This window comes from Mus caroli, unplaced genomic scaffold, assembly GCF_978045245.1.
Source record: "Mus caroli unplaced genomic scaffold, Mus_caroli_1 scaffold_2, whole genome shotgun sequence".
NCBI classification, from domain to species: Eukaryota; Metazoa; Chordata; class Mammalia; order Rodentia; family Muridae; genus Mus; species Mus caroli.
Genome location: NW_028227257.1, coordinates 91,145,941 through 91,206,888, shown reverse-complemented (window position 1 = coordinate 91,206,888; position 60,948 = coordinate 91,145,941). Strand labels below are relative to the sequence as shown.

At 37.0% G+C, this 60,948-nt stretch overlaps 3 protein-coding genes across 3 annotated transcripts; all 3 read right to left on the bottom strand.

The window, feature by feature from the left end:
* Window positions 1-10,297: 10,297 nt before the first annotated feature.
* On the bottom strand, window positions 10,298-11,233 carry LOC110289240 (olfactory receptor 4C15-like). The gene has a single exon (XM_021155381.1). The coding sequence runs from the start codon at window positions 11,231-11,233 to the stop codon at window positions 10,298-10,300; it is 936 nt and encodes a 311-aa protein (XP_021011040.1).
* A 16,577-nt stretch (window positions 11,234-27,810) lies between these two features.
* LOC110288787 (olfactory receptor 4C15-like) lies at window positions 27,811-28,746 on the bottom strand. Its single transcript, XM_021155041.1, has one exon. It carries the CDS (start codon window positions 28,744-28,746, stop codon window positions 27,811-27,813), a length of 936 nt encoding a protein of 311 aa, XP_021010700.1.
* Window positions 28,747-56,976: 28,230 nt separating this feature from the next.
* LOC110289990 (olfactory receptor 4C12-like) lies at window positions 56,977-57,921 on the bottom strand. Its single transcript, XM_021156442.3, has one exon. The coding sequence runs from the start codon at window positions 57,892-57,894 to the stop codon at window positions 56,977-56,979; it is 918 nt and encodes a 305-aa protein (XP_021012101.1). The 5' UTR covers window positions 57,895-57,921.
* Between the last annotated feature and the right edge of the window lie 3,027 nt (window positions 57,922-60,948).

The following is a 60,948-nucleotide window of genomic DNA, read 5'->3' as shown; positions in this document are numbered from 1 at the left end:
TTCAAAGCCACGCTCTGCCATGTAGCAAGTTCTATGCCAGCCTTTGTTACATGAAACTCTGTTCATAAAAGGAAACAATAAAAAAGTGTTCTTAGTTTTTAAAATATCGTAGGAATTAACCACAATATGAACAGTGGTATTGAGTCCTCTATAAAATGTTTTCTAAAATGTATTTGTATTAACTCATTAATGTATTTTGGTCATCTTCTCATATCATCATATTTGTAAAAATTCCTTATTAAAACTAACATTTTATACAGTATAGGTCCAAAGATTTTTTTTAATACCAAGTTTTTAATTTTAAACCAACTGGATATTGAACATTTTTATAAACTCCCTTGATATAATGTTCTCCTGACATTTTTAATTAGACTTCTCAGACCTGAAAACATCATTTACACAATAAAACATAAAAACAAAAAAAGTCAAAGAAAAATTCTTGTATTATAATATTAACTGGAAAAATTTAGTTAGAAAAGTTAATATATAACGTGACTTTCACTAATTTAAATATCTTTAAATATGTGGGAAAGATTTCAGAATGCTTTTACATCTTTAAGTCTGGAACTATCATAGTGTTGAGAACATGCTGAGAACAAACAAGTCTTGAGTGGCTGAGATGGTGGGTGGTTTTATGAATTTTAAGTTCCATGTACTCGTTGAAGTCTATAATTATATGTTTCCTTTACAAAACACAAAATTCTCACCTATCAATTCCTCTGACACAGCTCAATGTCTTGGATCCCAGGTAGCTGTTAGTTCCTAAAGACATAAAGCTATAAGCTTAAAGGTAGTATCTAGCTCAGCCATATTAAATTGTTGTTGATTTTAAATGGCTTCATGGATAATGCCTTTATCTGGAGCTTACCAAGTGTAGCCATTGTGCCCTGTGAGCAATCAAACTCTGAACTTTCTTAGACTTGACTAATGAGATCTCAGGAGCATTCCCCTGCCATTAGTAAATTTTGCTAAAAACAATTATTTCACTGAATATTAAGACAACTTCAACAGCATTTGAATTTAATTAACTTTGCCTTGAGTTGAACCACTATGCAAAACAAAATCAAAACAATTACTAATGAGTTTCAATATTTGATGACAAATGAGCTAAGAATATTTATGTGAAGTCTGGAAAGTAAGTATTTACATTAACATTTAGGTGTGTAACTGTGATTTTAAAAATGTCACTATAATATTTTATTTAGCAATCCATATTTCATTGTTACATTAAAATATTTTTCAGACATAATAAGCTTTAGTTATGATCTTTATTGTTATAACAGCAAATCACACCAGATATAATTTACAGTACTTCAAATGAGTCTTTGTCATACTAATTATTGACTTATATTATTGACATGGTAATGAAATAGTTTTCTTAGGGTTTTATTGCTAAGAAGAGACACCATGACTATGGCAACTCTTCTAAAGGCAAACATGTAATTGAGGCTGGCTTACAGTTTCAGAGGTTCAATCTGTTATCACACTGGTGAGAAGTATGGCAGCATCCATGCAGATGTGGTACAGTACAAGGAGCTGAGAGTTCTACATCTTGATCTAAAGCCAGCAGTAGGAGGCTGTCTTCTCAGGCAGTCAGAAGGAGGGTCTCTCTTCTGCACTGGGCAGAACTTAAGCATTAGGAGCCCTCAAAGCTTACCTACACAGTGACAGACTTCCTCCAACAAGGCCATATCTCCTCATAGTGCCATTTCCCATGGGCCAAGCTTATTCAAACCATCACATTGGTCAAATACTTTACTCCATTCAGAGTTTTAAAATACACTTTAGCCATTTATATTAAATCTACAGAACAGAATAACAATACTGATATTATCATATAACAGAACATCATCTGCCAAGACAAAAGCCATCTCCTGAATTCAGGTCCAATGCAATTTTATTCCCAGATTTTTGTCACTTGTAGTTGAATATGATATGGTACATTTGTGTTGTCATCCATTGTTAGGTACCTTGGACTTATCTACTAAAAGAAAGATATAGCAATATTTGAAATTACTTTTAATTAAATTCAAATAAATTCAGGCATATTACTAAATAAAATTACATGTATCTAGTTACATTCAAATAGGTTTCCTAAAAAGAAAAAGAAAAAAAACAAAGATGTGTTACTTTCTTGAAAAAATATGAGTGATATGTGGCAAGGTAAAGAAAGAAATAGTTAACATACCTGAGATCACATTACTAAATTTAGTAACTGTTCATCCAATCTGTATTGAAATGCGTGCAGGCATGAATAGAGATTACAAAAATCACTACTGTTTTCTATATAAAGTTAAAAGAATTAGGGAAGACACAGACTGTAGAGTAATGTTCAATTGAGTCATATTTATCCATAAAGACAACTTTATTTGTTTATAGTTTGTATTTTTGTTGTTTATTTTTTCATATATTACATTCTGATCTCCATTTCCATTCCCTCCTCTCTTCCCAGTCCCTCAATCCATCCATCCCTCCATTGTTTCCCTTCAGAAAATGGCAGGCCACCCAGGGATACCAACCAAATATGCTGTATCAAGTTACAATAAGCCTTGATACTTACCCTCATATTAAGACTGGAGAGGCAACCAGCGAGAGGAAATGGTCCCAAAAGCAGTCAAAAGAGCCAGAGACAGCCCCTGCTTCCACTCTTATGAGCCTCATAAGAAGACCAAACTACACAACCACAACATATGTGTAGATGGCTTAGAGCAAACCCATGGAAGCTCTCTTGACTGTTGGTACAGTCTCTGTGAGCCCCTATAAGTCCAGGTTAGTTGATTCTGTGGTGTGTGTGTATGTGCGTGTGTGTGTGTGTGTGTGTGTGCATGTGTGTGTGCGTGTGTGTGTGTGTGCAATGTACTACATTCCTTTTGCTTTCTGACCTACTAATTTTAATCAATTCACCTTCAGTGTGTGGGTGTGGCATAATCCCCCAGAGCCCCAGCATTATTTCACCAGGGGCTGAACCATTGAAGACAATGAGATCCCCTCCCCCAGCAGCAATCAGCAGGCTAGACTTTTCCAGGAAGGCATGAGCATCACGAGTATCAACTCTTCCATCTGTGAGTGACTGTTAATAATGGGTCTAATGTTTCATAGCTTTGGTCCCTACTTATAGATTCTTACATTTTACTCCCCTTCTTCTACAATATTTCTGAGAGTGGGATCAGGGATTATGGAACTTGCTTTGAGGGTCAAGTACTTAGAAGTATCTTATTTTCAGTCCCTTGACCAGATATAAAATTAAGTCTACATTAAATTCTGTTCATTAATACAGAGAAGCTGGCCAAGCTGACACTAGACTATGGTATAAACATAAATATCAGGAAGCAGTTTGACAACACAGCCATATAGGAAACAGAAGGCATGGTTTATTTTTCACCTCCTAGCCTGTCACCAATCATCACATCTTAGAACAAATGCCTTCTGTACCTTTTTCTCCTGCTTATAGGCCCCCTGCTGATGGGGTGGCTTAATAAGTTCAAGGCTAGATCAGAACATGTTTACATGTTGTGGGCCAATACTTACTCTGTCTTTGTTCAACTGACCCACACTAAATTAGGGAGGGTAGACTTCAAGAAACTTGCCAATATCCCAGTCTCCCCAAAAAAACTGAGCTTCAGCTTCCTGCATTCCACTACCCTACTGTGGAGTCATTTTCTATCCGGTATGTTTCCTCACTACCAATAAAGGCTTTTCTTCAGCTGCTGATTAGGGCTAATCCAGTTTATTGTATGTGAGATTTCTTTGCTGTTATTTGTAGAGAATGTTAGGTGCAGATGCTACATGGTTGTAAAGACAGCTGCACAACACAGTTTTGGCTGCAGGAACACTGTCGGATTGAATAATGCTTCCCAGGCTTTCTAGGATAGAGATGCCCTTGCTCTTTCTTGCATGCTTATTCATTTTGCCTTTTTCTATGCCATATTTGTCCTCAATACAACTTTGGTAAAAATTTCTGGGAAAGAGAAGATATTACTCGATGTCTATAACAACAAACCGCTCTGGCTCTGGCCATTAGAGCAGCCAACCCAGGCATAACAGGACAAAGGGTCTGGTTGTGGAGGTTGATTGACTTAGTTGGTTTTTGGGAAATTTTAGCCAACTCATGATGATTAATTTTACCAGGAAAAGTTGAAGCAGGAAATATTTTTTGAGAAACCTGATCGTTTAGTAGTAAAGAGAATTTAAGACTCCAAGGAAAAAGGAATAATTGGCCTGATTCACTAAGGACAGAGATGTTCATATAAAGTACAAGGGACAAAGTAGAGGATGAAATAGCTTGGTCTACTGGATTAGTCAGCAATGGTGAGAGTGCCATAAGGGGAGATCTCTAATAATAGAAAGTTTGATCCAAATATATAGGAAAAACCTGGAAGATATATTTATAGTAAAAGAGATAAAAATATGGGTAGAAGAGTATGGACCTTGCAGAGGCTGTTGGATTAGTGAATGGTCCTTCCTAGAAAGACTGGAACATACTGATTTGACTCCTTGGCATTTCCAGCCTAAGGAAGTTAGGATACAATTTTGAAGACATAGAATTTGGCTGTGAATGAGTTCTGGTGGAAGCTGAGAGATGAATTAATATGTATATGCAAAAGACTTTAAAAACCATTGTAAAAATAGATAATAAGATGTGCTTAATCAAGAGATTTTTCAAATTTAAGACAAGTTAAAAATATTAACATTACCCTGACCTGTTTGGCACCTATCATACTCATGCAGTAACCGCAGATTTATGTCCAGATGACTTGTGATTTGGAGGTTTCTCTTAGAGGTAAAAGTTAATGTATAACTTGCTTTTGCAGACACTGAACTGGACTTTACATGTGCATTGTGTTTCTGCTACCATGGTTATATTTTTTCCAGAAAAAATAATGGGTTTGGGGAAAATATTCAAAAGGTTTTTGAATATGTACTATTGTAATAAGACTGAGGTGAACTCAGAGGAGGGTGGAGAGGAGCCAGAGAGAGAGAGAAGTGAAGAAATGTGAAGATGAAGAAGAGAAGAAGAAGCAAAAGAAGAAGAAAACAGGAAGGGGAAGAGGAGAAGGAGAAGAACTTGAAAGCTGTCTCTAAGATAATTTTGTGACATCCATCATCCCATTCTCAAGAACCCCAGAATGATTGAGGCTGGTCCTCAGCAAGAGATGGAGATTTTTATCCTTGACATTAATTTTTAACTAGAAAAAAGGGAGAGTCATCAATTATCCTAGATGATAACAGTGTTGATGAGAATCAATGACTCTAAATGCTCAGTAATATCACTGATTCATATCAGCCTTCTCCTAGTCATGACTCATGGTACATAATGATAAAGGGGCCAGGAAGAATGTAGAAGACAGAGGATGGGAGAAGAACTATAAAATGCTATCTTCTGAACATAATATTGATGATACACAACATAAACTCATAGCAATTGTGAACACCTGCGAAAGCAATTTAAAAATGTCATCAAGTATTATACAGGGACTCTCAAGGCTTCACCTCTATCTGAAAAGAGATTGATAGTTGTCAGATGATAAAGGTGAGGCAATTTTCTTTGAATATGTGACTGCTATTAGGTTTCCCACAACCTAAAGAATAGTCCCAAACTCATTTGTACATGATTGGTGTTAATTGGAATCATGGGAATAATTATAATGATTATGATGATAATGATGATATAATAATTAATAAATAAATAATTATGTAAATCAGAAGTGACACAAAATTAGAGGTTCTAAGGAAATTGGAAGAATGTAATAAGGTCTCAAAGATCATGAGTGAGATTTCAGTGATTAAATAAAAGTATACTTTTAAAAACCTTTAGAAAAATTTAAATAAATAAATATTCAACACAATTCTTTTGTCTTTAACAGACCCAGGCTTTCAATTCATATGCATGTATTGAAAGATTCTTATCCTTTAAGACTTCTGTATGGGATTACTAGGGAAAGAAAAACATATTTCAGTGACATTGTGAAAATCATTTTAGCTGTATAATTTAAATGTTATAGAATTTATGGCAATCCCATAGAAACTATAGTATTTATATCACATTAAAAGTTGGACAGCTAAAATTAAATGCATAATAAACTCTGTGCCTCAAAACATCTACATTAAGAGATAGACTAAGAAAACTACTAACCTAAAACTATCTATATGTATATATGATATAGCTGTGGAGATCTGAAAAGACAAAGGGAAGAGCTAAGTATGGGAACAAAAGTTATGGGAGTATGACTTCAAGGGAATGGTAAGAATGAAACATATAAACTTTGAGAGTCAGCCTTTCAGTGCTTTCACAAAACACTTAACAGGATGGAGGAGTTGCCATCCCACAGTCAAAAACTCTAACCCAGAATTGTTCCTGTCTTAAAGAACTATAGGAACAAAAATGGAGAAAAGCTTGAGGAAAAGGAGGTCCAGTGAGAGGCCCAAATTGGAATCCAGCTCAAGGGAAGTCCCCAAGGCCTGACACTATTACTGAGGCTATGTTGTGCTTACAAACAGGGGCCTATCATGACTGCCCTCATAAAGGCTCAACATGTAGCTGAGTCAGATGCAGATATGTATACCCAAGAAATGGACAGAAGCTGCTGACCCCTGTGGTTGAATTAGGGAAAATCTGGTAGAAGCTAAGGAGGAGAGTGACCCTATAGGAAGACCTGCAGTCTCAACTAACCTGGACCCCTGAGATCTCTCAGACACTGAGCCACCAACTGCTGTGTCTTGACTCAGACAGAGAACATGCACCAAACCCTCAAGAAACTTGAGGCCCCAGGGAGTGGGGAGGTCTGGTGGAGTGAGGAGGTCTGGTGGAGTGGGGTTGGGGTTTAAGGATATCCTCTTGGAGTCAGGGGTATGGAATATGGAACAGTCATAGTGTAGACTAGAAGGGGGATAAAGTCTGTACTGTAAAAAAAAAAAGATTAAGGAATAAATAAAACAAAATAAAAAACACTTAACAGAAGTATTTTCCGTGAGGATAGGTTAGGCTTAATTAGTTTTAAAGGGTATTGTCCAGGGCTGTATGGCTCCTCTATGGATTTATGGAATACAGAATATTGTAGAGGGATTTTAATCCAGGAACACAGGTACTCTGTCAAGGGATGACATCCAAGAGCCTTCTAGGTCTATGAGATCTGGCTGGAACATAGACACTCTTACCATACACTTGTAATCCTAAATGTTGAAAGTAAAGTCACTTTGTAGAAGGAAGTGGCCATGTTTGAAAGTGATGTTTAATTAATGGACAAAGGGACAAATCAGAGAAAGAATCAAAGACTGAATGGGCCTGAGAGATAAGCTACACCCAACTCTCAGGAGAACAGACAGGAAAGAGTGGTTACTCAAGAAATAAGAGGAGGAATGGGATGGGGAACTCGGGGAAGGCTAGAGTACGGGTCAACCTCTGGAATGTGAATAAATAAAATCATTAATTAAAGACATTGTAGAAAACACAAACCAATCTACAATGATACAAAGATCAATGTGTTTCAGTAGAGATAGTGACTATAGAAGTGTGATGGGAATCTGGAAAGGTCACAAAAGCATTAATTGACTGTTTAAGGCATCTATTGTTATCTTGATTGCTTTGATGGCTTCATGAGTGTATGTATTTAGATGCGTGCATATATAAACTTTTGTCACCTTATATGTTTTAAGTACACATGTATTTAGCATATGATTTGTATACAATATGAAATTTTGTGAATTAAATATTTTCACAAGCACCAGTCTTCTAAAAAGTGTTTAAGGCTGGGTGGTGGTGGCTCACGCCTTTAATCCCAGCACTTGGGAGGCAGAGGCAGGCAGATTTTTGAGTTTGAGGCCAGCCTGGTCTACAGAGTGAGTTCCAGGATAGCAAGGGCTATACAGAGAAACCCTGCCTTCAAAAACCAAAAACCAAAAACCAAAAAAAAAAAAAAAAAGAGTTTAAAATGTACTCAGTAAAATGCTATGATTTAATACATATTGTTTTGGTTTTTAGAAAAGGAGAAAGTATCTTTCATTTCCATTCAGATGGCCTAGTGTAAGAAATCAAATTTCACAATAAGTTTTAAGAAATGTTCTTATAGAAATAAATTAAATTTTTATAAAAGTCCCTTTTAGGTTTTAACTAATAAAATAGAAACACAATTGCCATTGTGGTAGAATTTCATCCCAGTTCTATCAAACATGTTTGATGGTGGATATCTGTGACTCCAGCTTTCAAGAGGCTGATGCCAGGACATTAGATTCAAGTTTGTACTACTAGTAAGTCCATCTCAAAAAAGCAAAGTACACAAAAGAATTCCCATAAACAGTACCCCCAAACAAACACACACACACACACACACACACACACACACACAGGTTTATTTTAACAAGTTGATTAAAAGTGCTTTAAATTTTGGAGAAAATATCTGCTTTGAATGAGATAATAATGTCTATGTGAGTAATTTGATAACTGCTAGATAATGCATGAAACACACAAAAAATATTTTTAATCATTAGTGTGAACTTTTCATATGCTTGCCAATGTGTTTATCTTCACATGTCTATAATAAATGAACTTTGTGTTGCAAAAAATGTGTTCTTGGACTTCTTTTTGAAAATGTTTATATAGCATCATGTTTAGGGACAGAACACTGTTGTGTAAGGAATGGATTACAGCTTTTATGCAGAATTTAAGCAGAAAGCTGTGTACCCAGCAGGTCCTAGGAGATGTAGCAGAAGTGCACTTCATGGTCCTCATGATTGGTGTCTTCATATTGCTTGGCATGGGTTGTTTTTTGGAGTTTGGTTATCATTTTTGTTTACATTTTCTACTTTCATGCATCAGTTTATCCATATTGCAAGCTCTCCTAAAATAGCCATTATTTAAAATTTGAACTTATAATTTGTAATTTCATTATAAAATTTTTACTTTCCATCACTCCACATTCTCCCATATACCTCTTCCTGTTCTATCATCCTCTATTAATCATTCTCTCAAGAAAAAAAATCAAAAGGTAACATTACCATAAATAATTAAATATTACATAACACACACACACACACACACACACACACACTACCAAGCATGAGCTTTCCCTGATATGTGGTTAGTATATTTAGTATTGCCACATTGAAGAAAACCAATATTCTCTCTCCCAGAAGCTATCAGTTGCAAATAGCTTCTTGGATTGAGATGGGATTTTGTGCCCACTTCTCAGTCTCTGTGCTTGTGCTGGTCCTGTTCATGCTGTCTATGTTCTGAGTTCACAGGTGTGTCTTCCATGTTCTATCTGGAAATATTTTATTTCCATAAATTCATCCACCATTTCTGGTTCTTAAGATATGTCTCCATTTTCACATAGACACTTGAACCTTGAGGAGAGAGGCTTGTAACTATTTGTACTTTGTACAGCTGTGAGTCTTTTTGTTAATTACCATACAGTGCAAAAAATAGCTCTTCTTATGAGGGTTGATTTATGTACTGATTTTTGGGTTATTAGAGATGACATTAACAAACATTTGGCCATACATTAATATTTTATTTCCTGTAGGTCCTATTACCTATCTGTCCTTAGGTTTTTGGTCCCATTAGCATTATCATGGATTGGTGCCATCTCAGGAAGTGAGCAGGAATGAGCAGGTTGGATAATTGCATGTAGTCTCAAGAATTCTTTTGTGTTATTTTTTTTAGAAGATACTCACAGGCAAACACTTATGGGTCCTATCTGTATCCTTCCACAGGCTTACTGGCATAAAGTGGCACTTAACCCAAGAAGAAAATGGGTAGGTCAGAATGGGTCAACCAATTGTTAACTATCAAGATATAAAGGCATGATTCAGATTTTAAACCAAACTGCAAAGGACTCCAATAAAATAATGGAATAACACTAGACAGAAACCAATGGTAGTTTTCTTAAGATTTTTCTCCTGTTAATTATAAACTCTGGCAGTCACTGAAGTCAATATCTTAACTGATATTTCATTCTCTTTATATAGGTTAACAAATTTTCATACACATACCTTTGATATAATGAATATATTTCAGAATATAATAGCCAAATGCAATTGAGAATTTGGATTACATTCTTTTTATTAATAGATTCTAAGGAAACGTAGAATTCAATTCTTTTAAATTTACACCTATAATTATTTCCAACTGAAAGGACATGCCCACTATAAAAGGAAAAGCAATATATTCTAACTCCCAAAATAATGCCTTTTCTTGAGAATTGCATTAACTCATTATAGGCAATAATACACTATTTTTTGTCTGCAACAATTTTGATTTCTTTTACTCTTTATATTAATTTTGGTAAAATGTAACTTCCTTTTATCTTTCATCTGAAACCATTACCAATTTCTTCCACAATTTCCTTATGGCATTTTTCATATCCTTATTCCTAAAAGTGTAAATGATAGGATTAAGCAAGGGGGATAGCATGGTGTAAAATAATGCTACCATTTTGTCAAAGGAGAAAGCACTGTGAGGCCTTGCATATATAAATATACATGGGACAAAGAACAAGACCACAACAGCAATGTGGGACCCACAAGTAGACAGAGCTTTCCATCGCCCTTCAGAACTCTGGGATCTCAAAGACAGCAAGATAAAGCCATAGGAGACAAGCAACAAAACAAAGACTATGATACAGATCAACCCACTGTTGGCCACCACAAAAAGGCCAAAGATGTGAGTGTCGGTGCAGGCAAGCTCCAGTAATGGAAATAAGTCGCACATGAAATGATTAATGACATTGGGTCCACAAAATGGTAACTGCAAAGTGAAGATAATTTGCACAGTAGAATGTAATAATCCTCCTGCCCAGGCCACCCCCACCAGCGTGCCACAGACCTTCCTGGTCATAATGGAAGAGTAGTGTAAGGGCTTACAAATAGCAACATAGCGGTCATAGGCCATGGCTGTCAGAAGAATCATCTCAGCCCCACCCAAGAAGTGTTCAACAAAAAGTTGTATCATGCATCCTTCAAAGGAGATAGTTTTTCTCTTGTAGAGAGAGTCTAAAATCATCTTGGGTGTCATGGCAGAGGAGAAGCTTGCATCCAAAAAAGACAAGAAAGCCAGGAAGAAATACATGGGAGAGCCCAACAGTGCAGGGCTACAGACAACAGTCACCACAATCATCATGTTGCTCCCAATAGTTGCAATGTAGACAACTAGACATATAATAAATATTAGTTTTTGGAGATTTGGATTCTGGGAAAGTCCCAGGAAGACAAATTCAGTTACAAAACTCTGGTTTTGCATGATTTCGAAGGAAAAGGTAAATGTCCAATAGAGAGCATATGATTTGGCAATGATGACAAACATTTGTTTCAATGCAATTTACAACTTTATAGTCATCAATTCATCATTAAGGCTAGATCCAAAATGCTTTCAGTGATTCAGTGATTTAACTTCATTGAGAATATAAAAAATAGGAACACTTCAGATTAGTAGTTGAAGATCAATCAAATCAAGGCAGAAAAAAACTATGTAAATCTTAAAATGCAAAGCTCTCTGTACATGGCAAAGAAAAGAGTTCCATGTTGTGAAGAAGAAATGTCCAGGTATAAGGTATTTGTTCATATCCTAAGATTATGTGACCTGTCAGACTTAAAAGTAAAACAAGGCTCCTTGTGTTAACTGTGCCATCTTCAAATTTAGTAATCTAGTAATCTAGGATGACTTTCCATTCACTTCTGCACACAGAGGAAAAGAATAATTGAGTTCTCCTTACTTACAGTACTGACATGTGTCAGTCAAGAATACATGCTTGTGAGTATAAGTACATGATCAAACCTGTTTGTTTAAAATAGGTAAACAGAAGAATACTATTTAATATATCTAAAAATAATCCCAGTTGATAAATTCTACTTACAGTCAACATAAATTATCTAAGTCTTAATATAACCAACAAATATACAAATTGTGCATACGTTTCTGTCCTCAAGATCCTGGTATATTTCTTCTAGGTGTCTGTACTCTAAATTCCAAAGCTATTAATAAACTATCACCAAGAAACAGAAGATTAACCAAACTTTAAACAATCATAGTATCAGCCAATATATATCCTAGATAAAAGCATGCCAAAAAATGACTCAGAATATGTGTAGAACTAAAGCAGAAAAGAGAATGTGGTAAAATATCAGATGATCAGCTCCTAACTCTCGCTGTCATACCCAACACAAGATTTTCTAATTGTCCATTGGATTGGAGCAGATTTCTTAAGGATCTAAAAATTTTCAAAGTTTCATGTGACATTTCTGTGGATGAACTTAATTAAAAAAAAAATGTATCTTGATTGTTTCTTAAGGGATTCAGAAGTTTTATATCATCAACACAGTCAGAATATTAGAAGGAAGACAGTGTTAAGAGATGAGCATATATCCTAGAATCAGAAGGATGACATTCTAGACATAATTTCTGCTTTACCAATGGTGATTTAAATTTTATCAGTATTTTTCTATGTTTAAAAGGGTTTAGAAAAGAATTTGGCCAGTCACAATGATAAAATATATGTATTTTAAAATTCATTACACATTTATTTTTGAGATTACAGTATAATTATGTCTCCCTGAATTTTCTTTTACACAGTCCCTATACTACTTCCTAGTATCTTTCAAATCATGGCCACTATGATTGTATATATGCAAGCACACATGCAAGAGCAAACAGACACAAAAACAAACACACAGACACAGGCACACACACACACAACACACACACACACACATACACACACCTTTTTCAATCTGGGCAATGCTACTTGTATATGCTTTTAGGGATGAGAATTTAGTGTTAAAAACTATTTTGTGTTGGGTAAATGTTTTGTGTGCTCCTCCCTGGGGAAGAATTTTTCTCCCTTCCCAATATTCTTTGTTGTCTGTAATTCCTGTGTAGAAGTTGGGCCTTGTGGACTTTTCCCTGTTCACTTTGCCATGTCATCTATTTTCATCCATTTTCAATTCAGGTTTGGGCAATTCTGTTGGAATTCTTTATGGATGAAGATCAGAAACTACTAACACACACAGTCAACAACAAACTCTCCAATCCTCTGGCTTTTACAAACTTTCCACCCATTCCTCAGAAATGGACCATTAGTATGCAAGTGCTTTGTAGATGAATTCATCCAGATTGGGATCCATAACTCTGAATTTTGATTGACTATGGTTTTCTAAAATTGTGTCTGTCTTTTGCATGGAGAAGTTTGTTGGTGAGAGGTGAAGAGCTCTTTAATAAACTAGCATTATCATGAACAATAATTTAAAGATCTGTCCCTTTGCCCATAGATAAATGAATGGCACTGTCCTTCAGACAGTCCCAGATAGTTTCATTGAATCAAGAAAATCAAATTAAGTGGAAGAAGTAAAAAAAAGGAACAACTTACATTAATTGAATCGTTATTATCATCTAATCCCTTTACAAGTTTATATAATCTAAGCCTATTGAAACTAAAAGCTAATTTTAATAAATGTTTACTTTCCACTATCAAAAGTAAGCATGTTCATGTAAGTTAAACACTTACTCCTCACCCATCCAGGTAAGAATATTTCTCTATACGACAATCTGGGAAACATGTCCTCTTTCAATTTCAGTTCTGTCTCTAAGCTTTCACTGATGCTCTGATGATTTCTCCAAATGTGATAATTTTCATAATATTACTGTCTCAGGTAAGGATGGCTATGATAACATTTCTGTGTTTCCACTGCTGTTCATTCCCAGGGATGCCTCCTGCCATTCCTGTTGTCTTGCTAATTCATCTCAAAATTTTAAGGGAGATGCTAAGTCATGACTAACACAACATAGTGCAGGGCTTCAGATGTTCCATCTTCCTGAGCATTCTAGGGCAGGGACCTAACATTATTCACAAACTTTAACACTCTTAGAGCATGGACACATTTAACTTGGAATAACCCTCACTGGAATATGTCATTCTTCTTACCTTAATATCCATTCCTGTAAAGTTGTTGCTGTATGGTTGTGCACATGTCAAATGTTGTACACTATTATATATAAAGATGAGAGAATTCCATGGTTCTTATGAGGATTCTGTAGACACTCTCAGAAAATTCACTTTTTAATCTTAAAAATGAGGAAGTGATAGAAAATGCAAATATGTTTTTAAATAATCCTGTTGGTGAAGTAAAATAAAATATGTGATTGTAACAGTTTAGCTTATTTGTATTTAATTTATAGATAAAAGTTAAATGTAATATTTTTATTAAACCTGTAAGAATGGTTGCTTTCCCCTCCACTTCAGATTTTCATTAATACATAACTGCTGCAGCTTTTCTTGGACGTTTATTATGCAACAAACCTTGTTGTATTGTTTTATGTTTGTTGTTTTACTTCTCTCATCACTGATCATAGCAACCACAGTTTATGAACTGAAGTTTAATTAAAAGTCTCCTCTAAAATAGAATAGAATAGAATAGTGTTATAAGTCTCATAGTGTCCATAAATTTCCTAACTGTCCAGTGATGACACTATTCTGTTGTCTATAGAGTAGGTCTACCCAGGTTCTATACAGTATCCAAGGCTTCTTCTAATTTTTCTTCTTATCTTGGACAAAGAGGAGGGACAACTTCTGCAAGCCAATGCCCCTCATATATTGTCTGCAGTGAGGTATCATAGAGAAACAAGAGAAACAAAACTTTCCTCCTTGATGTACAACTGGAATTTAAGTATTTTTCTGTGGGATTTGAGAACACCTAGCCCCACCCAGCACAAGACTTGGAAACTTTCCATCATCATGATTTTCTACAACATAAATTTAACTAGTGTTTGTTCTTCACTTCTTTATAAATATCTATGTCCCCAAAGAATTAAAAGATTTTTTTTCTTTTCCTTGAACCTCTGCTTTCAATTTGAAGATGCTTCCAAATAGATGAACTGAGTTCTGAGACAAGGTAATGTCCATCCAAAAAGAAACACAAATTTCTTGAATAGCTGAATTCGTCTTAAAAACTTAAATGTGTATTTTCACATGGAAATATTTACAAGCTGGTCAAAACATATTTTAATTCCAAAAAGATATTTTAGAGGTTTCATTAGATTTAACACTAAATGTAAAAATTTATTTCTATTCATATAGAGTTGATTAGTGCCATGGTAGTGTTACAGAACCCTGACCCTGAAAGATAAGAAAAAACATGTGCTTACCTCACTGGAATCATTCAGGACAGACTGTACCCAAATTTTTAATACATATATGTATGAGAATGATTTGTTCTTTAACAAATATTTCATTTCTTAGTTTTCAAACTTCATATAGAAAGGCAGGATTGAGATGATTCCCAGAGGCATCCTATACTGGCTAGTTTTGTGTCAACTTGATACAAGCTGGAGTTATCACAGAGAAAGTACCTTCAGTAGAGGAAATGACTCCATGAGATCCAGCTGTGGGGCATTTTCTCAATTACTGATCAAGGGGGAAAGGCCCCTTGTGGGTGGGACCATCTCTGGGCTGGTAGTCTTGGGTTCTATAAGAGAGCAGGCTGAGCAAGACAGGGGAAGCACACCAGTAAGAAACCATGGCATCTGCATCAGCTCCTGCTTCCTGACCTGCTTGAGTTCCAGTCTTGACTTTCTTTAGTTATATCAGCAGTGTGGAAATGTAAGCTGAATAAACCTTTCCTCCCCATCTTGCTCCTTGGTCATGATGTTTGGGCAGGAATAGAAACCCTGACCAAGACACATCCTTACTTCAATAAACTTTTGGATTAAACTGAGTGTTTAATTCCTGCTAAATGCTAATGTGAAATACAATATATCTCTGAAAATTAGAAAATTTCTGTATCATATGTATTTATTTTTCCCTTGAGCTCAGCTGAATACTATGAATTACTATACAAAACCAACCAATCAAACAAACAAAAAAACAATGAAATAAACAGAAAGTAAACAAACAAAGCAGCCAAGGATTGATAAACTTTAATGTTGGCTACCCCCAGTACACTTTCCCCAAATTCTATATATTTCTGCTCAATTTTCTGACCCTGAGTACTTGTCTCCTGTCTCTTCCCATACCCTCATTTTCCTTCCCCTTCTCACTGTCTCTGGTCCCTCCCTCCCTCTTTCTCCCATGATTATTTTGTTCCCCCTTCTAAGTAGGACTGAAGCACACACAGTTTGGTCTTGTATCATCTTAAGCTTCATATAGTCTGTGAGGTATATCCTCAATATTTTGAGATTTTGGACTAATATCCACTTATCAGTGAGTGTATAACATGTGTGTTCTTTCGTGGGTTTCATGAAGTCATTGTTTTTAATAGGTGAGTAATATTCCATTGTGTAAATACATCACATTTTATTCATCCATTCTTCCTTTGACTGACATCTCAATAGTTTCCAGCTTCTGGCTATTATAAATAAGGCTGCTATAAACATAATGAAACAGGTGTCCTTGTTATATGTTAGAGCATTTTTGGGGGTATATGCTTAGAAGTTGTATAACTGGGGGTGGGGGAAGCCACTAGAAATTATGAGATGCAAGGAAATCAAGAGATTCCAAGGACCCAATGTGGATGACATTAGCTGAAATACCCAACAAAGGGGAGATAGGACCTCTAGAAAATATTTCCAGTAGATAGGCATGGCCCCTAGTTGAGGGATGGGGCCACCCACCTATCTCAAAAATTTAAACCCAGAATTGTTCTTATCTAAAGGAAATGCATGGACAAAATATGGAGCAGAGACTGAAGGAAAGCCACCCAGAGTCTGGCCCACCTGTGAATCCCACATGCAAACACCAAACCCCTGACCCTGTTGCTGATGTCAAGAAGTGCTTGCTGACAGGAGTCTGTTATAACTGTCCCCTGAGAAGCTCTGCCAACACCGGACCAATGCAGATACATATTCCCACAACCAACCATCGGGATGAGCATGAGGACACTGATGAAAGAGTTAGAGGAAGGACTGAAGGAGCTGGGGGGAATTGCAACCCTATAGGAAGAATAACAATATCAACTAAACAGTACAACCAGAGCTCCCAGAGACTAAAACACCAAACAAAAGTACACATGGAGAGACCCATGGTTCTCTCTCTATATATATATATATGTAGCAGAAGATTGCCTTATCTGGCACGAATGTGAGGAGTGTCTCTTGGTCCTGTGGGGACTTGATACCCCAGCATAAGGGGATGCTAGAATGGTGAAGCAGGAACGAGTGGGTGGGTGGTGGTGCACCCTCATAGACACAAATGGGAGGGGGGTTATAATGGAGGGGTTAGAGGGAAGGGGGACATTTGAAATGTAAATAAATACAATAACCAATAGAATAAAATAAGATAATAAAAATATAAATGTTGATATTTAATGACAAAATGAACTAAGAATATTTATGAGGAGGCTGGAAATAAGTCTTTCAAACAAATATTTAGGTGGTTACACTGTGATTTAGAATTTTTCATTCTGGTATGTGTAGAATTATTCATTCTATCCATACTTTATTGTCATACTGACATATTTTCAGATATAATGAGCTTTAGTTATGACCTGTATTACTAGTACAGCACACCATACCAAATACAATTTACAGTCTTTTCCACCACTTATTTCTCATACTGATTATTCAATTATATTATTATCATTATAATGAAAGTTCTCAAATTCTTGATTTATATTCAAAGTTTTGCCACTTATATTAAATATACATATAAAGAAGGTATTGTAATTACCATTATAACATGAAAAAAACCAAATCAGATCATGAGCATCATCTGCCAAGACAAAAATAAAAGACAAACCTCCTGAAAAACCTCCTGAATGGGCCAATATCCATATTCTCATATTTTTGTCATTTCTAGTTTTTATGTTATGGTCCCGTTATGCTGTCATTAATTGTTAGGTCTATTGGAATTATCTATTAAAACAAACAAACAAATATTTGAATTTTTGGAACATTTGTTATTTATTACTTATTTTTAAACAAAATAGTCTTATCTACTTAGCATGTACCTTACCCGTTTGTTTTCTTAAACTTTTATTTTTCTCTCATTCATAGCATTATGACCACACTTTTTTTCCTCACTCCACTCCTCCCATTCCTCTCCCTCAGTGTCGCCTAGATCAAATCCCCTGTTTCTTTTCAAAAAACAAAAAGAATAAAAGAAAACAAGAACATGTCATCCAGAAATTGTTATCTAACTTGGCCTACCAAGATACTGTAAATCTGGACAAAACCTCCCATATCACAACTGGATGTGGCAACACATAGGAGAAAAAATGTTCTGAAGCACAGGCAAAAGAATCAGAGATAACCTCCATGCCCAATGTTGGGGGTTCCACAGAACACCAAGCTTCACAACTATAAGGTATTTGCAGAAGAATTAGCTCAGTCCCATTCAGGACCCATACATGCTGCTTCAGTTTCTGTGTGCCCCTAGATCCCTGCTTACTTATTTCTGTGGCCCTTCTTCTTGTAATGTCTCATTGATGCCTCTGGCTCCTGCAATTCTTCTTCCCCATCTTCTGTGGGTTTCCCCTGGCTGCACCTGGTATTTGTTTGTGGGTCTCTAAACCTGTGCCCACCTGTTGCTGAGTGAAGCCTCTATGACGACAATTGAGCTAGACATCAATATGTGCGTGAGTAGCAGAATATCAAAAGGAATTACTTATTTAATTATCTATTTATCTATCATTTGTCTATTATTCTCTCATATATTACATCCACAGAGAAGTTTTCCTCTTCCTTCTCCCCTTATCAGAACTTCCTCTCCCTCTAAATCCACTCCTCCTCTATTCCTCTTCAGAAAAAGGCAGTACTTACAGAGATAACAACCAAACATGTTGTATCAATTTGCAATAAGAGTAGGAATCTTCCCTTGTATTAAGAATGGAAAAGGCAACAAACTGGGAGGAAAAGAGTCCCAAAGAAGGCAAAGATAGAAGGACCCGAAAGCTTCAGGGAGAGCCCTATTCCCACTCATAGGAGTCCCACAAGAACAGCAAGCTACACAACCATAACATATATGTAGAGTGCCATGGTGGCATGGATCCCACGTTGTATCCCTGTTCCGGTGGAAACACCCTCCACCTTATCCCTGTTAAGACAAAAAAGAGATTTTGGCATTACTGCTGCGGTAATCATAGCAATTTCAGCCAGTGCAGCTGCTGCTACAGCTGCAGGGTATGCTATGGGTAATACGGTTCAATCAGGCACAAAATTAAATTAGCTTTCAGCAGATCTGGCTGATGCCATCACTGTCCAAACTTCTGCTAGTACCAAGTTAAAGGGAGGGCTGATGATTTTGAATCAGCACCTTGACCTGGTGGAGGAACAGATAGGTGTTCTATACCAGATGGCCCAGTTGGGTTGTGAAAGAAAATTGGGCGCTCTGTGTATTACTAGTGTCCAATATGAAAATTTTACTCATGCAGCTAATCTGTCTAGACAGCTTTCCTTGTATCTTGCAGGAAATTGGTCCGAGGCATTCAATGAGACTCTTGAGGCCCTGAGGGTGGCAGTTTTAAAGATCAACTCAACTCGAGTGGACCTGTCATTGACAGAGGACCTCTCCTCCTGGATTTCATCTACATTTTCTTATTTTAAGGAAGGGGTGGGGGTAGGTTTATTTGGTGTTGCCACCTGCTGTGGACTTGTGTTCATGCTCTGGTTGGTTTGCCAGCTCAGAACCCAACAAACAAATGACAAGGTTGTGATAGCTTAAGCACTTGCTGCCATTGAGCAAAGGGCCTCCCCCGAAATCTGGCTATCTATGCTCAAGAATTAGTTGACATTGGTGGCTGGCCTCTTTTGTAGAGTTCGCCCTAGGTCATTTAGTAGTTACTGTCACATAGCACTGCGGTATCCAGGGACGGGCAACTTTCCTCATGCACACATCAACCTAAGACACTGGGCCCATGGCGATAGGGTTACCCTAAGACGGGAAAGGCTGTGACATTAGAGGAACGACATAAGACAGGAGCCACAGTGGATGGGAATAATTACACAGACCTAGTCCAGCCTCATTTTAATAAAATAAAAAGGGGGAGATGTGGAGAGCCTTACTGTGAGCAATCGCAAGCTGCGAGCAATCGCCATTATAAGATGGCACTGGCCTCCTCTGTGCCTAACTAGTAAACAAGCCTTGTGCGCAAGTGCGAGAGTGAACTCTCGCTTAGTCACTGCCCATCTCGGGACATAGTAGTGGGGTGATGGGCAAGCAATGAATCAGGAGCTGACACACCACATCAGGTGCTGAAACGCCATGGCTGAGGGCTATATAAGCGACCCCATTTTCCAGGGTCTGGGTCTTCCCTCTTGAAGAAGCAATAAAGCTTTTTGCTGCAGAAGATTCCGGTTGTCCCGAGGGTGTTCTTGCTGGCGAGAACCATAGCTCGGGATAGAGAAGTATATACAAAATAAGAATTTTTTGACTGAAAACATGAATTTTACACTCTTTGCAATGTTCAAGAGCATCTATTTAAATCTAAAAAAGGGTTAATATGACTAGCAACTCTCACTATCTAGATTTTTTTTAATTAGGTATTTGTTTCATTTACATTTCCTGATTAACTTAGTTGGTCTTTGGGAAATTTTATCCAACTCATGATGATTAATTTTACCAGCAAACACTTGAAGCAGGAAATGTCTTTGAGAAACCTGAACTTTTAGTAGTAAAGAGAATTTAAGACTCCAAGGAAAAAAGAATAATTTTCCTGGGTCACTAAGGACAGAGATGGTCATAGAATGTACACGGGAAAGTAGAGGATGAAATAGCTTGGTGTACTGGATTAGTCAGCCATGGCGAGAGTGCCATGAGGGGAGATATCTAATAATAGAAAGTTTGATCGAAATATATTGGAAAAAACTGGAAGGTATATGTATAGTAAAAGAAATTAAAAGATGGGTTGAAGAGTATGGACCTTGTAGGGGCTGATGGATTAGTGAATGGCCCTTCCTAGAAAGGCTGGAACATACTGATTTGACTCGTTGGCATTGAAAGCCTAGGGAAGTTAGGATACAATTTTTAAGAGATAGAATTTGGCAGTGAAGGAGTTCTGCTGGAAGCTGCAAGATGAATTAATATTGTATATGCAAAAGAGTTTGAAAACCATTGTACAAATAGATAATAAGATGAGCTTAATCAAGAGATTTTTCAAATTTAAGACAAGTTAAAAACATTTACATTACGCTGACATGTTTGGCACCTATCATACTCATGCTGTAACTGAAGATTTAAATCCAGATGACTTGCGATTTGGAGGTTTCTCTTAGAGGTAAAAGTTAATGTATAACTTGCTTTTGCAATCACTGACGTGGACTATACATGTGCATTGTGTTTTCTGCTGCCATGGTTACATTTTTTTTTATCCAGGAAAAATAATGGGTGTGAGGAAACTATTCAAGTTTTTTGAATATGTACTATTGTTATAACAAGGAAGTGTGTAACACATGAAAGACTGGGGTGAACTCAGAGGAGGGGGAGAAAAAAGGGGGTGAGATGTGAAGACGTAGAAGGGAAGAAGAAGAAAAAGAAGAAGAAAACAGGAAGCAGAAGAGGAGAAGGAGAAGAAGGAGAAGAACGTGAAAGCTGTCTCTAAGATAATTTTGTGACATCCATCATCCCATTCTCAAGAACCCCAGAATGATTGAGGCTGGTCCTCAGCAAGAGATGGAGATTTTTTTTCCTTGACATTAATTCTTTAACTAGAAAAAAAGGGAGAGTCATCAATTATCCTAGATGATAACAGTGTTGATGAGAATCAATGACTTTAAATGCTCAGTAATATCACTGATTCATATCAGCCTTCTCCTAGTCATGACTCATGGTACATAATGATAAAGGGGCCAGGAAGAATGTAGAAGACAGAGGATGGGAGAAGAACTATAAAATGCTATCTTCTGAACATAATATTGATGATACACAACATAAGCTCATAGCGATTGTGATCACCTGCAAAAGTAATTTAAAAAAGTCATCAAGTATTATACAGGGACTCTCAAGGCTTCACCTGTATCTGAAAAGAGACGGATAGTTGTCAGATGATAAAGGTGAGGCATTTTTCTTCAGATATGTGACTGCTATTAGGTTTCCCACAACCTAAAGGATCGTCCCACACTCATTTGTACATGATCGGTGCTAATTGGAATCACTGGAATAATCATAATGATTATGATGATAATGATGATATAATAATAATAATAATAATAATTAATGTACAAATGATTATGTAAATCAGAAGTGAGACAAAATTGTAGGTTCTAAGGAAATTGGAAGAATGTAATAAGGACTCAATAAGATCATGAGTGAGATTTCAGTGATTAAATAAAAGTATAATTTTAAAAACCTTTAGAAAAAACTTAAATAAATGAATATTCAACACAGTTCTTTCTGTCTTTAACAGACCCAGGCTCTCAATACATATGCATGTATTGAAAGATCCTTACACTATAAGACTTCTGTATGGGATTCCTCGGGAAAGAAAAACATATTTCAGTGACATTGTAGAAAGTCATTTTAGCTGTATAAGATAAATATTATAGAATTTATGGCAGTCCCATAGAAACTATAGTATTTATATCACATTAAAAGTTGGACAGCTAAAATTAAATGCATAATAAACTTTGTGCCTCAAAACATCTACATTAAGAGATAGACTAAGAAAACTACTAACCTAACCCTATCTATATGTATATATGACATAGCTGTGGAGATCTGAAAAGACAAAGGGAAAAGCTAAGTATGGGAACAAAAGTTATGGGAGTATGACTTCAAGGGAATGGTAAGAATGAAACAAATAAACTTTGAGAGTCAGCCTTTCAGTGCTTTCACAAAACACTTAACAGGATGGAGGAGTTGCCATCCCACAGTCAAAAACTCTAACCCAGAATTGTTCCTGTCTTAAAGAACTATAGGAACAAAAATGGAGAAAAGCCTGAGGAAAAGGAGGTCCAGTGACAGGCCCAAATTGAAATCCAGCTCAAGGGGAGTCCCCAAGGCCTGACACTATTACTGAGGCTATGGTATGCTTACAAACAGGGGCCTATCATGACTGCCCTCATAAAGGCTCAACATGTAGCTGAGTCAGATGCAGATATGTATACCCAAGAAATGGACAGAAGCTGCTGACCCCTGTGGTTGAATTAGGGAAAATCTGGTAGAAGCTAAGGAGGAGAGTGACCCTATAGGAAGACCTGCAGTCTCAACTAACCTGGACCCCTGAGATCTCTCAGACACTGAGCCACCAACTGCTGTGTCTTGACTCAGACAGAGAACATGCACCAAACCCTCAAGAAACTTGAGGCCCCAGGGAGTGGGGAGGTCTGGTGGAGTGAGGAGGTCTGGTGGAGTGGGGTTGGGGTTTAAGGATATCCTCTTGGAGTCAGGGGTATGGAATATGGAACAGTCATAGTGTAGACTAGAAGGGGGATAAAGTCTGTACTGTAAAAAAAAAAAGATTAAAGAATAAATAAAACAAAATAAAAAAACACTTAACAGAAGTATTTTCCGTGAGGATAGGTTAGGCTTAATTAGTTTTAAAGGGTATTGTCCAGGGCTGTACGGCTCCTCTATGGATTTATGGAATACAGGATATTGTAGAGGGATTTTAATCCAGGAACACAGGTACTCTGTCAAGGGATGACATCCAAGAGCCTTCTAGGTCTATGAGATCTGGCTGGAACATAGACACTCTTACCATACACTTGTAATCCTAAATGTTGAAAGTAAAGTCACTTTGTAGAAGGAAGTGGCCATGTTTGAAAGTGATGTTTAATTAATGGACAAAGGGACAAATCAGAGAAAGAATAAAAGACTGAATGGGCCTGAGAGATAAGCTACACCCAGCTCTCAGGAGAACAGACAGGAAAGAGTGGCTACTCAAGAAAAAAGAGGAGGAATGGGATGGGGAACTCGGGGAAGGGTAGAGTAGGGGCCAACCTCTGTAATGTGAATAAATAAAATCATTAATTAAAGACATTGTAGAAAACACAAACCAATCTATAATGATACAAAGATCAATGTGTTTCAGTAGAGATAGTGACTATAGAAGTGTGATGGGAATCTGGAAAGAAGATCACAAAAACATTAATTGACTGTTTAAGGCATCTATTGTTATCTTGATTGCTTTGATGGCTTCATGTGTATATGTATTTAGATGCGTGCATATATAAATTTTTGTCACCACATATGTTTTAAGTACACATGTATTTTAGCATATGAGTTGTACACAATATGAAATTTTGTGAATTAAATATTTTCACAAGCACCAGTCTTCTAAAAAGAGTTTAAGGCTGGGCGCTGTGGCTCATGCCTTTAATCCCAGCACTTGGAAGGCAGAGGCAGGCAGATTTCTGAGTTCAAGGTCAGCCTGGTCTACAGAGTGAGTTCCAAGACAGCAAGGGCTATAAAGAGAAACCCTGCCTTGAAAAAACAAACAAACAAATCTACAACAAAAAAAGAGCTTAAAATGCACTCAGTAAAATGCTATGATTTAATACATATTATTTTGGTTTTTAGAAAGGGAAAAATATCTTTCATTTCCAACCAGATGGCCTAGTGTAAGAAGTCAAATTTCACAATTAGTTTTAAGAAATGTTCTTATAGAATTTAATTAGTTTTTTTTATAAAAGTTTCTTTAAGCTTTTAAGTAATAAAATAGAAACACAATTGCCATTGTGATAGAATTTCATCACAGTTCTATCAAACATGTTTGACGGTGGATATCTGTGATCCCAGCTTTCAAGAGGTTGAGGCCAGGACATCAGACTCAAGTTTGTACTACTAGTAAGTCCATCTTCAAAAAAGCAAATTAGACAAAAGAAATCCCATAAACAGTACCCCCAAACACACACTCACACACACACACACACTCACACACACACAAATACACACACAAAAAGGGTTTATTTTAACAATTTGATCACAAGTGCTTTAAATTTTGGAGAAAATATCTGCTTTGAATGAGATAATAGTGTCTATGTGAGTAATTTTACTAACTGCTGGAGAATGCATGAAACACACAAAAAATTATTTGTAATCATTAGTGTGAACTTTTCATATGCTTGTCAATGTGTTTTTCTTCATATATCTATAATAAATGAACTTTGTGTTGCAAAAAATGTGTTCTTGGACATCTCTTTGGAAATGTTTATATAGCATCATGTTTAGGGACAGAAAAATGTTGTGTAAGGAATGGATTACACCTTTTCTGCAGAATTTAAGCAGAAAGCTGTATACCCAACAAAAATAAAAGCTAAGCTGTGTTATGATAAATTCCTCTATAAATCTGCAAGGTTAAGTATATGTATTGCTTTGAAACTACTATTTCAAAAAATGTTCACTAAAGAAAAATATTTTGGGAAATATATAAATAACAATATATATATACATATATATATATATAATGTATGTAATATGAATAATCTTTATTGGTATTTAAATAGAATTATCTTTACTTGGTTATCCAGATTCAAGATGTTCTGCCTTCATATATTTCTGACTTCCAATTCATCAGTAAGAAGTGAAGAAATTAGCTCAATTGGTCTGGAATAAACAGAAAGGAATAATCTATAGAAAACCCTTTGGTTGTTTTGTGATAAAAGATATAACATGTTATTTTGAAACAATCCACTTCATTTTTTCTTCCATAACTATTAGAATACAGCAATCACCTGACACTAGAAGAATTATAGCTAGGCAAACCTGGGCCAATCAGTTTTTATCTGCCAATACATTCAAGGAGTAACTTGAATTTATACTGGATACGAACAGGCCTACCTTAAAGTAACAATTAGTATAACAACACAAAGGATTGTAAATTTGAAGAATAGCAGGAAGAGGTATATGGGAGAATGTGGAGAGAGGAAAAGTAAAAATTTTATAATGAAATTACAAATTATAAGTTCAAATTTTAAACAATGGCTATTTTAGGAGAGCTTGCAATATGGATAAACTGATGCATAAAAGTAGAAAATATAAACAAAAATGATAACCAAACAAACCCATGCCAAGCAATATGAAGACACCAGTCATGAGGACCTCCAAGTGCACTTCTGCTACATCTCCTAGGACCTGCTGGGTTTTCCAGTCATTGACATCAACATGACATAAAAACTTCATTTTGGAATTAAGTTTTCCCAGTTTTATCTTTTTATTAATTTTTTTAATGCAATATATTTTGATCATATTCTTTGTTTTTCCCCAACTCCTCCTAGATCCTCCACATCTACCTTTCCAACCAATGTTCTATAATCCTCTATTAATCATTCTCTCAAGAAAAAAATACAAAATATCAAAAGATAAAATTACCATAAATAATTAAATATTACACGACACACACACACACACACACATTACCAAGCATGAGCTTTCCCTGATATGTGGTTAGTATATTTAGTAATGCCACATTGAAGAAAACCAATATGCTCTCTCCCAGAAGCTATCAGTTGCAAATAGCTTCTTGGATAGAGATGGGATTTTGTGTCCACTTCTCAGTCTCCGTGCTAGTGCTGGTCCTGTGCATGCTGTCTATGTTCAGAATTCATAAGGGTGTCTTCCCTGCTCTTTCTGGAAATATTTTATTTCCATAAATTCATCCACCATTTCTGGTTCTTAAGATATGTCTCCATTTTCACATAGATACTAGAACCTTGAGGGGAGAGGTTGTTACAAAGTAACTGTCTGTACTTTGTACAGCTGTGAATCTTTTTGTTAATTACCATACAGTGCAAAAAATAGCTCTTTTTATGAGGGTTGATTTATTTTTTTAAATATTTTTTTAATACGTATTTTCCTCAATTACATTTCCAATGCTATCTCAAAAGTCCCCCATATCCTCCTCCCCTACTCCCCTACCCACCCATTCCGACTTTTTGGCCCTGGCATTCCCTGTATTAGGGCATATAAAGTTTGCATGTCCAATGGGCTTCTCTTTCCACTGATGGCCGACTAGGCCATCTTTTGATATATATGCAGCTAGAGTCAAGAGCTCCGGGTTGATTTATGTACTGATTTTAGGATTATTAGAGATGACATTAACAAACATTTGGTCAAACATTAATATTTTATTTACTGTAGGTTCTATTACCTACAGTAAATTATCTCTCTATTATCTCTCCTTAGGTTTTTGGTCCCATTAGAATTATCATGTATTGGTGCCATCTCATGAAGTAAGCAGGAATGAGCAGGTTGGATAATTCTATGTAGTCGCAAGAATTCTTTTGTGTTATTTTTCTTAGAAGATACTCATAGACAAACACTTATGGGTCTTATCTGTATCCTTCCACAGGCTTACTGACATAAAGTGGCACTTAACCCAAGAAGAAAATGGGTAGGTCAGAATGGGTCAACCAATTGTTAACTATCAAGATATAAAGACATGATTCAGATTTTATAGCAAACTGCAAAGGATTCCAACAAAATAATGGAATAACACTAGACAGAAACCAATGGTAGATTTCTTAAGATTTTTCTTCTGTTAATCCTAAACTCTGGCAGTCACTGAAGTCAATATCATAATTGATATTTCATTCTCTTTATATAGGTTAACAAATTTTCATACAAATACCTTTGATATAATGAATTTCTTTGAGAATATTTGAAATAAAGAAATTAATAGCCAAATGCAATTGAAATTTTGGATTACATTCCTTTTATTAATAGATTCTAAGGAAATGTAGAATTCAATTCTTTTAAATTTACACCTATAGTTAGTTCCAACAGAAAGGACATGCCCACTATAAAAGGAAAAGCAATATTTTCTAACTCCCAAAATAATGCCTGTTCTTGAGAATTGCATTAACTCATTATAGGCATCAAATATACACTATTTTTTCTGCAACAATTTTGATTCCCTTTACTCTTTATATTAATTTTGGTAAAATGTATCTTTTTTTTATCTTTCATCTGAAACCATTACCAATTTCTTCCACAATTTCCTTATGGCATTTTTCATGTCCTTATTCCTAAAAGTGTAAATGATAGGATTAAGCAAGGGGGCTAGCATGGTGTAAAATAATGTTACTATTTTGTCAAAGGAGAAAGCACTGTGAGGCCTTACATATATAAATATACATGGGACAAAGAACAAGACCACAACAGCAATGTGGGACCCACAAGTAGACAGAGCTTTCCATCGCCCTTCAGAACTCTGGGATCTCAAAGACAGCAAGATAAAGCCATAGGAGACAAGCAACAAAACAAAGACTATGATACAGATCAACCCACTGTTGGCCACCACAAAAAGGCCAAAGATGTGAGTGTCGGTGCAGGCAAGCTCCAGTAATGGATATAAGTCACATATGAAATGATTAATGACATTGGGTCCACAAAATGGTAACTGCAAAGTGAAGATAATTTGCACAGTAGAATGCAACAATCCTCCTGCCCAGGCCACCCCCACCAGTGTGCCACAGACCTTCCTGCTCATGATGGAAGAGTAGTGTAAGGGCTTACAAATAGCAACATAGCGGTCATAGGCCATGGCTGTCAGAAGAATCATCTCAGCCCCACCCAAGAAGTGTTCAACAAAAAGTTGTATCATGCATCCTTCAAAGGAGATGGTTTTTCTCTTGTAGAGAGAGTCTAAAATCATCTTGGGTGTCATGGCAGAGGAGAAGCTTGCATCCAAAAAAGACAAGAAAGCCAGGAAGAAATACATGGGAGAGCCCAACAGTGCAGGGCTACAGACAACAGTCACCACAATCATCATGTTGCTCCCAATAGTTGCAATGTAGACAACTAGACATATAATAAATATTAGTTTTTGGAGATTTGGATTCTGGGAAAGTCCCAGGAAAACAAATTCAGTTACAAAACTCTGGTTTTGCATGATTTCGAAGGAAAAGGTAAATGTCCAATAGATAGCATATGATTTGACAATGATGACAAACATTTGTTTCAATCCACTTTATAACTTTATAGTCATCAATTACTTATTAAGGCTAGATCCAAAATGCTTTCAGTGCTTTAACTTCATTGAGAATATAAAAAATAGGAACACTTCAGATTGATAGTTGAAGATCAATCAAATCAAGGCAGAGAAAAACTATGTAAATCTCAAAATGCAAAGCTCTCTGTACAGGGCAAAGGAAAAAGTTCCATGTTGTGGAGAAGAAATGTCCATGTATAAGGTATCTGTTCATATCCTAAGATTATGTGACATGTCACACTTAAAACTAAAACAAGGCTCCTTGTGGTAACTGTGCCATTTTCAAATTTAGTAATCTGATAATCTAGTTACATGCCCTACCCACAAGATGATTTTCCATTCATTTCTACTTGTGCACACAGAGGAAAAGAATAATTGAGTTCTCCTTACTTACAGTACTGACATGTGTCAGTCAAGAATCACATGCTTGTGAGTATAAGTACATGATCATACCTGTTTGGTTAAAATAGGAAAACAGATGAATACTATTTAAAATATTTAAAAATAATCCCAGTTGATAAATTCTACTTACAGTCAACATAAATTATCTAAGTATTAATATAACCAACAAATATACAAATTGTGCATATGTTTCTATCCTCAAGATCCTTATTTATTTCTTTTAGGTGTCTGTACTCTAAATTCCAAAGCTATTAGTAAACTATCACCAAGAAACAGGAAGATTAAACAAACTTTAAACAATCATAGTATCAGCCAATAGTTATCCTAGATAAAAGTATGCCAAAAAACAACTCAGAGTATTAGTAGAACTAAAGCAGGAAAGAGAATGAGGTAAAATATCAGAAGATCAGCTCCTAACTCTTGTTATGTGCTGGCATACCCAACACACGATTTTCTATTTGTCCTTTGGCTTGGAGCAGATTTCTTAAGGATCTAAAAACTTTCAAAGATTCATGTGACATTTCTGTGGATGAACCTGATTTTAAAAAATGTTTCTTGATTGTTTCTTAAGGAATCAGAAATTTTATATCATCAACACAGTCAGAATATTAGAAGGCAATGTTGAGAGATGAGCATATATCCTAGAATCAGAAGGATGACATTCTAGACATAATTTCTGCTTTACCAATGGTGATTTAAATTTTACAAGTATTTTTTCTCTCTTTAAAGGGGTTTAGAAAAGAATTTGGCCAGTCACAATGATAAAATATATACATTTTAAAATGCATTACACATTTATTTCTGAGATTACAGTATAATTATGTCTCCCTGAATTTTCTTCTACACCCTCCCTATACTAGCGTTAGTATCTTTCAAATCATGACCACTATGGTTGTATATATGCAAGCACACACACAAGAGCACACAGACACACATACAAACAAACACACAGACACAGGCACACACACACACAAACACAGACACACAAACACACCTTTTTTCCATCTGGGCAATGCTACTGGTATGTGCTTTTAGGGATGAGCATTTAGTGTTAGAAACTATTTTGTGTTGGGTAACTGTTTTGTTTGCTCCTCCCTGGGGAAGACTTTTTTCCCCCTTCCCAATATTCTTTGGTTGTCTGTAGTTCCTGTGTTAGAGTGGGGCCTTTAGGACTTTTCCCTGTTCACTTTGCCCTGTCATCCATTTTCATCAATTTTCAATTCCGGTTTGGGAAATTCTGTTGGAATTCTTTATGGATGGAGATCAGAAACTACAAACAGACACAATCTCACAACAAACTCTCCAATCCTCTGGCTTTTACAAACTTTCCAGCCATTCCTCAGAAATGGACCATTAGTATGCAAGTGCTTTGTAGATGAATTCATCCAGATTGGGATCCATAACTCTGAATTTTTATTGACTTGGTTTTCTATAGTTGTGTCTGTCTTTTGCACAGAGAAGTTTTCTTGGTGAGAGATGAAGAGCTCTTTACTAAACCAGCATTATCATGAACAATAATTTAAACATCTGTCCATTTGCCCATAGATAAATGAATGGCACTGCCCTTCAGACAGTCCCAGATAGCTTCACTGAATCAAGAAAATCAAATTAAGTGGAAGAAATAAAAAGAAGGAACATATTACATTAATTGAATCTTTATTACCATCTAATACCTTTACAAGTTTACATAATCTAAGCCTATTGAAACTAAAAGCTAATTTTAATAAATGTTTACTTTCCACTATCAAAAGTAAGCATGTTCATGTAAGTTAAACACTTATTCCTCACCCATCCAGGTAAGAATATTTCTTTATACGACAATCTGGGAAACATGTCCTCTTTCAATTTCAGTTCTGTCTCTAAGCTTTCACTGATGCTCTGATGGTTGCCCCAAATGTGATAATTTTTATAATATTACTGTCTCAGGAAAGGATGGCTATGATAACATTTCTGTGTTTCCACTGCTGTTCATTCCAGGGGATGCCTCCTGCCTCTCCTGTTTTCTTGCTAACTCATTTCAAAATTTTAAGGGAGATGCTAAGTCATGACTAGCACAACATAGTGCAGGGCTTCAGATTTCCATTTTCCTGAGCATTCTAGGGCAGGAACCTAACATTATTCACAAACTTTAACACTCTTAGAGCATGGACACATTTAATTTGTAAGAATCCTCTCTGGGACATGTCATTCTTCTTACCTTAATATCCATTCCTGTAAAGTTGTTGCTGTATGGTTGTGCACATGGCAAATTTCATGTTCTACACTATTATATATAAAGATGAGAGAATTCCATGGTTCTTATGAGGATTCAGTAGACACTCTCAGAAAATTCACTTTTTAATCTTAAAAATGAGAAAGTGATAGAAAATGCAAATATGTTTTTAAATAATCCTGTTGGTGAAGTAAAATAAAATACAAGATTTTAACAGTTTAGCTTATTCGTATTTAACTTATAGATAAAAGTTAAATGTAATATTTTTATTAAACCTGTAAGAATGGTTGTTTTTCTCTCCACTTCAAATTTTCATTATTCTCTAATTCCTGCAGCTTTTCTTGGACGTTTATTATGCAACAAACCCTGCTGTATGGTTTCATGTTTGTTGTTTTACTTCTCTCATCACTGATCATAGCAACCACAGTTTATGCAATGCAGTTTAATTAAAAGTCTCCTCTAAAATAGAATAAAAGTTTTGTAAGTCTCATCGTGTCCATCAATTTCCTAACTGTCCAATGATGACACTATTCTGTTGTATATAGAGTAGGTCTACCCAGGTTCTTGTCAGCCTCCGAGGCTTCTTCTAATTTTTCTTCTTATCTTGGCCAAAGAGGAGGGGCATCTTCGGCAAGCCAATGCCCCTCAGATGTTGTCTGCAGTGTGGTATCATGGAGAAACAAGAGAAAGAAAACTTTCCTTCTTGATGTACAACTGGAATTTAAGTGTTTTCTGTGGGATTTGAGAACACTTAGCCCCACCCAGCACAAGACTTGGAAACTTTCCATCATCATGATTTTCTACAACATAAATTTAACTCTTGTTTGTTCTTTGTTTCTTTATAAATATCTATGTCCCCAAAGAATTAAAAGATTTTTTTCTTTTCCTTGAACTTCTGCTTTCAATTTGAAGATGCTTCCAAATAGATGAACTGAGTTCTGAGACAAGGTAATATCCATCCAAAAGAAACACAAATTTCATGAAGAGCTGAATGCTTCTTAAAAAGTTAAGTGTGTATTTTCACATGGAAATATTTACCAGCTGGTCAAAACATATTTTAATTGCAAAAAGATATTGTAGAGGTTTCATTAGATTTAACACTTAATGTAAGATTAAGTGTTAAATCTAATGGTGAGATGGTGAGATGGCTCAGTGGGTAAGAGCACCCGACTGCTCTTCCGAAGGTCCAGAGTTCAAATCCCAGCAACCACATGGTGGCTCACAACCATCCGTAACGAGATCTGGTGCCCTCTTCTGGAGTGTCTGAAGACAGCTACAGTGTACTTACATATAATAAATAAATAAATCTTTAAAAAAAATTATTTCTATTCATATACAGTTGGTTAGTGCCCTGCTAGATTTACATAACACTGAGCCTGAAAGATAAGAAAAAACATGTGCTTACCTCACTGGAATCATTCAGAAGAGACTGTACCAAAATTATATATATATATATATATATATATATAATTTTTTCATTAACAAATATTTCATTTCTTAGGTTTCAGACTTCATATAGAAAGGCAGGATTGAGATGATTCCCAGAGACATCCTATACTGGCTAGTTTTGTGTCAACTTGATACAAGCTGGAGTTATCACAGAGAAGGGAGCTTCAGTTGGGGAAATGCCTCCATGAGATCTAGCTATAAGGCTTTTTCTCAATTAGTGATCAAGGGGGAAGGGCCCCTTGTGGGTGGGACCATCTGTGGGCTGGTAGTCTTGGGTTCTATAAGAGAGCAGGCTGAGGAAGCCAAGGGAAGCATGGCAGTAAGAAACATCCCTCCATGGCATCTGCATCAGCTCCTGCTTCCTGACCTGCTTGAGTTCCAGTCCTGACTTTCTTTGGTTATAACAGCAGTGTGGAAATGTAAGCTGAATAAACCCTTTCCTCCCCATCTTGCTCCTTGGTCATGATGTTTGGGCAGGAATAGAAACCCTGACCAAGACACATCCTTACTTCAATAAACTATTGGATTAAACTGAGTGTTTAATTCCTGCTAAATGCTCATGTGAAAAACAATATATCTCTGAAAATTAGAAAATTTCTATAGCATATGTATTTATTTTTTTCTTTACCTCAGCTGAATACTATGAATTACCATGCAAAACCAATCATCCAAACAAACAAATGAATAAACAAACAAAAAACCAAAGAAACAAACAGAAAGGAAACAAACAAAGCAGTTGACTATTGGTAAACTTTATTATTAGCTACCCCCAGTACCCTATCCCCAACTTCTATATGTTTCTGCTCAATTTCCTGACCCTGAGTACTTGTCTCTTGTTTCTTTCCATACCCTTATTTTCCTTCCCCTTCTTTTCACCCTCTCTGGTCCTCACTCCCTCTTTCCCCCATGATTATTTTGTTCCCCCTTCTAAGTAGGACTAAAGTGCGCACAGTTTGGTCTTCTCTCTTCTTAAGCTTCATATAGTCTGTGAGCTATATCCTTGATATTTTGAGATTTTGGACTAATATCCACTTATCAGTGAGTATATAACATATGTGTTCTTTTGTGGGTTTCATGAAGTCATTGTTTTTAATAGGTGAGTAATATTCCATTGTGTAAACATATCACATTTTATGCATCCATTCTTCCTTTGACCAACATCTCAATAGTTTCCAGCTTCAGGCTATTATAAATAAGACTGCTATAAACATAATGAAACAGGTGTCCTTGTTATATGTTGGATCATTTTTTGGGTATATGCTCATAAGTTGTATAACTGGGGGTGGGGGAAGCCACTGGAAATACTGAGATGCAAGGGAATCAATAAGTTCCCAGGACCCAATGTGTATGATATTAGCTGAAATACCCAACAAAGGGGAGATAGGACCTGTAGAAACCATCTCCAGTAAATAGGCATGGCCCCTAGTTGAGGGATGGGGGCATACACCTATCTCAAAAATTTTAACCCAGAATTGTTCCTATCTAAAGAAAATGCATGGACAAAATATGGAGCAGAGACTGAAGGAAAGCCATCCAGAGTCTGCCCCACCTGGGAATCCCACATGAAAACACCAAACCCCTGACCCTGTTGCTGATGTCAAGAAGTGTTTGCTGAGAGGAGTCTGTAATAGCTGTCCTCTGAGAGGCTCTGCCAACACCAGACCAATGCAGATACCTAATCCCACGACCAACCATCGGGATGAGCATGAGGAAACTGATTAAAGAGTTAGAGGAAGGACTGAAGGAGCTGGAGAGAATTGCAACCTCATAGGAAGAACAACAATATCAACTAAACAGTACAACCAGAGCTTCCAGGGTCTAAACCATCAAACAAACATGTAGAGACCCATGGTTCTATATACATATGTAGCAGAAGATTGCCTTATCTGGCATGAATGTGAGGGGTGTCTCTTGGACCTGTGGAGGCTTGATACCCACCATAAGGGGATGCTAGAATGGTGAGGCAGCAATGGATGGGTGGGTGGTGGGGCACCCTCATAGACACAAATGGGAGGGGGATGGAATGGAGCGGATAGCAGGAAGGGGGACATTTGAAATGTAAATAAATAAAATAACCAATACAATAAAATAAGATAATAAAAAAAATAAATGTTAATATTTAATGACAAAATGAACTAAGATTATGTATGAGGTGGCTCGAAATAAGTCTTTTAAACAAATATTTAGGTGGTCACACTGTGATTTAGAATTTTTCATTCAGATATGGGTAGAATTTTTCATTTATATCAGTTTTGCCACTTATATCAAATATATATAAGAAAAGTAGGTATTGGTATTACTGTAACATTATAATATGAAAAGCCTAATCAGATCATGCCCATCAACTGCCAAGACAAAAATAAAAGACAAACCTCCTGAAAACCTCCTGAATAGGCCAATACACATATTCTCATATTTTTGTCATTTCTATTATTTATGTTATGGTCACGTTATGCTGTCATTAATGGTTAGGTCTATTGGAATTATCTATTAAAATAAACAAACAAATATTTGCATATGCAACATTTATTATTTCCTAGTCATATTTGAACAAAATAAAGAGTCTTGTCTATTTAGCACGTACCTTCCTGGTTTGTTTTCTTAAACTTTTATTTTTCTCTCATTTGTAACATTATGAGCACACTTTTTCCTCACTCCACTCCTCCCATTCCCCTCCCTCAAGTCTCGCCTAGATCAATTCCCCTCTGTTTTTTTTCAAAGGAAATAAAGAATAAAAGAAAACAAGAACAGGTCTTCCAGAAATTGTTATCTAATTTGGCCTACAAAGATACAGTAAATCTGGACAAAACCTCCCATATCACAACTGGATGTGGCAACACATAGGAGAAAAAATGTTCTGAAGCACAGGCAAAAGAATCAGAGATAACCTCCATGCCCAGTGTTGGGGGTTCCACAGAACACCAAGCTACACATCTATAAAGTATTTGCAGAAGACTTTGCTCAGTCACATCCAGGACCCATGCATGCTGCTTCAGTTTCTGTGTGCCCCTATGATCCCTGCTTACTTATTTCTGTGGTCCTTCTTCTCATTGATGCCTCTGGCTCCTGCAATTCTCCTTCCCCATCTTCTGTGGGTTTCCCCTGGCTACACCTGGTGTTTGTTTGTGGGTCTCTACACCTGTGCCCACCTGTTGCTGAGTGAAGCCTCTCTGATGACAATTGGGCTAGACATCAATATGTGTGTGAGTAGCAGATTATCAAAAGGGATTACTTATTTAATTATCTATTTATCCTTCATCTGTCTATTATTCTCTCATATATTACATCCACAGAGAAGTTTTCCTCTTCCTTCTCCCCTTATCACCACCACCTCTCCTTCTAAATCCACTCCTCCTCTATTCCTCTTCAGAAAAAGTCAGTCCTTCCAGAGACAACAACCAAACATGGTGTATCAATTTGCAATAAGACTAGGAATCTTCCCTTGTATTAAGAACGGAGAAGGCAACCCAGTTGGAGGAAGAGTGTCCCAAAAGAAGGCAAAGACAGAAGGATCCCAAAGCTTCAGTGACAGCCCTGTTCCCACTCATAGAAGTCCCATAAGAACAGCAAGCTACACAACCATAACATATATGTAGAGTGCCTAAGAGACCCATGTGCCTGCTGCTTCAGTCTCTCTGAACCCCTATGAGGCCAGGTGAGCTGGGCATGGCTCTTCAGGAAGTATCATGTTTGGGTTGTCTCATGGCATGGATCTCAAGCTCCACCTCTCATTGGTTGGCCACTCCTATAATATCTGCACCAACTTTACTCCAACACATCTTATAAGTAGGACAAATTGTAGGTCACAGGATTTGAGGTTGTGTTGGTATCCCACACTCGAAGTTTTGTCTGACTATAGGAGATTGCCTTTTCAAGCTCCATGTACCCCATACTAGGAGTCTTATCTAGTGTCATCCCAATAGATTCCTGGGAGTTTCTACTGCACTAGATTTCTAATTTGCCCCCAAATACCACAAATTCCAGTTAGATCGCTCAGTACACATTTCCTCTATCTGTCACACTCCTGCCTGCTCCCAACTGATCATTCCCTCCTGCCCCCAATCTACCCACATTATCTAGTCTATTTCTTCTTTCTATAGATACCTGTACATTCGCACAGCTAAAACAATTCTGTAAAATAAAAGAATATTCACATGTATTATCATGACTGACCATAAGCTGTACTGCAGTGCTATAGTAATAAGAACTACATTGTATTTCCATAAAATAGCCTGGCTGATCAATGGAATTGAATAAAACACCACACAGACACAACATAAATCCATACACATATATATTCATGACTTTTTTATATAAAGAAGCCAGAAATTCACAATAGAATAAAAAGAAAGCATCTATTAAAAATGGTGCTAGTTCAAATGGATGTTGACATGTAGAAGAATGCAAATAGATTCTTATCTATCATCTTGCACAAAAATCAAGTCCAAATGAATCAAAGACCTCAACATAAAGCCTAGATACACTGAACCTAATAGAAGAGAAAGTCAGAAAGAGTCTTGAACACATTGGAATAGGATACAACTTACTGAACATAACACCATAAACAGGGACATGAAGAACAAAAAAACAAACTAAAAAGCTTCATATGTACTGGATATTAACCCTCTATCAGATGTATAATTGGTAAAGATCTTTTCCCAATCAGTTGGTTGCCATTTTGTCCTATTGATAGTATCCTTTGCCTTACAGAAGATTTTCAAAGTTATGAGGAACTAAAGAAGTTAGATTCTAGAGAACAAAATAACCCTATTAAAAAGGGGGTTCAAAGCTAAACAAAGAATTCTCAACTGAGGAATATAGAATGGTAGAGTAGCACCTAAGGAAATATTCAACAACCTTAGTCATCAGTGAAATGCAAATCAAAACAACCCTAAGATTCCACCTCATACCAGTCAGAATGGCTAAGATCACAAACTCAGGAGACAGCAGATGCTGGCCAGGATGTGGAGAAAGAGAAACACTCCTCCATTGTTGGTTGGATTGTAAACTGGTACAATCACTCTGGAAATCAGACTGAAGGTTCCTCAGAAAACTGGACATAGTACTACCTGAGAATCCAGCTATACCACTCCTGGGCATATATCCAAAAGATTTCCCAACATATAACAAGGCTACATGCTCCATTATGTTCATAGCAGCCTTATTTATACTAGCCAAAAGCTGGAAACAACTCAGATGTCATCTCATCCAGAAATGTCTGGATACAGAAAATGTGGTGCATTTACACCATGGAATACTACTCAGCTATTAAAAACAATGTCTTCATGAAATGCACAGCCCAATGAATGGAATTAGGAAATATCATTCTGAGTAAGGAAACCCAAACATAAAAAAACATACATGATATGAACTCACTGATAAGTGGATATTAGGAAAAAAGCTCAGAATACTCACAGTACAATTCACAGACCACATGAAGCTCAAGAAGATGGAAGACCAAAGTGTGGATGCTTCAGTACTTCTTAGAAGGGAGAACAAAATATTCACAGGAAGTAGTGTGTGAGAGTGGTTTGGGAGGAAGGAGGAGGGGAAAAGGGGGGCAGGATCTGGTATGGGAGGAGATGAAGTAAATGTACAGAATGTTAGGAAATTGTACAGAGGTTTGTAGCAATGGGAGATGGGAAAGTAGGCATAACCACCAGAAAGTCTCAGATGCTAAGAAAGCAAGAGGATCCCATGACCCAACAGGCATGAAATTAGCTGAAATGCCCCAAAAAGGGGAGAGAGAACCTGTAAAGACCATATCCAGAGGTTAGGCAAGGCTCCCAGTTGGGGGAAGGTGCCACCCACACATCTCCAAAATGTTAACCCAGAATTGTTCCTGTCTAAAAGAAATATGGGGCAAAGTGTGGAGCAGAGACTAAAGAAAAGGCTATCCAGAGACTACCTTACCTGGGGATCTATCCCATATACAGAAACCAAATCCAGATACTATTGCTGATGCCGATAAGTGCTTGTTGACAAAAGCCTGATATAGCTGTCTCCTGAGAAGCTCTTCCAGAACTTGACAAATACACATTGTGAAGCTTACAGCCAACCTTTGACTGAGCATGGGGAACCCAATAAAGGAGTTAGAGAAAGAACTGAAGTATGTGAAGGGTTTTGCAACACCATAGGAAGAACAACAATATCACCCAATATCATAGATGAACTGAGTTCTGAGCCAAGGTTATGTCCATCCAAAAGAAACACAAATTTCTTGAACAGCTGAATGCTTCTTAAAAAGTTAAGTGTATATTTTCACATGGAAATATTTACAGGCTGGTCAAAACATATTTCAATTCCAAAAAGATATTTTAGAGGTTTCATTAGATTTAACACTGAATGCAAAAATTTATTTCTATTCATATAGAGTTGATTAGTGCCATGCTATAGTTTCATAACACAGCCTGAAAGATAAGAAAAAACATGTGGTTACCTCACTAGAATCATACAGAACAGACCGTACCCTATATATACCTATACATCTATATCTATCTATATCTATATATTTATATCTATATATATCTCATATACATATATAAAAATGATTTGTTCTTTAACAAATATTTCATTTCTTGGTTTTCGTACTTCATATAGAAAGGTAGGATTGAGATGATTCCCAGAGGCATCCTGTACTGGCTAGTTTTGTGTCAACTTGATACAAGCTGGAGTTATCACAGAGAAAGGAGCTTCAGTAGAGGAAATGCCTCCATGAGATCCAGCTATAACGCTTTTTCTCAATTAGTGATCAAGGGGGAAAGGCCCCTTGTGGGTGGGACCATCTGTGGGCTGGTAGTCTTGGGTTCTATAAGAGAGCAGGCTGAGGAAGCCAAGGGAAGCATGGCAGTAAGAAACATCCCTCCATGGCTTCTGCATCAGCTCCTGCTTCCTGAACTGTTTGAGTTCCAGTCCTGATTTTTCTTTGGTTATAACAGCAGTGTGGAAATGTAAGCTGAATAAACCCTTTCCTCCCCATCTTGCTCCTTGGTCATGTTTGTGCAGGAATAGAAACCCTGACCAAGACACATCCTTACTTCAATAACCTATTGGATTAAACTGAGTGTTTAATTCCTTCTAAATGCTAATGTGAAAAACAATATATCTCTGAAAATTAGAAAATTTCTATAGCATATGTATTTCTTTTTCCCTTGATCTCAGCTGAATACTATGAATTACCATGCAAAACCAACCAACCAACCAAACGAACAAGCATACAAAAAACCAAAGAAACAAACAGAAAGTAAACAAACAAAGCAGCCGACAATTCATAAACTTTAATATTGGCTACCCCCAGTACCCTATCCCCAACTTCTATATATTTCTGCTCAATTTCCTTACCCTGAGTACTTGTCTCCTGTGTCTTCCCATAACCTCATTTTCATTCCCCTTCTTCTACCTGTCTCTGGTCCCTCCCTCCCCCTTTCTCCCATGATTATTTTCTTCTCTCTTCTAAGTAGGACGGAAGCACCCACAGTTTGGTCTTCTCTCTTCTAGACCTTCATATAGTCTGTGAGTTATATCCTCGATATTTTGAGATTTTGGACTAATATCCACTTATCAGTGAGTGTATAGCCTGTGTGTTCTTTTGTGGGTTTCATGAAGTCATTGTTTTTAATAGGTGAGTAATATTCCATTGTGTAAATACATCACATTTTATTCATCCATTCTTCCTTTGACCAACATCTCAATATTTTCCAGCTTCTGGCTATTATAAATAAGGCTGCTATAGACATAGTGAAACAGGTGTCCTTGTTATATGTTGGAGCATTTTTGGGGGGTATATGCTAAAGAGTTGTATAACTGGGGATGGGGGAAGCTACTAGAAAATTCTGAGATGCAAGGAAATCAAGAGATTCCAAGGACCCAATGTGGATGACATTAGCTGAAATACCCAACAAAGGGGAGATAGGGCCTGTAGAAACCATCTCCAGTAGATTGGCATGGCCCCTAGTTGAGGGATGGGGGCATACACCTATCTCAAAAATTTTAACCCAGAATTGTTCTTATCTAAAGGAAATGCATGGACAAAATATGGAGCAGAGACTGAAGGAAAGCCATCCAGAATCTGTCCCACCTGGGAATCCCCTATGCAAACACCAAACCCCTGACCCTGTTGCTGATGTCAAGAAGTACTTGCTGACAGGAGTCTGTAATAGCTGTCCCCTGAGAGACTCTGCCAACACCAGACCAATGCAGATACCTAGTCCCACAACCAACCATCAGGATGAGCATGAGAACACTGATGAAAGAGTTAGAGGAAGGACTGAAGGAGCTGGGGGGAATTGCAACCCTATAGGAAGAAAAACAATATCAACTAAACAGTACAACCAGAGCTTCCAGGGACCAAACCACCAAACAAACATGTAGAGACCCATGGTTCTTTATACATATGTAGCAGAAGATTGCCTTATCTGGCGTGAATGAGAGGGGTGTCTCTTGGACTTGTGGAGGCTTGATACCCCAGCATAAGGGGATGCTAGTGTGGTGAGGCAGGAATGGGTGTGGGGGTGGTGATGCACCCTCATAGACACAAATGGGAGGGGGGATGGAATTGAGGGGTTAGGGGGAAGGGGGACTTTGAAATGTAAATAAATAAAATAACCAATAGAATAAAATAAGATAATAAAAATAGTTAATAATAAATAACAAAATGAACTAAGATTATTTATGAGGAGGCTGGAAATAAGTCTTTTAAATGAATATTATGTGGTTACACTGTGGTTTAGAATTTTTCATTCTGGTATGGGTAGAATTTTTCATTCTATCCATACTTTATTGTAATATTGAAATATTTTCAGATAAAATGAGTTTTAGTTATGACCTGTATACTAGAACAGCACACCATACCAAATACAATTTACAGTCTTTTGCACCAGTTATTTCTCATACTAATTATTGAATTATCTTATTATCGTTATAATGAAAGTTCTCAAATTCTTGATTTATATTCAGAGTTTTGCCACTTATATCAAATATACATGAGAAAAGGAGGTATTGGCATTACCACATTATAACATGAAAAAATTAATCAGATCATGCGCATCATCTGCCAAGACAAAAATAAAAGACAAACCTCCCGAATACCTCCTGAATAGGCCAATACCCATACTCTCATATTTTTGTCATTTCTAGTTTTATGTTATGGTCCCGTTATGCTGTCATTAATTGTTAGGTCTATTGGAATTATCTATTAAAACAAACAAACAAATATTTGAATTTTTGGAACATTTGTTATTTATTACTTATTTTTAAACAAAATAGTCTTATCTACTTAGCATGTACCTTACCCGTTTGTTTTCTTAAACTTTTAATTTTCTCTCATTCGTAACATTATGACCACACATTTTTTCCTCACTCCACTCCTCCCATTCCCCTCGCTCAGTCTCACCTAGATCAATTCCCATCTGTTTCTTTTCAAAGAAAAAAAACAGAATAAAAGAAAACAAGAACAGGTCATCCAGAAATTGTTATCTAACTTGGCCTAGCAAGATATACTAAATCTGGACAAAACCTCTGATATCACAACTGGATGTGGCAACACATAGGAGAAAAAATGTTCTGAAGCACAGGCAAAAGAATCAGAGATAACCTCCATGCCCAGTGTTGGGGGTTCCACAGAACACCAAGCTACACATCTATGAAGTATTTGCAGAAGACTTAGATCAGTCACATCCAGGACCCATGCATGCTGCTTCAGTTTCTGTGTGCCCCTATGATCCCTGCTTACTTATTTCTGTGGACCTTCTTCTCATAATGTCTCATTGATGCCTCTGGCTCCTGCAATTCTTCTTCCCCATCTTCTGTGGGTTTCCTCTGGCTGCACCTGGTGTTTGTTTGTGGGTCTCTACACCTGTGCCCACCTGTTGCTGAGTGAAGCCTCTCTGATGACAATTGGACTAGACATCAATACGTGTGTGTGTAGCAGAATATCAAAAGGGATTACTTATTTAATTATCTATTTATCTATCATCTGTCTATTATTCTCTCATATATTACATCCACAGAGAAGTTTTCCTCTTCCTTCTCCCTTTATCACCACTTCCTCTCTCTCTAAATTCACTCCTCCTCTATTCCTCTTCAGAAAAATGCAGTCCTTTAAGAGACAACAACCAAACATGGTGTATAAATTTGCAATAAAACAAGGAATCTTCCCTTGTATTAAGAATGGACAAGGCAACCCAGTGGGGGGAAAAGGGTCCCAAAAGAAGGCAAAGATAGAAGCATCCCAAAGCTTCAGGGACAGCCCCTTTCCCACTCATAAGAGTCCCACGAAAACAGCAAGCTACACAACCATAACATGTATATATATATATATATATATATATATATATAGAGAGAGAGAGAGAGAGTTATATATATATATATATATATATATATATATATATATATATATACAGAGAGAGAGAGAGAGAGAGAGAGAGAGAGAGAGAGAGAGAGAGAGAGAGAGAGAGAGAGAGGGAGAGAGCCTAGGAGAGTCCCATGTTCCTGCTGCTTCAGTCTCTCTGAACCCCTATGAGGCCAGGTGAGCTGGGCATGGCTCTTCAGGAAGTATCATGTTTGGGTTGTCTCATGGCATGAATCTAAAACTCCACATCTCATTGGTTGGCCACTCCTATAATATCTGCACTAACTTTACTCCAACACATCTTGTAAGTAGGACAAATTGTAGGTCACAGGATTTGAGGTTGTGTTGGTGTCCCACACTCGAAGTCTTGTCTGGCTATAGGAGATTGCCTTTTCAAGCTCCATATACTCCGTACTAGGAGACTTATCTAGTGTCATCCCAATAGATTCCTGGGAGTTTCTACTACACTAGATTTCTAAATTGCCTCCAAATTCCACAAATTCCAGTTAGCTCTCTCAGTACACATTTCTTCTATCCCTTTCACCCCTGCCTGCTCCGACCTGTTTATTCCCTCCTGCCACCAATCTACCCACATTATCTAGTCTATTTCTTCTTTCCATAGATACCCATGAATTCCCACAGCTAAAACAATTCTGTAAAATAAAAGAACATTCAGATGTATCATCATGCCTGACCTTGAGCTATACTGCAGTGCTATAGTAATAAGAACTACATTGTATTTCCATAAAATAGACTGGCTGATCAATGGAATTGAATAAAAGATCACACAGACACAATGTAAATCCATACACATATAGATACATGACTTTTTTATTAAGGAAGTCAGAAAGACACAATGAAAAAAAAAGAAAGCATCTTTTAAAAATTGTGCTAGTCCAACTGGATGTTGACATGTAGAAGAATGCAAATAGATACTTATCTATCACCTTGCACAAAAATCAAGTCCAAATGGATCAAAAACCTCAACATAAAACCTAGATACACTTAACCTAATAGAAGAGAAAGTCAGAAAGAGTCTTGAACACATTGGAATAGGATACAACTTACTGAACATAACACCAACAACATGAACACAAAGAACAAAAAGCAAATTAAAAAGCTTCATATATACTGGATATTAACCCTCTATCAGATGTAGAATTGGTAAAGATCTTTTCCCAATCATTTGGCTGCCATTTTGTCCTATTGACAGTATCGTTTGCGTTATAGAAGCTTTTCAAAGTTATGAGGAACTCAAGAAGTTAGACTCTAGATAACAAAATAACCCTATTAAAAAGGGGGTACAAAGCTAAACAAAGAATTCTCAATTGTGGAATATAGAATGGTAGAGAAGCACCTAAGGAAATGTTCAACAACCTTAGTCATCAGGGAAATGCAAATCAAAACAACCATGATTTTCCATCTCATACCAATAAGAATGGCTAAGATCACAAACTCAAGAGACATCAGATGCTGGCCAGGATGTGGAGAAAGAGGAACACTCCTCCAATATTGGATGGATTGTAAACTGGTACAATCACTCTGGAAATCAGACTGAAGGTTCCTCAAAAAATTGGACATAGTGCTACCTGAATATCCAGCTATACTACTCCTGGGCATATATCCAAAAGATTTCCCAACATATAACAAGGCTACATGCTCCATTATGTTCATAGCAGCCTTATTTATACTAGCCAAAAGCTGGAAACAACTCAGATGTCATTTCATCCAGAAATGTCTGGATACAGAAAATGTGGTGCATTTACACCATGGAATACTACTCAGCTATTAAAAACAATGTCTTCATGAAATGCACAGCCCAATGAATGGAACTAGAAAATATCATCCTGAGTGAGGAAACCCAGTCACAAAAGAACAGACTTGGTATGTACTCCCTGGTAAGTGGATATTAGGAAAAAAGCTCAGAATACTCACAGTACAATTCACAGACCACATGAAGCTCAAGAAGATGGAAGACCAAAGTGTGGATGTTTCAGTACTTCTTAGAAGGAAGAACAAAATATTCACAGGAGGTAGTGGGTGGGAGTGGCTTGGGAGGAAGTAGGAGGGGAAAAGCGGGGCAGGATCAGGTATGGGAGGAGATGAAGGAAATGTACAGAAGGTCAGGAAATTGAACAGAGGTTTGTAGCAATGGTAGATGGGAAACTAGGGATAGACACCAGAAAGTCTCAGATGCTAAGAAAGCAAGAGGATCCCATGACCCAACAGGGATGAAATTAGCTAAAATGCCCAACAAAGGTCTTGCGCGCCTCTGACTCGACCAGCAAGAACGATGCTGCAACAGGATTCTTCTGCACACGTTTATTGGGAGAGCTTGATTGTAGAGGCGAATAGACCCCGAGCCCAGAACTGGTGCTGCTTTATATAGGCCTAGGAGAGGCGTGTCTCACACCCGAATTGGTTGTGCTTGGTTGATGCTTACCACCTCATTTGTATGCCTACATCTGATTGGTTAATTTCTCTCTCACCTGATTGGTTAACTTCTCTCTTCTGATTGGTCAACTTCTCTCTCATCTGATTGGTCAACTTCTCTCTCATCTGATTGGTTAATTTTGGTTAATTCTCAAAACCTTATCTTGGCAAAAAAAAACCTTTCCTGCCTATGTATGCGTGGTGGCCAGCAGATGCCTGTGCCACTCTGCAACAGCACATGTGGCTTCCCACATCTCCCCCTTTTTGTTTTAATAAAATGAGGCTGGACTAGGCAGCAGTCCAGTTGAAAGATCACCAGCCTAATACTTTAGTCGTAATGTAGAAGCAGGGACATGATAAAGTTGATGAAAATTTTTAGCACTTTCAATCATCAGTGCAATTATGTCCATCTGCTGTGGCTCCTGTTTTAGGTCGTTCCTCCAATGTCACAGTCTTTCCCGTCATAGGGTAACCCTATCGCCACCGGGCCCTGTGTCTTAGGTTGGCCTGTGCATGAGGAAAGTTGCCTGTCTCTGGATACCCCAGTGCTGTGTGACAGTAACTGCTAAATGACCTAGGGCGAACTCTGCAAAAGAGGCCAGCCAAAAAATGAATTAGTGGGGAAATCATGATCACCCTGTCGTGTGCAGCAATGTGCAAGGGCTGATCAATGATTGTTGAGTCTCTCTCATGCACAAGAGCAGAGAACTCAGATGCAGACAAGCATAGATAACCAAACTTCAGGGGAGGCGCCGTTTTCAATAGCTAATACTGCCTGAGTTATAATCACCTGGTCACGTTTTTGTTGGGTTCTGAATTTGCATACCAACCAGAGCATGAACGCCAGTCCACAGCATATGGCAGCACCAAACAAAATCACTCCCACCCATTCTTTAAAGTAAGAGAAAGCAGAGGAAAGCCAAGAGGTAAAGTCTCCAAAGGTCACAGGTTCCTTCTGGTTCCATTAAGATTCAGGATCTGTATCTGCAGCCTCCTCTGCAGCCTGTCCAGCTCCTGCAACCAGTTCCCCTTCAGAAAATTCGATAGGTCTGTACTTTTAATAAAAGAATTATTAATATACCTATTGGGAGTAATGCATACATACGGAGTGGATGCCACACAACTCATTTGAATGACATCCATCATCTGTTCCATGTTATGCTGTAAAATATCTACTCTCTGATTCACTAACATTAATCCTGAGGCGATATGAGAATCCACCCTTTGCAGAGTGAGCAATGCCTCAGACGTTTTTTCTGCTATCTGACTTATGGCATCAGCACTATTAACTTGGTTGGCCATAGCAATTCCTGCGGTAACTGCTGATGCTGCAGACACCACAATGGCAGTGACAATGGCAGCTGTGATTCCAAAATCTCTCTTCTGCCTAACTAGACTCATTATTGGGAACTTCTCTGGATCTGCCTCAACAGGTACAGGGACCAAGATTGGTAGCTGCACCACTAAGGCTAAGAATTTGGTTCCATTCAAGCATTGCGTCAAAAAACAAGTGATATTTGTACAATCTAACCATTCTGTATCATTTTGAAATTCAGCCAATATAAAGAAAAATGGAGGACTAACACAAACTTCTATTGGAGAGGTAGTCATATTTCTGATAACTCTATTAGTTGTCACATTATCTAAATGAGCAGAAGTATTGGAAAGTGTGGCAGAAACATTCAGTATCTCATGAAAGGTGCCAGTCAGCAGTGCAAAGGCTGACAGACTGGTACTAGCACCTGCCTCATTACTTAAAATTCATTGGTAATATGGCCAAATATTTTCTTTTCCTGTAGCATCTCCTTTATCATTCATTACAGTAAAATCTAATGGAGGTGACAAAACAAAACCCTTTGCTATTTCTTTTCAAGGAAAATTTTTGATTGACAAGGTGAAAAAACTATAGGAAATGTGAGGTCCAGATGACACCAGGGCACGCTGCGTTTAGCAGTATCATTGCCAACAGGCCATCATGATCTTTTGGGAATAATCACCTTTCCCTTTATCATAATAGTGGTGATGTTTATAGGTGAAGTTATATTATTTCCAACATCACCTGAGCTTAATTGCGCTCCTTGGACGACTTGCATTAAAGCATTAAGTAACACTCCAGAGCTCTTATTTTGGATAATGGGGTCTGCCCAATTAGAGATAATCTTTTTCTTTAAAAATATACAGGGTGTAAAAGGTTTATCCACATTATGCACAAAGCATAGTGTATAATTTAAATGAAAACTCGTACTATTATACACCCGTGGCTCTTGAGGAGTTTGTCGTGCACAAGGCGCCTACAGAAAACATTCTGTTGCATAAAACAAAGGCAATGTAGAAGAATTGGAATGTACCGGTAAAGGTACTGGACATGATCTTACTATGGCCCACAAAGGTATACTTATCCCAGTCTCAATCATCAGGAGCAGGAATAGCAGGATCATCTTGGGATTCATCTTGCTCTTTCACAGTCTTTGTCAGTCGCGTTGGGACCCAAAGTGGATTTTCTTCACCCTGTGGAAAAACACAAATAGCTCCCTGGGATCTGATTAAGATAGGATCCGGGCCATACCATTTATTGTCAAGGACATTTTTCCATTTGACCATTTCATTGGGTGATTGAGGTCATTGTCCGTGCCTTTCAGCTGGTGATCTTCCAGCACCATCCAATTTTAAAAAATTAAGAGTAAATATTGTAAGGGATAGAGCCATCTTTGGCATCATAGCCTCTATTCCTCCTTTCTGTTTTTGCAAATATTGTTTCAGAGTGCGATGGGCTCTTTCAATGATGCCTTGGCCCTTTGGATTATAGGGCAGTCCAGTAATATGTTTCACTTGCATTTGTTTGCAAAATTGGCTAAATTTAGAAGAAGTATATGCAGGACCATTATCTGTCTTTAGTACTAGGGGCTTACCCCATGCAGCCCAAGCCTCTAAGCAGTGAGATATGACATGAACTGCTTTTTCCCCTGACAAGGGAGAGGCATGTAGGACACCAGAACTGGTATCGATAGACACATGTACATATTGTAATTTCCCAAAAGCTGGGATATGCGTGACGTCCATTTGCCAAACATCTAGGGGTCGCACTCCGCGAGGATTAACACCCATGGAAGGTGCATTAATGAATTCTACACACCTACCACACTGTAGGACAATATCTTGAGCTTCTGTTTGTGTGAGCTTAAACTTTTGTCGTAATGTAGAAGCAGGGACATGATAAAGTTGATGAAAATTTTTAGCACTTTCTATAGAATTTTGTGATAGGAAAACCATATCTCTGGTGGCTGAATCAGCAATTGCATTCCCCTTAACCATAGGTCCAGGTAATGATGTATGTGCTCTAATAGGTTGAATATAAAAGGGATGCTCAGCCGGGCGTGGTGGCGCACGCCTTTAGTCCCAGCACTCGGGAGGCAGAGGCAGGCGGATTTCTGAGTTCGAGGCCAGCCTGGTCTACAAAGTGAGCTCCAGGACAGCCAGAGCTATAAAGAGAAACCCTGTCTCGAAAAACCAAAAAAAAAAAAAAAAAAAAAAAAAAGGGATGCTCACGCATCAAAATACAATTTTGTATTTTCATCAAAATTTCAGTTACTGGACTAGACTGCTTAAAATTTCCAGCAGTCTCTAACATTAGTACAGCATTAACCACATAAACAGAATCAGAGATAATATTTATGGGCATAAGAAATCTTTTAAAGACTTCTAAAACCACCAAACATTCTACCAATTGAGGGGCTCCTGGTGTAAATTGCAACCTTACAGCCTTTTCATTAATCACATAACTTCCAATTCCTGTTTTGGATCCATCTGTATAAATATCAATGGCTCCCTTTATAGGAGTATTAGCCGTTACCTTTGGAAATATCACTGGATGCAATAACAGAAAATGTAATAAAGGATGTTTAGGATAATGATTATCAATTAAACCAGAATAACTGCATCTAAGAATAGCCCATTCATCTATAGTCGCACACAATGTTTGCATTTGTGCAGCAGTATAGGGAACAATTATGCTATCCGGCATTTTTCCAAAGTGAGTAATTGAACTTTTTATACCTTTATGGGCCATATTTGCCACCATGGTGGGATAATGCTCTATAGTCTTATTAGGGGATATATGTGGATGTATCCATACTAAAGGACCATCTTGCCATAATACAGCAGTCGGCAAATTTATGGTTCATAATATGCATAGGCAAAAATGTGTTTGCTCATTTATACGATTTAGCTGTGCTGTTTGGATCGCTTCTTCTACCTTCCTAAGAACATCAGAAGCCTCAGGTGTTAATTGTCTCAATAAGATAATATGTGATTCTCCTTCTAAAATTTGAAATAAAGGTTTTAATTCCGAAGTAGGGACCCTTAAATAAGGTCGAATCCAATTTATATCTCCTAATAATTTTTGAAAATCATTTAATGTCTTTAGATGATCTTTTCGTATACTAATCTTTTGTGGGGTAACACACCATAAAGTAATAGTGGCTCCTAAAAATTGACTAACATTAGACAGCTGTACCTTTTCTGGTGCAATAATCAAGCCATTATTTTTTAAAGTTTCATTAAGCAAGCCGTAAGCTCACTGTATACTTTCTTCTTCTTCAGGTCCACAAATCACAATGTCGTCCATATAATGACAAATTTTTAAGGAGGGGAAACCATCTCTAACTGGTTGTAAAGCTTTTCCTACATATAATTGACATATGGTAGGGCTATTTGCCATTCCTTGGGGTAACACTCCCCATTGATACCTTTTATCAGGCTCCATATGATTAACAGAAGGTAGGGTAAAGGCAAATCTAGGTTTATCTTTCTTGTTTAATGGAATGGAAAAGAAACAATCCTTAATATCTACTACTATAATTTTCCAATCCTTAGGTAGAGCTGAAAGTAGGGGGAGTCCTCGTTGTACAGGACCCTTAACTTGCATTTGTGCATTAATGGCTCTGAGGTCATGTAACAATCTCCATTTACCTGACTTTTTCTTTACAACAAAAATAGGGGTGTTCCAGGGTGATTGTGTGGGTTCTACATGCCCCAGGTCTAATTGTTCTTGTACTAATTCTTTAGCTGCTTTTAATTTCTCAGAGGATAAAGACCACTGAGGCACCCACACCTTGTCCTCCGTATACCACGGAATGGGCAAAGGCTCCTCAGCGACCCCTAGAAAAAACCCAGCCCTTTCTTATCTGCTTTTACTGTGGCTTTAACTGGTGAAATTCTACCTTGTAAATTTTTTCCTAGTCCAGGTATATATCCCATTCCTTTCATCATTTCCTTGCTTTTCTGAGAATAATCTTTAGTCAGTATAAAGTTCATGGCTGACAACACATCTCTTCCCCATAAGTTTACAGGTAAAGGGAGTACATAAGGTTGAAAAAGCCCTGTCCTTCTTTCTTTATCTTTCCATTATAAGGATTTTGCACTTATAGTTGGGGTAGCCTCATATCCTAATTCTTGTAAGCTATGTGACGATTGATTAACAGGCCAAGAAGCAGGCCACCAATTACTGGATATAATGCTTTTATCCGCTCCTGTATCCATTATACCTTGAAAGGTTTTTCTTTTTATTTGTAAAGATATGTACTTTCTTTTCAAACCTACTCTTTCTACCCTTTGTACACTGCTTTTGCATATGACCTGTTTTCTTGGGTTCATTCATGTTGTTTAGAATGACTCCAACCTTGAGTTTCCAATTTTAAGCTAACTTTCTGTTACAAGTAAAAGGCTGCCTGCCCCTTTAAAAGCTCCATTTGCAATCGGCCCTCAGCAGGGCTTTTTCAGCTGTACTTGACTCCCAGCCACCTTGCAGCTAACTTGTCAATTTTTGCTGTGCAGACTGAGACTGCTTTTTATATTTTTCAACATGAAACACAGAACAACAATCATTCAATCATCCAAACATGAATTGACAAACATATAGACAATTTGGTGCACCAAAGACAGACAATAGACAGCTCAAAGGGACACAGATATCCTAACCAGAGCTAAGAATATCTCCATAGGAGTCAGAGAGGAAGCAGGACGTCTCCCGTTTTCCTTCTGTCCCTAGGACGGCTCTGAAATAGCTTATTTTCTCTTTCTTCTGGGAATTCTGCACAGTGGCTGCTTCTAATAGTTACTCCTCTTTCCCTGAGAGCTATCGTTAAGCCTTTGATGAAGGCTGCCTCTTTAGTCAAAGTCCTCGAGAGGAGGGTAAATTGACTTAATTTTTTGTTCTTCATTTTTTATATTATCCTTTATATCTTTATATTATCCTTTGTATCTTTATATTATCCATTATCCTTTGTATCTTTATTTTTAGCTTCCTTTCTTTTTCTCTCTTTTCTTTTTTTTCTTTTTTTTTTTTATTTCTTAAGTTACTTATTTTTCTGCCTGCGTCTTCTTTTTCCTTTCTCTCTGTTTCTGATATGCCTTCCTGGTACTCCTACAAAGTTGCTGCCCTTCCTTAACAGCTGGTCCCACACAAACCCAGCAACAATTACCAGACCTACTGCGTAAGAAAGCATACCTCTCAGAGACCTACCTTAATTTCTTTATACTTACCCGTACCACCGTTCCTCAGCTGAAGAGTTCTGAATTCACACAGTTGAATCCTTCTCAGCAGTCTGTTTTACAGGAACCTTTATTAACCGCTCCTTCCCTGCGATGCAGTTCTGAATCCTCCCTGTAGCAGGGGGTCTTCGCTCGTGCCTGAAGATGTCTTGTCCCATCCCGGGTTTCGGCACCACTTCTTGGCGCATCAGACTTGACCAGCAAGAACGACGCTGCAACAGGATTCTTCTGCACACATTTATTGGGAGAGCTTGATTGTAGAGGCGAATAGACCCCGAGCCCAGAACTGGTGCTGCTTTATATAGGCCTAGGAGAGGCGTGTCTCACACCCGAATTGGTTGTGCTTGGTTGATGCTTACCACCTCATTTGCATGCCTACATCTGATTGGTTAATTTCTCTCTCACCTGATTGGTTAACTTTTCTCTCTTCTGATTGGTCAACTTCTCTCTCATCTGATTGGTCAACTTCTCTCTCATCTGATTGGTTAATTTTGGTTAATTCTCAAAACCTCATCTTGGCAAAAAAAAACTTTCCTGCCTATGTATGCGTGGTGGCCAGCAGAAGCCTGTGCCACTCTGCAACGGCACATGTGGCTTCCCACACAAAGGGGAGGGAGAACCTGTAAAGACCATATCCAGAGGTTAGGCAAGGCTCCCAGTTGGGGGATGGAGCCACCCACTCATCTCCAAAATTTTAACCCAGAATTGTTCCTGTCTAAAAGAAATACCGGGCAAAGTGTGGAGCAGAGACTAAAGAAAAGGCCATCCAGATACTACCCTACCTGGGGATCTATCCCATATACAGAAACCAAATCCAGACACTTGCTGATGCCAAGAAGTGCTTGCTGACAGAAGCCTGATATATCTGTCTACTGAGAGGCTCTTCCAGAACATGACAAATATACATTCTGATGCTTGCAGCCAACCATTGGACTGGGCATGGGGACCCGAATAGAGGAGTTAGAGAAAGAACTGAAGGATGTGAAGGGTTTTGCAACACCATAGGAAGAACAACAATATCACCCAAATAGACACCACAGAGCTCCCAGGGACTAAACCACCAACCAAAGAGGGACCCATGCTTCCAGTCACATATGTAGCAGAGGATGGCTTTATCTGACATCAATGGGAGGATAGGCCTTTGTTCATGTGAAGGCTTGGTGCCCCAGGGTAGGCAAATGCCTGGGTGATGAGGTGGGAGTGGGTAAGTGGTGGGGGAGCATTCTTATAAAAGCAGGAGGAGTGGGGATGGAATAGAGGTTTCGTGGAAGGGAAACCAGGAAAGGGAATAATATTTGAAAGGAATAAAATATCGAATAAAATAAAAAATAAGCTTTCTGAAGATGAATTTTAAAATGCAAGAAAAAAATAAAATACTAAGAAGCTTCTATAAGGCAAAGGACTCAGTCAATAGAACAAACCATCCCTCTACAGAATGGTTAAAGATTTCCACCATCCTCACATCTGCCAGAGGGCTATTATCCAAAATATATAAAGGACTCAAGAAGCTAGACAATTTAGATCTGGGAATCAGATCTAAAGAGAATTCTCAACAAGGAAAATTTGAATGGCTGAGAAACAAATAGAAACTACTTTCTTTGGGACTCCATTTTACATCAGTCGTAATAGCTAAGATCAGAAATGCAAGCTCATTCTGGCATGGATGTAGAACAAGAGGAATACTCTTCCATTATTGGCAGGGGCACAAACTAGGATGGCTACTTGGGAAATCATTGTGGTAGTTCCTCAGAAAATTGAAAATGAATCCATCTCAAGAACCAACTATATTACCTTTGGACATATACCCAAAAGATACTTTATCCTACCACAAGAAAACCTGCTCAATTATGTTCATAGCAGTTTTGTTCATAATAGCCAGAAACTGGAAACAATCTAAACATTCCCTAACCAAAAAATGTATAAAGAAAATGTGGTACAATCACATTATGGTGTATCATTCTGTAATTAAAAACACTGAGATCATGAATTTGTAGCCAAATACATGGAACTAAAAAAGATCCTGACAGGGATAACACATACCCAAAAATATAAACAAGTCTTTCCAATTCAATGCATGTAGCTGACATTCAAATTGCTTATATAGAACTAAATATAATAAATTTTATAAACAATTACTATTCAATGCTAAAAGAAACCCAATACAAATTTGAAATCAGAACAAGCACATCAAGAGAAGAAAATTTGCCAACTCTCTTCTGAATTATATTTCTTTCTCTATAGGGCCAATGTATTCATGATGCTTACTAAGTATAGTTAGAGCACAGAATCCATGGATTTTGTCATGAAACATGTATTAACAGCATAAATACAAAAACTGTATGTGGTTAAAAGGTGGCAACATTCGCAGTTATGACTATATATACAAACCATGAAAACAGACTGCTTTTCCAAAAACATCCAGTAGTTATTCAGAACAGAATCTTGTAAGCAAGCTACCTTGTTTAGTATTAAAACATTTCTCTTTGGTCAACTACAAAATAATCATTCCTATTTTCCAATGATTGAAATTATAGCACACCTCTGAAAGAAGATTTTGTTTTTAAAAATTATTTACTTTTTCTGTATTATTCCTGAATACACATAAGCACACCATATGTGTAGTACCCATTTCAGGTAGAAGAGAGCCATAGATCCTCTAGAACTGGAGTTTCATATGATCATAAGATGTCCTATGGATGCTGAAAATGCACCCTGAACTTCTATTCCTCCACCAAGTACTCTTAAACACTGAGCAATCTCTCCAGCCCCTAATGTAAAGTTTTGAAGAGGATTCTACATTCAGTGAACCAAACATAAAACTAACACTTTAAAAGTAAAATTATTTCAATGACTATTTGGGAAACCACCCTCACATAGAGGCAAAGGGGAAGGAGGAGAGGGCAGATGTGGGAAGGAGTTTTGTAGAGGGATAACCAACCAGTATGGGAGGTATCATTTGAGATGTAAACAAATGGAATGATTGATAATAAAGACGTTTAAAAGTGCATATAGTAAAATTTACCATTTTGCTAACAAAAAATGTAAAATTGTTTCATGTAGATTCTTGTGCTTTTCAAAACACCTGCATTTAATCACCACTAATAATTTTTTAATTTAAGATGTGATACTGAGCCAGGCAGTGGTGGCACATGCCTTTAATCCCAGCACTTGGGAGGCAGAGGCAGGCAGATTCACAAAGTGAGTTCCAGGACAGCCAGGGCTATACAGAGAAACCCTCTCAGAAAAAAGAAAAAGGAAAGAAAAAAAAAAGTAAAAAAAAAAAAAAAAAAAAAAGAAATGACACTGTTTTTGACATAATTAAGATGTAAATTCCAGACAAAGTCATAATGTAATATTGATTATCAGGAATATCATATAATAAACTACTATTGGATCTGAAGTAAGGGATATTTAGGTTCAAGGCTGATATATCAGTTTTGTGTTTAAAATAATTATCAAATTCTAATTTTATGAGGTTATATGATCATAAACTGGCACTTAAATTCCTTATATAGAAGTAAACATGATGAATTTTGGAAACACAACTTCTATACAATGGTAAAGGAAACCCAGTAAAATTTTGTAATCATATAGAGCAAACATGTAGCAAGAGAAAAGATTTTTGTCAACTATCTTTCCTTCAAATTGGACTTATTTCTTCCTTAGATGCTCAGAGGTAGAACAGTTTGAGAACCAACCAGGTACAATGTGTAAGACTCAACCTAAAAAATAAGGGAAACAAAAGAAGAGACGAGGGGCAAGAGGAGAGGAGAGGAGAGGAGAGGAGAGGAGAGGAGAGGAGAGGAGAGGAGAGGAGAGGAGAGGAGAGGAGAGGAGAGGAGAGGAGAGGAGAGGAGAGAAGAGAAGAGAAGAGAAGAGAAGAGAAGAGAAGAGAAGAGAAGAGAAGAGAAGAGAAGAGAAGAGAAGAGAAGAGAAGAGAAGAGAAGAGAAGAGAAGAGAAGAGAAGAGAAGAGAAGAGAAGAGAAGAGAGAGAAGTATATACAAAATAGGAATTTTTTGACTGAAAACATGAATTTTACACTCTTTGCAATATTCAAGAGCATCTATTTAAATCTAAAAAAGGGTTAATATGACTAGCAACTCTCACTATCTTGATCTTATTTCTTCACATTTCTAAACTACATCTTATTTCATCTATAAACCATTAAAATCATAACAGGCTAGAAGAAACAGTTAAGTAGACTAGGAAATAATTTCTGCTAAAAAGTCTTTGTTTGGCCATAGAACCATGGTTAATATTGAATAGAATCATTTAAACATTAAATAGAAAGCTCTAGAAATAATGTATATATTTCAGTTGAATAACCTTTGTCATGTGAAGAAATGTCACATCATCCCCCTGGGACAAGACTTTTCTACTAGTCCATAATATTCATATTTTGTACTCTATTTATTTTTAATATTTAAGTAGTTGTTAAGCATCGAGTGTCAGGATATCACAGTGCTTTGTTTTAGTAACCCAGATTTCACTAAATAATGGTCACAAAGTAAAGATATTATGTACTAGTATAATTTTTATAGTATAATTTCCATTTTATAGCTAGTTGTATTTAACATTTTATTGTGCATAATTTAAAAATTAATTTATTATAGATATGTCTATATAGAGAAAATTTTATGTAGAGGTTTAATAATATTAATTTTGGGCACTACTGAGGATTTTTAAATTTACTTCTCATTAGTAGGGAAATACAAAAATAAGATATTCATATTAAGATCATTTGTTATCTAAGATTGAATTCTTTTTTAGTATCATTCTAATGGCATTTTTAACCTCTGCATTCCTTACAGTGTAGATAATTGGATTTAACATGGGGGTGACAAGAGTGTAAAACACTGCTATGGCTTTATCTGTATGAAAAGTTGTTACTGGCCGCATATATGTATAAATGCATGGCACAAAGAACAAGACAACAACGGTGATATGAGAGCTACAGGTAGAGAGGGCCTTTTTCCTCCCTGCAGTGCTATGTGTCCTCAAGGAAAAGAGAATGACTGCATAGGACATCAATAGCATCGTGAAGGTGATCACAGGGATTACACCACCATTTGCAGCAATGAGAAGACCAAGAAGGAAAGTGTCAGCACAGGCCAACTGTAGTAAAGGGAAAATGTCACAGCAGAAATGGTCCATGACATTGGGGCCACAGAAAGGAATCCAGAGAGTAACAAGTATCTGTCCAAAAGAGTGGAGAAAACCCATTATCCAACATACCCCCACTAGGACACAGCAATTGTGGTGGTTCATCCTTGTTACATAGTGCAGAGGTCTACAGATGGCCACATAGCGGTCATAGGCCATGACCACAAGAAGAACAATCTCTGAAGCTCCTAAGAAATGTTCAACAAAAAGTTGTATCATGCAGCCTTGGAATGAGATGGTTTTTCTCTCTGACATCAAATCTGCTAGCATCTTAGGAATGATAGAAGAGGAATAGCATGCATCTATCAGAGATAAAAAGGCCAAGAAAAAGTACATTGGGGAGTTCAAAGTCTGGCTACAGACTATGGTCCCTACAATGAGCAGGTTTCCTGTGACAGTGACAATGTAGGTGATAAGAAGCATCAAAAGAAGAATTCTCTGCAGCTGAGGGTTCTGTGTCAGTCCCATGAGGATGAATTCAGTCACATTCATTCTGTTTTCTTTTGTTTAAATGCTTCTGGGGAGTACTGAAGTGAGAAGTTAGCCTGGAAAAAACATTATTAGAGAATTGATGAGAGATTTACTTTATTTTTAGATAAACCATCACTTCCTGCAGGAAAATAGAATTTCCTCTGAGTTGAAATACATATCTAGTTGAAAGTGAGTGAGGAGCGAGCTAAGTATACATTTGCGATAAAGCTCGAGGTAGAATCATCAGCAGGTAAATTCCCAAGGAAGGAGCAGAGTTTGTAACAGTACCTAGAACACTATGGGGCTGGGTTCAGTGAACAAAGGGAGTTAGTTGTTAACTTTGCAGGATTTTATAGACCACATACAAGAGTGTGATTTCATTTTAGATAATGAGTTAAGCCCCCAGAACATTTTACACAGAAGAATGATTTAATCTAACTTCTGTTTTAGGCTCTAGTAAGATGGCTCTGACCACTCTCTGAAAAATCAGTTATGGAAGAGTGAGGGAGAAGAGAACAGTTGGGGTGTGTAGATCATGAGGCCATGAGCCTATTGAAAAGGTTATACAAGTACAAAATGCTGTTTAGCATAGGATATGAGAGAAAAGAATATAGTAAAAATTTCTCCAGTTTTTATTCATATCATCACAACCCCTACCTGGAAAGAAAGTACTGCTATTAATTGAGAAAATTTCACGTGTAAAAACCTCATGTAGAATGCTCAACATTTGCTTAATGGCATATTAAGAGACAGGTTCTATAATCTTTATATCAATAGGGAGTTATGCACTATTGTTCTTATTTAATAAGTAAAATAAATGAGCCTTAGAGAATTTAAAGAAGCTGTTTAATTTCACTTAGAAGACTGTAACCCTAGTTTTACCTTAAAATGTAAGTTAAATTTATTTGACCTCTAAGGCTCTTAAATATAGGGTGTAAATTGAAGATACTTGACATTAGTAACTGAAAATGATAAGAAGAGAAATCCTCATAATGACAGGAATGGTTTTTACTGATCACAGCCAGCATCAGCTACTTAATTTCTATTAACATTTAAGAACAGATATGTCACTTATGAAAATCATGACATTGTTATGAATTACATTTTAAACACAAATGTTAAATGTATTTCTAGTAGAAATAATGTTTCTTTATGAGTTATTACTATTCTGCTCTTATATTTAAAAAATTACTTATTCTACTTTGTTTCTCAGCAGCCTTTCTCCTTTACATTCACAAAGAAAATCTCTACCTATTGGTTCCATCCTTCCTTATCTAAGTCCTCCAAATGTTTTTTTTATACTAGAGTGGGCAGTCTGACTAAGAAATAGTACTGTAACTGCTCAATCTTGAAGGATCTAGTTGAACTTCCCATTGTGTTGAAATACAAATGATTAACGTCTGGTGACCAGAGAGTTAGAATTTGGGAACATGAGTTATCAATCAGTTCCTGAATGTTATCAAGTCAGATTCTCTCGGCTTTTGTCAAGACCTTCTTTCTTGACTTCAGGAATTCAAAGTTCAAAATCTTTTAGTTGGTAGACATAAGCTCAGTGCTATATTATTAAATATATATTTGAAATGAAATTGTACTTACATAGATTTTACATAGAAAATGTGGAAATGAATGCACCAAGGTAACATAGCCATGTAATCACTTCTAATATTTTTCTTTAACAATATATTACTCCCACATAAAACTTTTTTAAGAAATTACAATGCCTTTCTGAATGTTCCATCATTCCTTACTCATCTCATATATATATATATATATATATATATATATATATATATATATATATATATAAATATATATTATTTTTGGTGTGGTCACAGGAATGTATGATTTGAAAGGTTCAAGAGCTAAGGAAACTTAGCCAACTTGCTTTCATAAACAATATAGATAATTTGTTAAATGGTAAAAATCAGACTTGAAAGTTTACCAATAATATAAGTGAAGTTACTGTTTCTATTTAGCCAATAGGAAAATTCCAGCATTGAGTGGTTTAGCCTTGCCCTCCAGCACAAACATTTACTGAAGAGCAGAGATAAACACATAAATCAAAGTATCTCTACGCAACAGCTTGTCTTAATTTAGTTCCATAGAATCTTCTAAATATTAACTCACCTAAACAGTCAACATTAACCTTTTTTAACACCATCTTCCAAAGAACAATGGATGTAAATCTAATTCATAGAGTTGGAGGAATCAAAAGGGAAATGATTTCAAAAAACACTTGGGGATTTGAAATATGTCTCCTTCTCAGCTTCCTCTGAGAATAATAATTTCTACTATCAGGAGAATTAAAATCACCACTTTATTTATTTTGTTAAACCAGCTAATAACATACAATTAGTCTTCTTCCATTTCTTATGGTGCCCTAAACATATTATTAAAGCAAAATGTTTCATATTAAAGGAAACTTATCTATCATGCTTTATATTTAAGCCACTTTGATATTAACAATAAATTCTATACAATAAATTCATGGAATAATTTCATTATTTACAAATTTAGTAAGGTTTATTTCACTTCTTCAGACTTATGTAAAGTATATTATAGAATTGCAATCCAATTTCTTCTCTTTCATTTGTATTATGTGATCTCTCCATTTTTTGTTTCTTTTTTTAATACTTAAATATTTTGTTTACATCCTAATCACAGATTCCCCTCCCTCCTATTTCTCCCAGTCCCTCCATCTCACCTCCGATCCAACCATCCATGCCTCCCTCCTTTCTCCTCAGAAGGCTGGAGGGTTCTCTGTGACATAACAAGTTGCAATAAGACTAAGGCATTTTCTCTTGAAGCTAAACAAAGCAGCCCAGTTAAAGGAAGGGATTCAAAGGCAGGCAACAGAGTTACAGACAGCACCTGTCCCTACAGTTGGGAGTCCGTCATGAAGAAGATGCTGCACAGCTATTACTTATGCTAAGAGGGCCTAAGTCTGTCCCATGCATGCTTTTGGGTTGGTGGTTTAGTCTCAGTGAGTTCCTACAGGTCCAAGATTTTGTAGATTTTCTTGTAGTGCTCTTGATCCCTCTGGCCCCTTAAAATCCTTCCTTTCTCTCTTTTACA

Excerpts from the sequence above, each read along its gene's own strand:
- LOC110289240 (XM_021155381.1), bottom strand. The coding sequence starts at position 11,233 with ATGCAAAACCAGAGTTTTGTAACTGAATTTGTCTTCCTGGGACTTTCC.
- LOC110288787 (XM_021155041.1), bottom strand. The coding sequence starts at position 28,746 with ATGCAAAACCAGAGTTTTGTAACTGAATTTGTTTTCCTGGGACTTTCC.
- LOC110289990 (XM_021156442.3), bottom strand. The coding sequence starts at position 57,894 with ATGAATGTGACTGAATTCATCCTCATGGGACTGACACAGAACCCTCAG.